This window comes from Symphalangus syndactylus, chromosome 17 (assembly GCF_028878055.3).
Source record: "Symphalangus syndactylus isolate Jambi chromosome 17, NHGRI_mSymSyn1-v2.1_pri, whole genome shotgun sequence".
Taxonomy (NCBI): Eukaryota; Metazoa; Chordata; class Mammalia; order Primates; family Hylobatidae; genus Symphalangus; species Symphalangus syndactylus.
Window position 1 is genome coordinate 29,305,381 of NC_072439.2, and position 72,089 is coordinate 29,377,469.

The following is a 72,089-nucleotide window of genomic DNA, read 5'->3' on the forward strand; positions in this document are numbered from 1 at the left end:
CCACAAGATTAAGGATGCATCTGCCTTCCCCAGCCCACTGAATTCAGTCTCTCTCCCCATGTTGCAATAGTACTGAATAAAATCTTCCTTGCCTGCTGAACTTATCTGGTGCAATTTTTACTTGACAGCACCTCTGTGAATTTGGTGGAGCACCTTGGTACACTACTGGTGCAGCATTGTCCTCATTTGGCTTTTAATTCCACGGGGTGAAAAGGAAGAAGGAAGAGTAACAAAACAAACACAAATCAAAGCAAAACAAAGAAAATTGTTTATAGAATTTTGTGTCTCCCGAATCCCCCAGACTATCTCTCTTCTCCTAATTTTTACCGCTATCTAACCTCAGTTGTAAAATAAGCTGCTACAGAGAAAAGTTAGAGAACGGGACTGAGGCTTTGGAATTCTATTCAAAACAAAGGATACTTTTTCCTCTACCCATTTCTTACATTTTAATGTGCCTCAGGATTCTCTCCTAGCTCTTTTCTCATTCAACAAAATCCTGCTAAATAACCTCATCTCCTGCCATACTTTTAATTGCTATCAATTAGTTATTGAGTGAGAGGGTGATGTATCTTCCACTGGAAAAGAGAAGGCTTAGATCAAATTCATCAAGAGGTATTTCCAAATTATATGTCGCTTCTTCACTACCTTACACAATATTATTTCCTATAGAGGATTCTTGCCTTCAGATTGGGGATCATTCTTACAGTGAATTAATGCCATGGAAAAGTCTGTTTTAGAAAGAATATTGGTAACTGTTGAATGTTGGTGAACCTCAACTTTATTTCAATGGCTAAAACATTTTTCTCATGGTCCAGAAACATATTTTCTATATGTATGGATGTCTGATGGACACTTCAGACCCAATATATTCAAAGTGAAATTACCATTTTCTTTCTCAAATTAATTCTGCATCTTACTTTCCCTAGAGCAATGAATGTCATGGGTCAAATTGATTCTACTTCAAAAAAAATTTTGAATATAATGACTTTTCTTCATAGACACTACTGCTACTCAAGGTCAGGTCACCAGGTTTCTCATCTGGATTTTTATGAGTCTTATTATTGTTGTATCTGTATTTCATATTTCTTTTAAAATATTTATAAATTATGATAAAAAAAATAACAGACTTTACCATCTTAATCACTTTTAAGTGTACATTCAAGTAGTTTTACTATAGTTGCATTTTTTGTGCAACAGATCTGAATAATTTTTCACCTTACAAAATTGAAACTGTGTTAACTGCCCATTTTTCCCTCTCCCAGCCCTTTATAACCATGGCTTTACTTTCCTATGTATTTGACTTGTTTAGATATGTAAGTGGGGTCATACTGTATTTATCATTTTTGTGACATTCTTTTACTTCACTTAGCATAACTTCTTCAAATTTGATCCATGTTATAGCATGTCACAGGATAAGCATCCTTTAAAGGCTGAATAAGAGTCCTTTGTATGCATGCAGCACATTTTGTTTAGCTCTCTCATTTCCAATTCTGAAGTCTGAATAAATTGTATGAAATATAAATGTAATATCACTCACTTGCTTATTTTTATAGACCTTATTCAACTTGATGTCTTCCATTCATTCTGTATCCTTATCCTTTCCAGTCCTGATTCAACTTGATGTTTTGTTTGATTCTATAATGCCACACTATTATTTTTTCATTTAATTCTCTGGATTTGGATCCTCTGCCTCCTTTGCTCATCTCTTGGTTAAAGAAACACTCTGTAGAAAATTTCCACTTGTTGCTGTCCTTCCACCAATTAAAACAGGTACTTTATAACTATCCCACTTCTACTACACCTTTGGTAGCGTCCTTTGACATCTGGATATTGTTAAATATAACTGGCATAGGATTAGTTAGTACTTTGATCTGTTCTTTCTTATACATATAGCTTAATCTCTCACCATTCTCCCTGCCTTGTCTGCCTCGTCACCAACACTTTATTTATGGTAAACTTCCTTTAGTTTCTCAGACTCATTAGAATTGTACTCATTTCTGAGCTTTGGTTTATATTGTCCTCTCTGTCATGAACATTCTACCTATTTTTGTTTAGCAAATTCCTCTCATGTTTTATATAATCACCTAAATGTTACTTTCTTTGGGAACTTTTTTATAACTACTGTGGAATGAGTCATGCACTCCTTTACGTGTTCTTATAGCACCCAGAATGTTCCTGTTAAAGTGATTTTCACACTCTACTATAACATCCTATCTTATTCTTTCTCTCACACTAGGCTGCATATTTGAGGATAGCAATAATGCCTACATTTTTTATTATCTTATTCCCAGAAGCTAACAAAATAATTGCTTATTGAATGATTAATGAATAATTTGAATACTGAATGAATTAAATAATAAATGAGGATTCAGCTTAGCCAGTAATTTTTTAATAAACTATATTTAAAATATAGTGAAATAAATTGCATTTTATTGTACTATTAAGACATAAGATGTTAAGAATAAATTTTTGTGACATAATATAGGACATTGTTCAAAAATGTTTGAGGCAAGTTTTGCAATTAACCAAGAACTCAAATTACCAGAAATTTCCATTCCACAAGAATTGAATTTGATTAAGAATTTATCAGTGATACCAGATTGAAATGATGCATTAAAAAATTATTGATGTCTAGCTCCAATTATCTGGCTCCTTGGGTTTTCAGAACAAATATTTTCTTGGCAGGTGAATACAGTACTGCAAGTCAGAAACAAATACAAGTTCTTGTTTTTCTGGCTCTGGCTTGATGAATTCATTTTATGATTGAGTCCTTGATAGTTTTTACTAAGTCCAAGTATATGTTTTCACACAATTTCGGCTACTTTAGGTTACTTCTAACTTTCAGTAAGCTTTACTGACTTCCTGGGAAATGAAATGTATCCTAAACTCCACTTTCATGGCTCAGATGCATGGTGTTATGCCTGATCTCACTTATACTGAGTGACTGCTGGTGTCCTGGGAGCCTCACATATCCTCTGTAGGTGACAACCCATTACATCAGTATGCCCATACCTGCTTTCCTCAAATATCAGCTGCCACTATATTCACTTGCATCTTTGCTCCACATTCCTGTATACGGAGGTTTATTTATTTATTCAACAAATCTTTCTTGAGTGCTTACCATGAAGAAGGCACAAAGGTAAAACTGCAACTGTGAGAAGTGTCATGAAAGACCATTAGTATGAAGTACAATGAACTTTCTAAATCACAGATTTTACAACTAGGTTGTCTAGGTTTGAATCTCATATCTGTTACTCATGAGTTATTTGCTTTTGGGCAGTTTACTTAAATTGTCTCTTCTGATTCTTTGCTTGATACGCTCAGGCCACAAAGGGGAAAAAATTCTTATGCATGTCTATAAATACCTGAGAGCTAACCAGAATTCTTGCTTTGAAGTTTGTAAACATTTCATCCATGGATCTTGAGAAACAGCAACTATGCCTGAAGATAAATTCACCTATTAGGAAAAAATCATTTTTTTCTTAAGGATACCAGCTGGGAACACAATGGGCATATGTCTTAATGGTACAGAACAAGAAGAGCTCCAGGCCTAAGAAACTTCATGATAAAGGAGATTGGGATACAGTTAGCACCAAAGCCTATCTCTGAGCTGTCTGAGACCACCACTTTTGGTTATGCTAGGGCAACAAGCAAGGGAACCCAACATGCCTCCACATATACTTTGTTCATTGAATGCCCTGTATATTCACCTCAAATATAAGCTATACTGTGATAGCAGTTATACGAACTTCAGGGCTTGCCACAGGGCAATAGCAAGGACTACAGTATCAACTGACACCATAGCAAACTAAAGATTATTTATTTACCAGTCTTCATCCGAACATGGAACCAACAGAGTGGACAGAAATGAATAAATAGACAAGGCCAGAGCATCCCAGGAGGCAGCAGACATAGGTCCTTTACAAAGATACTTCCCCCATTTCTGGTCCTCAGTGGAGTTCTCTGCTCTCTCTTCTATTTAATAGACTTCCAAGGTACTGTCCCTTTGTTCTCAAGTTTCACAATACCAGTCATCTTCAGCTCTCTACCTTTTGCTCTCTGTATGATTGCCTCCATATTGCTATGCCTTGACCATCTTAAACACAATGTCCAAATCTCTCTCATGTAATGAGACCACTACTTTTGTAGTAAGAGAGACTTTGAATTCCTCAAGAAGAAACCACTGCTGCCATGTTTCTTATTTGCAGAACTTAAGCTAGGTATAGATGGGTTTCTAATGAACTATTAAAATATTATAGGTTTCTATTCAGGGGAATGTGACCGGTGCTTATTTTTAAGTGGACGACCTAATGGAGTTCAAGTCATCTTTTAATTATCACCTATGAATTGCGGAAAAAAAAACAAAAAAAACAAAAAAAACAACTAAACTAACCTGAAAAACAAAATAGAAGATTTACACTATTTTCTAGTGGATTAAAATGCCTTGGAAGTTACCAAATTACTAAGAATAGTTTATCCAAAGAAAGCCATATGTTTTACCCTCTTATAAGAAAAGACTAATAACTTTTTTGTGACTTAGGAGTTACAGGTCTCAGGTGTTCATTACAGCCACAGCTGGCATATCTCATGATTGCTTTTCTTTTTGAAGAATGCATGTTTCTAATTTTTGTTATATACACAAAGAGAGAAATTGTGTCTTTTCCATTGAAATCCGCTTCTTGCATAGTACAATGTACCATTTACAAAGGCTTAAAGAGATTTCTTGTAGTAAAGAGAACTTCCCAGCCCTAGTATAATAATGTTTGTGGACTATATATACAATTTTCCTTACAGTGGTTGCCTCCATATTGCCTCCATAAGGTTGGCAGCAAAGCCTATCTCTGAGCTGTCTGAGCTGTATCATCACAAAAAAAGATAGTTTAGCACAGATATTTGCAAATTGTATTTCCTAAACAAACAGTGCAGTCCTCAATGTACTTGTTCCTAAACAGCAGTGGGAATTCATTAAATTAATTTACTGGGATGCATACAATTCAGTTTCAGCACCATAGAGAACAGGGGTAAAAATATATATATATATATATATATATATATATATATATATATATATACAAAACTTGAATTTTTAAAATTCTGATTTGAAATAATAATATTTAAATGAGTGGAAAAACTATTTATTACAAAAAGGACCAAGAAAGAGAGAAAGCTTGTCTTTGATTTAGTACTACATTGTCCACTAAAGCCATATTTCAGTTTCTCAGTAGCTTTATTTCTACCTTTGTTTTTCCTGATCTTTCACATGCCACAAAAGTTAATATATTTATTAATGTCAAGATGAGCTCTTGATAAGACTGAGAATATACCTTCCCCACAAGATAATCTCCATTCCCATTGCTAAGATGTTTCCGTTTGGGGGATTCGTTTGTTTGCTTGTTTTTTTATTGTGGGCAGTAGACAGAATCCAGGGAGAGAACAAACTTTCATAGAAGAGTGCCTTTAGTGACAATCCCTTAGGTGGAATAAACGTGATCATGTGTTCTAGGCCATTTAATATTCTAGAATCAGCAGCCTCAGAGAGGAAAATAAATGATCAAGAGCAAAGAATTTCTGAATAAGGTGAATCTGAATTTTTCTCAGGATTTAAAATTGACTGGGATGTTACCTTCCCTATTCCTCCAAAGAGGGCAGATAAATTCATTTAAAGAAGGACGCTATGATCTGCAGGTGTTGGGATTGAATAGAGACAGAGTTATATATAACTTCCTGAATTTTGAGATTGGAAGCCAGCAGAATATTTGTCCTTTCAGCAAACATCAGGGGGAGGCAATCCCCAAAATCAAAGTTAGTAGTATATGCTTCAGGACTGAATAAGACTCATCTAAGTCTAACCATTTCACAACCTCTCTACTGATATCATAGAATTGTGTAAGATAGGCACTCAGAAATAACCCCAGGGAGAAGGGAAATTGGGCTGGGAGTTTTAAACCTAACACAATTAAAAAACATCTTTGAATTTTATTTAGTTTTTCTAGCAATGACTAAATTAGGTTTTTGGCAGAAGGTTGAAATAGACATGTGAAATAAACATGAAGTTCCAATATAAATGAAAACCGACAGTTCTGATTTTTGCACATATGAATATGTGGCTTATAAAAACCATAATCACTATGCTTTGCATGTCAGTTGGCTAGTATACCACATAAGAATTCCCTTTTGATAGAAAGTTATAATAGAAGTTATTCTATTTAGATAGGCTCAGAGTGCATGTGAAATTTCTGGTTATCTTACTATCTTGGCTTATAATGAGCTTACAGTAAACTGAGCCTTCTAAACATTTTTCAAATGATTTTTAATGAACTTCTACCTAAGCTGTTACTTTAAAAAAAAAATCACATAATTGTATGAGCTTAGATCTATGCCCCTCCTCACCTTAAAATGAAGAAACAAAAAATTCCAACATGAAGCATTGTAGAAAGTATATGAAAATTAGAATTCAACGAACTTGTGTTTGAATCTCAGTTGATCACTTAAATGAGAAAATGTATGTAAATTGTCTAGCACAAAGGATATATAAAATATTTTTCTTCTTTCCATTCTTCATGCTATATTAGATTCATTATTCACAACTATAAGATATTTAAATGTTTTGATTCTATTGATGTTATCAGTCTCTGAAATCTATAAATTTAATGAATGCAGATTTAATACCTATTTTAATAATTTGCTCATTATTCATTCCCTCAGTTTCTCTTGAAGATGGAATGCTAAAATTAATCCAGAACAGGCTTATCTTAATACTCACATTCACAGTCTCTCTTAATGCAGTGAATGGCCATATGCCATGGAGAAAGTCTTATTAATGGAACACTAGTGTGGGTTTTTGATAAAGCTGTTGCCTTTCTGATTAAGGAAGATGTTGTGGCTGGGGTTATTGCTGGCCACCCTTTTACTCACTACTTTCTGTATTGAACATTACATTGTAATTGTTCTTTTAATTATCACCTATGGATTATAACTGCCACTCCAACGGTGTTTGATTACTGAAATTGTGGATGATCTAGACTAATTAATAATATTTCTTCTCTACATTAACCCAAATAACTGAAGTTAATACCATACAGTATATGAATAATAAAGCTCTGTCACTCTTGCAAGGACATTTTTGAGTTTGATATGAATTTATTATTTAATACATCCTATGTACAATTGTTAAGTAATTTATAAATATGTGTAAGCCAAACACAATGGTTAGTATCATATGAAATTTTTATTTTTAAAAAGTACTTTAAAATATTTAAGTAATAAAAGTATATAAAAATTAAATTAGACCAAAGTATTAAAATAAGAAAGTAGTCCCTCACACCCATTAGGATGGCTATAATAAAAAAATTAAAAACAGGTGTTGAAGATATGGAGCAATTGGAACCTGTATGAAGTACTTGGAGTAGTCAAATTCACAGAGACAGAAAGTAAAATGGAACAGTGGTTGCCTAGGAGGGGTGGGAAGAGGAAATGGGAATTCTTGTTCAATGGGTATACAACTGCAAGATAAAAGAGTTCTGGAAAGGTTGTATAACAATGTGAATGTACTTTACTGAGCGTAGACATAAAATGGCTACGATGGTAAATTTTATGTTATGTGTATTTTATCACAATTAGTAGTTCCTAAACCCTGAGTTCCCCTAATATTTCCTATTGATTTTTCCTACAGAAATTCACTGTGTATTTCAAAATACAAATAAACATTTTACTGTTTAATTAATTTCAATATTATGTACACAATTTCTCTCATGAAAAAATGAGGATTTAACATTGGTATAATTACTAACTCAGATACATACTTCTTTTTCCATCTGTCTTAAAATTTTGTGTGTATGTATTTTTGTAGGTATACACATATATAGTTTTAAATTCACTCAATCTTCAATATTTATTCTGCCGATTTATGTGCTGTTTACTGCTGACTCAAGTAGTGAACCACGATCACTTTTCCTATATTCAATAATATTTCTGAACTTCCTGGAGTTAATCGTTAACTTGATTTGTACTCCTTTTGTTTCCTATGTCACTGTCTCTAATTCTTTCTAATGAAATTATAAATCTCTGTTAATAATATTCTCCATATCATGTTACACATCAGGTATTCAGTCTTTACTTTCTCCTCACTCCATCATCATGAAGCCCCATGAAGACCTTCATCTTCCCTCTCCAGTCTGCACTGTTTTCACTCTTGGCTTGATAAGCAGCTTTTTCCCTAAGGCTACCTTACCTCAGTCCTGTGTTGAATAGCTTCTCAGATTCCTTGCTAATTTCTTTCCTGTTCGATTCTACCATTGTAATGCATCACATTCTTCAAAGTTCCTTAAGAAGAGGAATTACCTGTTTTAACAATTTCTCTGTTTATAAATTACTTCTTCTTTTTATATACTCTTCTGTTTTTTGTCAGGGAGGGGAGAAGAACTCAGTATAGATTTTTAGATCACATATTTTGCTCAGAATTTTAAAGAAAATTTGCCCTGCCTTCTGTTATAATATGCTTTGTTGATAATAAGAGATCCTTTCCAATTTGGACTTTTTATCTTTGGTAAGTAACATATTTACCCCCACCCAGGCTTTAACCTTTGCCAGTGTTTTGAAATTTTATAATGGGATATATTGCTGTTGTTTCCTCCCTCCAGTCATCTAATCATTTATAGTCTTGACACTCAATGGGCGTTTTCAAATTACAAATATGCCTTTTCATGCTAAATAAATTTATTTTATTACTTGATATTTGCCCTTCCATATTCTTTTGCCTCTCTGTAATTCTTAGTATTCAGATATGAAACATGTAAAGTAAATCTATGTCTTTTTACTTAACCTGCCTTAATTTCACTTGCTATCACTTCTGTTGAATTGTCTTATTCCTGTAACTATATTTTTAATTCCCAGCAGCTTTAACTTAAAATATTTTTAATAAAATTGAATGATTTTTCATGACTATAGTTCATTCTTTTAGCTCTCTTAGGATATATTATATACTCTTATTCTTATATTTCTTACCTCATGTCTGAGTGTTCTCAAGCTCCTCTCTCTTTCTTTGATTTTTGGTGTTGGTTTCTGTGAACTTTGTCCTAGATGTGTTTCCTAAATGTCTGGAAATCTTTGTTGTCCATTGTATAGTGTTTGAAATCAGTGTGCATGAGGAAAGCAAATCACCTAGTGGGCCTCACTGTAAAATGATTAGTTGAGAACCCACATATCAGAAGCTACAGCTTTTTCATTTTTTGTGTGTCCTTTGAGGCTACTCACTTTCTCTAAAGAAGAATTCTCTCATTTCCTTCTGGAGGATGCACAATTGGGTGGATTTTAGTACTCTTGAAGCCTAGCCATGCAAAAGGGTGAGGGATGAAGACTTTCACTTATTCCTGTTCCTCTATGCCACCTTTCCCTAGCTTTTCACTGTGTCTTCCATCCCTAACACACTAATTTCTTTATTCCAATCTATGTACAGAAAAATATATCAGTCTTTGTTGGAGGAGAGGTTATGCTGCAGATGTATCAGACAAGGGAGGGGACCTGAGGATCTTACCACTACTTATAGAGGAGCTCATCCATTTTCCCTGTTTTTAGACCACTGACTCACCTTGCCTTCATCATTAGCTGCTGGCTTCAAATTCTAAATTTCTCTGGGAATATGTGGTTTGAATTGTTTTTTTTTTTTTTTTTTTTTTGACAGAGTCTTGCTGTGCTGCACAGGCTGGAGTGCAGTGGCATGATCTCAGCTCACTGCAACCTCTGCCTCCTGGGTTCAAGCGATTCTCCTGCCTCAGCCTCCTGAGTAGCTGGGACTACAGGCGTGCACCACCGCGCCTGGCTAATTTTTGTATTTTTTTTAGTAGAGATGGGGTTTCACCATACTGGCCAGGCTGGTCTTGAACTCCTGATCTTGTGTTCCGCCCCCCTCAGCTTCCCAAAGTGCTGGGATTACAGGTGTGAGCCACCGCACCCAGTGAATAGTCATTCTTGTCAATGATCTCCCCCTGTGAAGGCTTTTGGTTTAGAATTTTCATCTATGCTAAATCCTATTATTTATTTCCACTACCTATTGATAATTTTTATTCATCACTGTCTTTTCTATTACTCTCTTTCTTTTTATATGTTTATATATTGTTTTATTTTTGTTGCTGTCACATTAGCAAGATTTTAGTATGGTAGAAGAGATAAACACTTTTGTTTAATGTGCTATGTGCCAAGAATTCCATATCTTTTATACTGGGCTGATTTGGAAGATTTAATGAGAAAAATATAATGAAAACATGTATAAACTCTTAAATATTACAAAATCTAATACTTAAGAATATCATGCTCAGCAGTTAAAAGCTTTAAAGGAATCTATTATTTCCTCCTTTCTTTTTACAAAAATTTAAAACACTTATTGAAACCCTGATACTGCTTCTATTTTTCATTTATTTCTCAAAGCTTATAGTATGATTAAGCTTACTAGATTTGGTTTTCTAGTGTTTAGTTACATGTAGATCTACATATACTACCTTATTTAAACTAGTAAACAGATTTATCTTTCCTTCTTTACCTATCATATACTATTCACTTTTTAAGAACCTATCATGGTGTTTATTCACTCTTAATCACATTAAATTTCATTGTTCCCTTTTATAAGTAATATTCTATATTTTCTATGATACATCATTCTATTTGATAAAAAGACCAGTTTTCCTGAGATGTGTAATGTTTGTTTGAAATAAGTTATTTTCTAGAGAAAATAAGATAAAAATTATTGCCCAAGTAATTTTTGCAATTTTCTTTATGCATACAATATTAAAACTATGATAGAGCAGGACCAATAAAATTTAAAAAGGAAGTCCACAAAATGTAGGTCACCAGAAACACATTCAGTTCAAGTTACAAGATAATTAATTTATTTTACAATAATAATAATGCTTGGTGCTCTAATTGGTTTTATATAATATATAATGACATTCAATATTTTACTTTCCTAAATTCATATGAATTCTTACAAGAAAGGGAATTCTCCTGAAATGGGTGTAGGAATCAGTCATAGTACAAGTCCAAATTTAAAACAAAATAATGAGTCTTTTATGCTAAGCCAATTCAATACTTATATTTGTGCTAATTATTTTTCAGATTTTAACTTTATAAGAAATTGGAACAAAAAGAACAAAATTCTGTTTTTTCATGTCCACATTTTGACTCTTAATATGATAAATAGTGATAAAATAATGTTTGACTATTTAAATTTACTGTTTTCTCTGCAGATATTAGTTGTTTTATATATATCTAGTAAGATTGTTGTCTAGTAAGAGTGTCAAAAATGTTTAATAAAATTATCTGAAAAGCTATTAATATTTATATTTTCACTGTTGTATGCTGAAAATTTCTACAAATGTAAATGTTAGATGCACATTTTGAAAATATTATTATCTTAATTTTACTTTTGCAAGAAGCAAACCTTCACAAGGCCAGAACTTTTGTTCTTAAGAACATCTAAACATTTACGTTTATAAGTCTGTTTGGTTTTAAAAACACACTTATTTGGCATAGCTTTTTAGTAAATATCTGCCACGCCAAGATAGAGATTACATATATAGATTTTTAAAAGGATATTTTTAATGTTTGCTTTAGGGAACACCTTAAATTACATTTCTGCTAAATAAAGACAAGGTTAATCTGGAGGAATTTTTCTATTTGGTCATCCTAAAATATACATGGATATAGACTTAGCTATATCCATGTATACTTTTAATGGCCAAACCGCAATTACTTTTGCACCAACTTAATATTTATATTTTTATTATGAATAAGTGAACAGTATAAATTTTTAAACTTCAGCCAAAAAAAAGTATTAGAATGAGTTCAGGGATCAGTAGCACTAGATCTGGATTTTATTCCTAACTTTGTCATTTCTCTGCATAATTCTAATAAATAAACTTTATCATTTTGTGCTTAATTTGTCAATTTTCATAATAAAGAGATTGGAGTTCATGTATGCTATTTGTTTCAAGTTCAACATTCCATATATCTATCATATTTGGAAAATTTCAGATGATTACAGTGAGTGTGCATGAAGGTAATAACAGTGTGAGATTTATCCGAAGAATCACTCAGATTATTCAATAATGATGCTATTAAATGGTGTATGATGTAATTCAGCCCAGAAATAAATTGAACTTTATGTGTTTCATATTCATGCAAGGATAATACTCATTTCCTCCCAAAGGTCATCTCTCAGGTTTTCTTTATCCCTTGGATTCCTTCTGTGATTTTCCTATGCCTTCTTAAGCCATGATATTCTAATAGATGCTCTTTTGCTTAGGTAAAAACTGGTTCTGCCTGTTAAGATTAGAGTAAGTCTCCTACTTCTGCGCAGGAGCTAATAACTAGAATAGCAAAGAAGGCATTTCCACTGAATATACTCAGGGCAGCACTAAACACCTAGAATCAAAAAAAGTTGAATTCATAGAGTACAGGGTAGAATGGTGGTAACCAGAAGCTGAGAAGTAGGCAGAAGTGGAAGGGAGAAGGGTAGACGTTAGTCAACAGGTATGAAGTTACAGTTAGCTAGGAGGAAAACATTCTGGTGTTCTATGGCAACAGTAAGGTGACCAGATAATAATTAATGTATTGCATATCTAAAAACAGCTAAACGAGAGGATGTTAAATGTTCTTATCATTAAAAAAATAGGTATTTGAGGTGATTAATATGCCAATTACCCTTGAGAGAGATCTTTTATATCCTGTCCCTTCTTAAGTTTAGTGTTTCTGTTTTTGTTTGGTTTTGGTTTTGAGAGAGAAAAAAGAGATTGTTATTAATCATGATGTTTCTCTGGGTCATGGACTATTATTGGACAATTAGTTCTGTGTACCTATCTGAAATAAAATGCTACTGAACACGTTGGAAGAAAAAAAGTAACCTATTGATGAATATGACAATAAATAGTAAAAATTTTCTATCAAGCCAGAGAAAGTTATTTATGAAGATATTTCAATCATTTCAGAAGTGAAGAAGATGTGGATACTGATTGATACCAAATCATGTTTCACACACAGCTCTACAAAGAATGAAGAACTGACTGGAGTTAGAATATCTATCTTTACTTTCCAATATTTTTTCTAAAATTTTTAATGAAAACTATGTAAATAGTTTGTTAAGGGAGAAATTAAATAAAAGGTCTGAATTTTACCAAGGTATAACCAAGACAATACAGGTGAATTGCAATATAATTTCTAATTACAATTAATTCAGCAAAACAGGAGATCAGGCCAGCTGCAATCATGCTAATGTGAATTCCAGGGAACGTGTAACAGTGTTTAAGAGGGCGTAGCTCTTCTGCAGAGATTTAAAAAGATATATTTCAAATATTAAGGGACGAAAAGATCATAGCTGACACCTGGCTTAAAAGTGCATAACTATTATTTGTCCTCCAAGTATTTTCCAAGGTAGTTTAAAGAACTGAGAATTCCCGCATAACCTAAATATTGAAAATTAGTTGAATAGTATTTTTGCTTCCAGGATGACACTGAAATGTATTTTTTGTGTGTAAAATTATTCACCTTAATAATCCAAGATACTTTCATGTGTTCAGAATTAGATATTCTTATAGACACAGTAGGAACAAATTTCTATGAAAATAATTGAGGAGCAGCTATAGCAGAGTAGTAAGACTGAAATTAATATTGGGTATAGAGAATATAAACCCAAATAACTATGTTTGAAAGTAAGGGTCTTGGGCAATACAGTCTTGAAAAATTTGAAAACACTGTTCTAAATATTAAAATATTTGAGGGTCACCATATCTGTTCTTCCTAAAAGGAAAATTCTTACCATATCCTACTGAAATTCACTGGAGAATAGCCCACTGCTCAGGCTTACATAAATGGTGCCAGTGTGTGGACTGTATCTCCTAAATTTGAACTTGTTTTGCATCTAATAATTATGGTCTATGCAACATGAAACATTCACTTAACCATATATTTATATGTTGGTAATTTTATTTACATTGATCCATTGGAGTTTTTACTGTTGTTTTATTTAAATAGAACCAGTTTATAGGTCACTGCATTTATATGCTTGTATCTGCTATCTAAAAAAATTCTCAGATGAGAAAATAACAAACACAGGATTTACATAAGTAAATAATATAAATAGATGTCTAATGGGAATTTAATTTCCTCCCATGAAGAAACATCTCCTCTACCAATGCCAACAGGCTTTTATTTCTTGTGTATTCTTATACTAATACTGTGTGCATAAGCAAACAGAATACAGATATTTATGTATGTACAGATAGATATATGACATAAATAATCACAATTTTAACAACAATGGATGTATATACATTACATGTATCACACCTTGATTTTTTGTTTGGTAGAGCTTAGAGAAATCTTTTTCTCAGGACATGAGCATATACTTTTCAAAAGAAAGCATACATGCAGCAAACAAGCATATGAAAAAAGCTCAACATCACTGATCATTAGAGAAATGCAAATCATAACCACAATGAGATACCATCTTACATCAGTCAGAATGGCTACTATTAAAAACTCAAAAAATAACACATGCTGGTGAGGTTGCAAAGGAAAGGGAACACTGTTGGTGGGAGTGAAAATTATAGATTGGTGGAAAAGTAATTGGGGTCTCAAACTCATTACTGAGTACATATTCCCAAAGGAATATAAATTGTTTTTTCATAAAGACACGTGCACATATATGTTCATTGAAGCACTATTCACAATAGCAAAGACATGGAATCAACCTAAATGCCCATCAATAATAGACTGGATAAAGATAATGTGGTAAATATACATCATGGAATACTGTGCAGCCATAAAAAAGAATGAGATCATGTCCATTGAAGGAACATGGATGAAGCTGGAGGCCATTATTCTCAGCAAACTAACAGAAACAGAAAAACAAATACCGCATGTTCTCACTTATAAGGAGAGCTAACTTATGAGAACACCTAGATACATAGAGGAGAACAACAGACACGGAGGTCTACCAGGGGGTGGAGGGTGAGAGGAGGGAAATGATAAGGAAAAATAACTAATGGATACTAGGCTTAATATCTTGGCAATAATCAGTACAGCAAACTCCTGTGACCTATTAACTCCTGTTTACCGATATAACAAATCTGCACATGTACCCCTGAACTTAAACAAAAGTTACAAAAAAGGTAAGGAAATTGGGAAGTAGTTCAAAGGAGTGGTTTAAGACTTAAGATTTTTAATATTATTTTTAAGGCTGTAAGAGACCAGAGCTTGCAGGTAAAAAAATTTAAAAAGTTAAAGCCAGAGAAATTTGAATATATTAATATAAAAATTAACAAAATCATTTGTATATTTCTATGCATTTAAAATGCTCTGTAATAAAAGTTTTGTTAAAGAAAAGGAAATGTCTTTTTGTCAATGGGTGCATATGTTTAGAATTAAAGTCATTTAGGAATGTGATATAATGTGCTAGCCAGCTCCTATTCAATGATATTTAGATAGTTTGATAGTTTGCAGTTTTTTGTTTGAAGACTAAAATGAGCACATGTGTGCATGTGTATGTATGCACATGTTTGACCACATCTGTAATATACTTAAGAATTTCTGCATCAGTGTTGTATTTATCATTAACATTAATAGACTTTGCCATATTCTTCTTCCAAAGAATAGGCATCATAATATCAAATAACATTAATAATGTATGGGGGTTTCAGTTTCTCCAAAGTTTGTCAAAACTGTGTATTATTAAATTTTTTACCTTTGCATAGCTGATAAGTAAAAATGTATTCATAGTGGATGGCACGTATGATTGACCAAGATCCAATTTACCTGATGTAAATGTTGGCTGATAACTCACAACGACTCCCTCTTCTTCTGACAATTACCTTCAGCCAAAATGGAGCCTCCTTGCCTGGGAGTTTTGCCCTCATGTGCAAAGACATTGCAACATCAATGTAAATGTATATAGCAGAGCTTTCCCCAGGCCTTCCCCAAAGGGACCTAGAGTCATTTACTTGGTTAATCATTTATGAGGGAAAGGGAAATGCCTGGACCCTTCTAGGATTATTGTATATTAAGTCTATCTAAGTAGATATTTAAACCAAGAAAACCCATAGCTGGGGACATCATGGCCCCCCAGTTAGAACAGGTGTAGAAGAGGGCCAAGCAATGAAGTTCCATCTTACATTTGTTTCACACTGTGCCTGTTGGGTTCACAGACCTACTCGATTGCAATTTCTCTAGCTTGCAAGTGTATAATTAGAAAGCATATACTAGTAGTTAGCAGAATGTTCACATAAGTTCCTTGATCTGTAGAGAGTCCTCATCCTGTTACCATGATATAAATATTTTTAATCATAATAATATCAGGTCATAGGCACAGGGAAGAGATTAGTACCACTTTCAGAGTTAAAGAATAGAAGAATGTTGGTTCCATGTTATTCTCATTTTATTCATCAGTCTTCCCTGGACAAATAATGGATAGATTATGACAAACAATGATGGGCTGCTATAAATTTAACCAAATATTAATCCCAGTTGTATTTGCTTTGCTAGATGTATTACCCTAGCAAACAGACTCAGAATGCAGCAAATAATATAGTGGATTTGTTCTTTTCCTTAAACTTCAAGGAGAATCAGAAGCTGTCACACCCACATGGGGTGAACAAGTATATATGTTTCTGGTCTAAGCCCAGGATAAATATGCAGAAAATATAACACGTATGCATCTTGATAGAGACTTCCATAAATCCTAAAATTTGTGCATTTTTAATAGAGGTTCCTATGGCTCATTAGTGTGAAGGCCAACTCAATTATATAAAGATGAACTGTAGTATTACATAACATAGTTCCTTTAATATTTTATAGAGTTAGGAAATTCTGACTGAAGCTTCAAATTTTATGCTAAAATATTTTCTCTAATTATCTGTAGCTAATAGAGCAGAAGCTGCTGAGATTCATAATTTTACAAGTTTAATTCAAATTTTACTGACTCAAAACATGATTTAAAATTAACTCTAGAGTTTCAGCTCTTTTTTTTTTTTGACTGTGTAAAGATACTATAAAAGTAACTGGTCCTTTTTATTTAGTAATCAAAACACTGTGTTACAAACTATCCTTATAAAAATGGATTCTGATTTGAATGTTTTCCGGTCAAGGTCATACTAAAAAAAATACTACCTGTTTATATCAGAATCTCTACAGAAACAATGCAAATTGTTTAACTGCAGGTCGATAAGTTTCCAAACTTCAATAGATAATTATCAAACAGTATTCACTGCATAGGAAGATGCTTCAAACATACCTTTTCCCCCTAAGATATTGCCTATGCCAAGAATTTGAAATTTTACAAATCTAGATATGTACATATATACATATATTTATATATGCCTATGGTATGTCTGTGCATATATACTACATATAGTATATATACACAACATATATTTATATATGCATAATATATATTATAAACAGAACTCACTGACATATCTGCCCAAGTTTGACCACCTAGAGCAATACTCTATGCATTTCAAATCAGAGGAGAGTGAAAATTCTCCCTAAAGGGTCACACAGTAAAAATTTTAAGCTTTGCAGACCGTATGACCTCTGCAGCAACTATTCAACCCTGTCATTTTAGCATGAAAGTAGCCACAGACAATACATAAATGAATGAATGTGGCTGTATTGCAATTTAAAACTTTCTTAATAAAAACTGATGGTGGGCTGGATATGGCCCTAAGGTTAGTTTTCTAGGCCTACCATAATAAATGACCACAAATTTGGTGGCTTGAAATAACAGGATTTTATGCTTTCTCCGTTCTGAAGCCTAGAGGTCTAAAATCAAGATGCCTGCAGGCTTAGTTCCTTCTGGGCTCTCTGGAGGACATTCTTCTCAATGCCTCTCTTTTAGCTTCTGGTGGTTGGCCAGCCATCTTTGACATTGCTTTGCTTGTAGACATTATTGCTCTAATCTCTGCCTTCTTTGTGATACAGTATTCTCCCTGTGTTTGTCTCTTCATCCCTTCTTCTCTTTTTATAAAGACAACCACTGATACCGGATTAGGACCCACCCATATCCAGTATAAACTCATCTTAGCTTTGTACCCTGACACTCTATTTCCAGATAAGGTCAGGGTCACAGGTACTAGGGGTTAGGACTTCAGCGTATTTTTATGAGGGACATAATTTAACTCATAACGATCCCATGACTGTGGTTTCCTGATCCATGGTTTACATAATATAAGATTTTAGAATGGGTAGGAAGAGGTAAAAATAATAGAAAAAGATAAATATATAAAATGCCAAACTCCGGCAGAACCATCACTACAATCAACATTGTGAACATGTAGTTTACCCTGCCAAGTTCCTTCATGCCCCTCTATAATCTCTGCTTTCTTATTTCCCCCCTTCAACTCTTTAAGAAACCACACACTCACTTTCCATCACTATGTATTCTTCTGCATTTAATAGAGCATTATATAAAATTAGACACACAGTATGTACTTTTATATTAAGAGTTTATGCAGTTTAAAATTCACTGAGTCAAAGAGCCTCAAAACTTTGCTATTTTTGTTTTCAGGTTTTTGTTAGGATTCTCGCTTACATTAAAGTATTTTAAATACATAAAAACATTTTTATTTCATAACTTTGAACTTATATAATTAATTTGCCTTAAGTTGTTCCACCAAAAGCTCAAATAACTCTCTTAAATATGGTATATGCAAAATTTATATAAGACATTTCATTTGTACATTATATTCTTAGAAAATATACAGCATAAAGGCCTAAGTGACACAATATGCCACTTATGATTTTGAGAGTTAAAAGAAAAATTAAAAGTGACATATGAGAAGACTATAATCAATTATTTTCCTTTAACACTTTTCCCAAATAATAATTTTTTCTCAATAAGAAAAAAAATTTTGAATTCTTAATTCATTGGAGCAAACTCAATTTGTGAAGAAAAGCAGATTTTTGAAATAATGATGACATCAGTACTGAGAATATAAACCCAGGTGCTTTATTTTCAGTGTGGATTAGATAAAAAATCTACTATTTCAGTGGAGATGATCATACCTTTTACAATTGGAGAAGTGGAGAGCAACTTACTTGTCTTTAATTAGAGGTAGAACAAATAATTTTCTTTCTTTATCCCAGATTTCCTACATGGAGGGTATTTTACAGTTCTTTCTAATGTCCTTTCCATTCTCTGAAATTTTGATATCAAAATTAATTTAAATGCTTTTTACATAATGTTGGTTAAAGTAAAGCTGAATCCACACTACTAAATGGTAAAGTCAAAAGAAATGTCATAATATTAATTGTTCAAGACATGAACACAAGTGAAACTCTTCAACACTAAAGGAAAGAAAACTTTAACATAAAAAAACAAATGGTGTTTCAAAGCAGAATTTAAAGCAAACTAAGGTAATATTTACTCAAATAATGAGTTTTTTAAATGGGTTAACTAAACACTAGTGCAAAACATACAGAAAGTTTCTAAAGTTTCACAGGGAATGTCAGCCTATTGATGATCACTAAATTAATTTGTCTACTTTATGCCTCAACTTGAATTGTTCAATTAAATAATTGAGTGAATGAGCCAGAATCTGGTCAATAATAAGGTATTGAAGGTTAGACGTGATGCCTAGAGGAGTGGCTTTCCCTGACATCATTTCCAATATCCACTGAAAATGTAGCTTTGTTTAAGTACTAGAAGCTGCTCCCTGCAATCAATGAACTAAGTGATGAAACTGTCACAAGTTTTAAAAGATCCATAATCATATCAGAAGCAATTACGCTATCCTAATGACTTGTTCCAACCAATTTCTCCCCCTAGTAAGTGAATTTTAGGACCTTGGAAGAAAAAACAGGTTCACATATGTATATTTTGCCTTGGTTAATTTGTTTTATGCTAGGTGAAGGGAACAGTGAAGAAAATTCATCATTCTCTGGACATATGGGTGATGCATATCAATTAAAACAAAAGTGACATTAGTGCTAAGACCAAACAAACAAACAGAACTGTCTCAATAAATGTGTACTCTTTTAAAATACCATGATTCTGGTTTTTGTATGCCTCCAAAAAAGTTGCTTTGCAAACTGTTGCTCTTTTTGGGTAATTTCACTCTTACCTCTCATCAAAGGATATTTGCATTATAAGTACTGTCTATAATTATATAAGGATGGGTTTGCATCCTGTAATCACTAAGAGAGATATGTTGTTGACTCCCTGAATATAATTATGTAGAAACATAGCTTAAGAATGGGACAAGCTTCTTAACAGAATTGTAAGTAGCACAAAGTATTTGGGATGGGGTTAAATGGGTGAGTCATGGATGGAGCGCTTCCATAACTCACTCATTCTTAGGGGAACTCATGTAGGTTAAGAATGAATAAAATTATGCTTTCAATATCAACTATTTAAACACAAAAATGTTTTTGTTTAATATAAACTATATAACTACATGTTCAACCTTACATGCCATTTTGGAAATTTAACAGAGATTTAGATGTTATTTTTATTTTTAACTTTTTTAGAGACAGGGTCTCACTTTATCAGCCATGCTGGAATGCAGTGCTGCAATCATGGCTCACTTCAGTGTTGACCTCCTGGGCTCAAGTGATCCTCCTGCCTTAGCTTTCCAAGTATCTGGGAATACAGGTGTGTGCCACTATACCTGGTTAATTTTAAAAGGTTTGTAGAGATGAGGTCTCAGTATGTTACCCAGGCCAGTTCAAACTCCTGTACTCAAGTGATTCTCCCACCTTAGCCATCTCAAAGTTTTGGGATTATAGGCATGAGCTACCATGCCTGGCCACATTTAGATATTATTAATCAAATATTTAATTAGAATAAAAAGTCTCAAGACTTAAGGAGAAGTGTCCAAGTTAAAAAAAAAAAAAAAAAAAGACCATCATACTTGATTGTCTAAATCTTTTTTAGGCTCTATTGATTTTCTCCATAATTATTCAGAAATGGATTCATTTCTCCTTGAAAGATTCATTTTTTCTAAAATAATAAGCAGCGGTCAATTACTAGATCCTAAGAAGATAATTTTTTTAAAATGAAACATGCCTAACCTTAGTGAGGTTTCATAAACAAGTAAAATGTTTAGTACTATTTTAAATAGTTTTGAATTCAGTAAGAGTACATATCACAGAGTGAGGGGTACAGAATTTAGATGAGGATGTGTACTGTTTTAGTTATGTTATGGATCAAATATTTGTGTCCCAAAATTTCAAATATTGATACCTCCACTGTTGCTGTATTTGGAGATGGCACCTCTAAGGAAGTAATTACAGTTAAATGACATCATAAGGATGAATCCCTGATCTGAAAAGATTCGTGCTTTTATAGAAGAGACACAAGACAAGTTGTTCTTTCTCTCAGCACACACACACTGGCTACATGAAGACGCACGGAGAAGGCAGCTGTCTAAAAGCCAGAAAGAAAGCTCTCACCACAAACGAAATTTGCCATGATCTTGAACTTTGACTTCCCAGACTCTAAAACTGTGAAAAATTAATTTGTCTCATGTAAGCCACCCAGCTTGTAGTATTCTGTTACAGCATCCTGAGCAGACTAAGACCAGTGATAAAGAAGACTTTTCTCTAAAGTACACACTAGGTATGTTTCTCAAATGAGCTAAGATATAAATAATGTGCAGAAATGAACCGGTTAGGACATGGAGCACTTGGGAAGAATTTCATGGAAAGAAAACAGTAATAGTAAAATTCTAAAGCGTGTATCAGATTAATATAATTGACAAAGATCAAGAAGCCCCATCTAGCTCATCTGCAATATTATAGGCTGAATACACCAGGGTTGAAAATTAGAAAAGTTGGCAGGGATCAGATCGCATAAGGCCTTCTAAAGCAATTACTAGAATTGGGGATTTTAGTTCAAGAATGTTTTGAAGTGTCTACAATATTTTGAGCAAAATAAAGGTGTACTATGATTTCTATTTTTAGAAAGTCACTGTAATAGTCATACGATTAATAGGCATGGGTGGATTCAAAGAGGTTAATACAGGAAATTCTGAAACATTTCACATGCTACCTCAGATAAATACTTCATTTTGCTAAATGGCAAATAAGACAATAAAATCTCACTTAAACAGGATGTTTCGATGTATGGGAGCGATAGCAGTGATGCTCCAAATTAACGAGAAACTCTTCTAGTATCTTTAAAAGAAAAAATTGAAAGCACCAACTTCAATACATAATTTGTGATCAGTTCAGGCCTGTGTCCACTCTTAGGGCAGAAGGTAGAGAAAGAAATGTGAAATATTTATCATATATATCCATATAATCTCTATCTGTCTATACACAAAGTTATATATAAAATATACATGTATTTTTACAATTACAGTAAAAATATGTATGGATATAGACAGAGATGAATAAATTACACAATTATATGTTCAGTATATGAAGATGCCCATAAGAAGAAGTAACATGGTATTATGACTTGGATAATATGACTCTAAAAGATACCTTAGGTTCTTGCAGTATAATTATAAGTTTATGCCTTAGAAATAGTAGAGAGAAAAAAAAGAAAAAAACTAAGTTCTGAACTTTTTAGAAATAGCATCAGGACATGAAAAAGCCAATAGCAGATAGAAAAAGAGAGGATGAAAATTTTGAATAGTGAAAAGTTAAACTGAATTACAGTCTTTAATAAGATGTGATTTCTAAAAGTATCAGTTTATGAATGAAGAAAAAAGAATAACCACCAGCTTTCTGAAATTCATTTGAGGATGATGAGATGGCTATAGACCTATAAGATAAGAAGATCCATATTCATTTTGAAGGCTATTGGTAATGGGAAATAGGTAATGACATGATTAAACAATGAAAAATATCTTGTATAATTGAATATAGATTTAATTTTTCAACGGAAAAGGAAGACAGATGGCATTATTAAAACAGTTTCAAAAATAAGTAGCTTTTCCAAATAAGGATGTATTTTAGACAAAGAAATAAAGAAAGTTCTCTGCAAAAGGAAGCTAGAGAAAGTCGTTCAGACGCTACAAGCAGAAATGCTTGGCAGAAACTCTGTGTACTGTAAAACCTTGATTGTCTTATAGGGAGGATTGCTTGCAACAATAACCTTTCTTTTTGTACCTTTTAAGAGTAGATGACAGACAATTTGTCCTTGAAATGCTCCTATTTTTTTCTAAGGGGCTAAGATATGCTGCAATAACTAACCTGACATCTCAATGGCCTACATAACCAACTATCTCACTTAAAGTATAGACCAGTGCAAGGACCCTACCCTACATAAGCACCTAGGGATCCAGACTTGTGGAGGCTCCACAAATATGTTACTGTACCATCTGAAATGCAAGGTATATTATATTTAAAATTTATTGTAGGGTTAAATATTTTAGGCCCTTATAAATATTTATGGAAATAAGTTGTATGAGAGAACAATATATTGTTCCGATAATTATCTTCTTTGTACACTTTAAGAGAGACCTGGTCATGAATATTTTAGATGTTAGATGGAAAGTGGCAACCTGATGCTGACTATCTTCTTCCTTAAGCTGGTAAGGTTATCAGTTGATAATGTAGTTTTCTATCTTGTAGAAGACATTGTTGGCTGGATGTATTGGCTCATGCCTGCAATCCTAGCACTTTGGCAGGCTGAAGTAGATAGATCCCTGGAGCCTAGGAGTTCAACACCAGCCTAGGCAACACGGGTTGAAACTCCATCTCTACTAAAAATACTCCATCTCAAAAAAAAAAAAAAAAAAAGACATTTTTGGTACTGGGGTCCTCTCATAGAGATGGATGCAGACCTTCAGACCTTTCTGGATTTTGCCACTCACACAGTTGGTATGGAGTAATTAACAATGAACTTGGTACTATAAGAAAAGTAAAATGTATAAGCTAGTCGATATTAATAGCCAATATTAAGTAAAACCTATGTCACCTGCAGCATTGTTCTGAGAAACACACTTTTGCAAAACAGGTCATTGTGATGTTTGCTGACATTGAAGGAGTTTACAAATAGAAACAATATTTCCATAGAATTGACTAAACAATTCTTCATTAGCTCTGTACCATGTCTTCAGGTGACTGTATTCAGGAGATATAAACATTTATTCAAGGAAGTTTAAACCCATTTCTTGAGTTGATGACAGGGAAAGCTAGAATTCAGGGGAAAGAATCTTTCAAGTATGTTTTTACTAATACATTTACATATATTAAACATATTTAAAGAAATGCACACAGGATAAAAATAGTACATGTAGTGATTAACCACTGGATATCCTATGTAAAAAGTTGTTGATACTATCTCTCACATGGTATACAAAATTATTGTATCCTAAAACTGAAAGATTTAAAACTACAATTTGTGGAAGAAAACATAGGCATATTTCTATGCAATAATGGATTACTTTTTCTTTAGGTATGATACCAAAAGTACAAGCTACAAAAATGAACATCTTCAATATTTTTTAAAAATGTATTTCAAAAGATACCATCAAGAAAGTGGATCAGGTGTGGTGGCTCACACCTGTAATTCTAGTACTTTGGGAGGCCAAGGAAGGAGGATTGCATGAGGCCACGAGGTCAGGGCTACAGTGAGCTATAATTGCACCCCAGCACTCCAGCCTGAGAAGCAAAGCAAAACCCTGTTTCAAACAAATAAAAAGTGAAAAATCATATATCTGATAAAGACTTTGTATCTAGACTATGAAGAAATATTACAACTCAATTATATAAAGTAATACAATTAAAAATGAACAAGGAGATGAATTTACGTTTCTCCAAATAAAGATATATAACGTCTTCTAATCATAAAAATTGCTATCTTTAGACATCAGAGAAAAGCAAGTCAAAACCACAATGACATACCACCTTACACTCATTTGGATGACTACAATCAAAAAGGCAGATGTTAACAAGTGTTGGTAAGAATATTTACAACTTGATCCTTTTCATACACTACTGGTGTGAATGTGAAATTGTGCAGCTGTTTTAGCCCTCGAAATGATAAACATATAGTTATTATATGACCCAGCAAGTCAACTCCTATAGATATAATCAAGAAAAATGAAAGCATATGTTCACACAAAAATTTGTATGTAAATATTCGTAGCAGTATATTCATAATGGCCAAAAAGTAGAAACAACCCAAAAGTCCATCAACTGAAAAATAGAAAAATACAATGGGATATACCTATAAAGGAGATATATCCACACAATGGAATATTATGTAGCAAAAGCCAGTTAAGTCCTGATCCAGGCTACTACTTGGATGAACCGGAAAATATTATGTAAAAAGGTCAGTTTCAGGGGATCACATATTATATATATTTATATAAAGTATCTAGAATAAGCTAATACATAGAGACAAAAAGGAGCTTGATGGTAACTTAAAGCTGCAGTTACAGCGATGGGAGAGAAAGAGAAATGACTCTAGGTTTCCTTTTAGAGTTACAAAAATGTTCTGAAATTTATTTTCCGATTGTTATACAACTCTGAATAATCTAATCATTGAATTGTATTCTTTCATGCCATATGATCTATATTTCTAAAGCTGTTATACAAATATATGCGGTAGAGGAAAACATAAACAAAAGAGGTAAGTGAAATTAAATAGGCAGTCATGTGTGCTGGTATAACGTGTGTCTTATCCTTACGCTTGTATATCCTTTTACCTTATTTATATGTTACTATATTTTTTCTTACTAGAAATAGAAAATATTTTCTTATGTATATGAGAGTTATGCCTCTGTGGAATATATCATATATTTACCTCTTAATTTTTCGCTTGAGAGCTTGGGCCCTCAGGGAAACACAGGGCTTGGAGGTCAGAATAGCACACCATCTCTGTTCAGCTGCAGGGATTGGTTACTGAGGCTTATTTGGAAAGAAGCCACTATTAAACTGTTTCATAAAAGTGCCTGAGGGCCAAAGATGAAGACAGTCCTAATTATAAATTTAATTATAATGAAGAAAGTAGGTATTAATACATGGTTTAATAAAGAAACATATATAAAAGTTAGGTAGAGGATGTATTAAAACAAACACAAACAAAATACAGTAGAGATACCTACATTAAAATCTAGGTATAGAAGAACTTATCTCTGAGTAAGTGATGTTTATGCTAAGACCTAAGAAATTATCTAGAATACATTTTGAATTAGTTTTTATATGTAGTATAAGATATTCAGATTATACTGCATGTTTTGAGTATGAATGCCTAATTTTTTAGTCTATTAAATTGACTTTGTGTCTTTATCTAAAATCATTCATCTCTATATGTGTTAGATTATTCCTAACCCTCTATTGTATTTCATTTGGCTATATTTTCATCTTTTCCCCAAATTCACTCTCTTTTGATCACTATTGCTTTACAGTAGGTTTTTATTTCAGATAATGGAGGTTTTCCTTTTTTTTTTCCCATTGTCAACATTCTATCCCTGTTAAAAATTTTTCAGTTTCTATAAAATTTAGAATCAGTTTGTCAATTATACAAAAAAAAAATACCGAGATTTAGATTGGAATTGCATCGAATCAATAGGTCAGATGGGGTGAATTGATAGGTTTTATGTTTAATTTTATTTTTAATTATTGATACATAATAGTTATAATTATGGGTTATATATGATATTTTGATACAAGCATTTAATGTATAATTATCAAATCAGTGATTGGGATATACATTACCTGAAGCATTTATTTCTTTATATTAAGAACATTTCAACTTTACTTTTAGTAATTTTGAAATAAACAGCAAGTTGTTAAATAAGTCACCCTATTGGGCTACTGAACACTAGATTTTACTTTTACTTAACTGAATTTTTGTACCAGAATTAATATTTTAACAATAGAAAAACACAGTGTGACTTTCCATTTAGTTAGATCTTCGTGGATTCCTTTAACCTCTGTTTTGTGTTTTTTAGGGTGTAGAACTTTTATTTTGTTAGATTTAAACATAAATAATTATTGTTTTGGATACTATTGCATACACTATTTTTTATTTCATAATTTTAATTACCAACTGTTCTAATAGAGTTTTGTAATTGGCCTTGCATTTTGTGACTTTATATACTTATCACTTCTAGTACCTTTTAAAAATATTTAAAAATATTATATGTAAAAAGTTTTTTCAATTTTCAATCTTTATGCATTCTATTTTTCTTGTCTTACGGAATTTGCAAGAACCTCAGTAAAATGTTGGATAGACCTAGTAAAATAATAAAATACAGCTTTTTTTCTGATTTTTAGATAAAATTAATAGTTGTTTGAAATAGGTTTTTTTGGTAGATTTTCTCTCAGATTGAAATTTTTAATTTTCTGAAATTATTTACCATAAATAAATGCCTTATTTTACATCTATTAAAATATGGTTTTTGTTTTATATCTGTTAATATGCTGAATTACAATGATGGAGTTTTGAATGTTGATCCAACTTTGAATTTTCTGAAAAAATCCTACTTGGTCATAATGTATATTTTACATATTGAATTTTCTAAAAAAATCCTACTTGGACATGATATATTATTCATTTTGGTCAGTAGTTTCCTTTTTATAATGTCTTTCTTGATTTTAGAATCATGGTAATACTGGCTTTTGAATACAAGTTGAGAAGTATTATTACATCCACTTCTGTATTCTGAAAAAGTTTTGTGAGGAATTGATATTTGTTTCTTAGACCTTTGGTAGAATTTGTTTTGTAATTCCATTTAATCTTGAGTTAAAAAGTCTTATTAATGCATTCAACTCATTTAGTAGCTATGATTTATTAGATATATATACTCATATATATATATATATATATATATATATTTTTTTTTTTTTTTTTTTGAGACGGAGTCTCGCTCTGTTGCCCAGGCTGGAGTACAGTGGCGCGATCTCGGTTCACCGCAAGCTCCGCCTTCGGGGTTCACGCCATTCTCCTGCCTCAGCCTCCTGAGTAGCTGGGACTACAGGCGCCCGCCACCACACCTGGCTAATTTTTTGTATTTTTTAGTAGTGATGGGGTTCACCGTGTTAGCCAGGATGGTCTCAGTCTCCTGACCTCGTGATCCACCCGCCTCAGCCTCCCAAAGTGTTGGGAATACAGGCGTGAGCCACCGCGACCGGCCATATTTTTTTTTCTTAAGTGAGACAAGGCAAGCTGTTCCTTCCATGTGTCTTTTGCATCTCTTCCAAGTTGTAAAATTCACAGGCATAGAGCCAATTTAAGTATTTTAGTATATAGTTCTTTAATAGTAAGTTATTTTAATATTTGTAGGTGATATAGTTTTGCTCTGTGTCTCCACCCAAATCTCATTGCAAATTGAAATCCCCACATGTCAAGAAAGAGACCCAATTGTTGGTGATTGGATCACAGGGGCAGTTTACCCCATGCTGTTCTCGTAATAGTGAGTGAGTTCTCATGAGAGCTGATGGTTTTTAAAAAGTGTGACACTTCCTTGCTCTCTCTCACCTGCCACCCTGTACGACATGCCTTCTTCCCCTTCTGCCACGATTGTAACTTTCCTGAGGCCTTCCCAGCCATGCAGAACGGTGAGTGAAACCTCCTTTCTTTATAAATTACCCAGTCCCAGGTAGTATCCTCATAGCAGTGTGAAAACAGATTAATACAGATAATTGCTACCAGAAGTTCGGCACTGCTATAAAAATAACCTGAAAATGTGAAAGTGACTTTAGAACTGGGTAACAGGCAGAGCTTGGAACAGTTTGGAGGGCTCAGAAGAAGACAGGCAGATGTGCAAATGCTTGGAAACTTCTAGAGACTTATTGAATGGTTTGTACCAAAATGTTGTGTGCCCGAGCCTCAGGACTGAATATTTCTCAGCATTTCTGCTGATAGTTTCTGGGACAGCAACACTCTGCCATTTATTTTGGTGTGTTTATGTGAGATGAAAGTTCTTGTCCCTCTACCAGCAATAGAGACCTCTGATGGTATGAGCATATAATCCTGGCCAAAGACCCTTTTCTATTTCTCCCTAATACATAGTATTATTTTCCTGCTATGCTTCCCTAGTTTTAATGTCTTTACCTGTGGTCCATGAGTGCTCTTTTCTTAGTTAAACTTGACTCTTCCTATGAGAGGGAAGGTCTGAGAAGGTCTGAGCCTTTTCCTACCCCACTGAGGGGTCTTGTCTCCATTTTCTTAACATAGCCAGTCTTTCTCATGAGGCTTTGGTGGAGGTCCAGGGAAATGAGTCTTGAGTGACAGCAACTCCTCCATGTTTGGAAGCCCCAAGGGTTCTTTATTTTAGCCTGCACTCAGTATTTAGCAATTCATGACACTGTTAGCTACTTTGTTCTTAGCTATTTCCAAATTGTCAATACTACTTCATATGCTCTCTTCAGCAACTCTCTCCCTCCTTGGAATTCAGGCTACTTGATTGCCCTCCCACTTCAGCTATCTGAGCTCTGTAATAATTCAGAAGAGTCACCAGTTAGTAGTTAACCCTGGAGTCCTCTGCTTATTGAGGTGGGAGTTGCACTCTGCAGCTTCCTATACCCCAGATACAAACCTCCTTCAATTTTTGAGAGTTGCAGTGTATCTACGTTTTTGAAGCAAATTGTCACTATATACTACACTTTTATTTTGGGATGATACTTTTGTCTTAGTTCTACATATAATATGTAGAAATATACCAGGATTTATACTAATGCTTTTCTACTAATTTTGAATATTTGAAATTTTCTTTCTAGCAGATGCCTCAGGAAAAGCTCATGGAAAAGAATATTTTTATTTTCAAAGTTATTTTGCGATTTAAAAAAACAGTTATATTCTATCTTTATACAGAAAAAGCAGTTTGGTTGGCTATAATGTCTTTGGCTCATACTTTTTATCCTTTATATATCTCTAATAGGACCCTATATTGTCTTTTGATATAAAAATTTCTGTCTAAAATTCATATTTCAATCTTATTTCATTTCTATTGATGTTAATTTTGGTCTTTTTGTCTAGATGATGAAAGGCTTTTTTTCTAACAATTTTATTACTTTCTCTGTTTTGATCAGTCTCACATATTTCTTCATATTCATCTCTCTCATTTGTATTTATACACATATATGTTTATAATGATATTTTTCTTTAAGGTTGATTTTCTACATTGTTGCTTCTGTTTGTTTTACTAGGGATTCCTATTATGCACATGCTATTAATTCTCTTTGCCTTTTGTCCTTTTCTCACAAATTATTTTTTATCACCTGTTCATTTTTTAAATAATTTTATTTTCTCATATTATGTATTGTTCTGTGCATATGTATATCTGTATCTCTTGTGTTTTAGTATGAATGAGAAGTGCTTTTTAAAAATTATTTTATTTTAAAAAATCTGTTTAAATAAATTTGGGATCTTGCTATGTTGCCCAGGCTGGTCTCAAACTCCTGGCCTCAAGCAATTATCCCACCAAGGCCTCCCGAAGTGCTGAGATTGCAGATGTGACTCCCATGCCTGGATTTTTTTTTAGTTTTTGTTTTCTTTAGTAATATAACTCATTTTTTAATATTTTTAGTTTTAATGGATGTTGATCTTTGATATAGTATATGACTTTCTTATTTTTGTGTGTTTAGAATATTAGGTTACAGTTTTATCTATTTTGTGGGCATTTTTAACTATATGCTTATGATTTTGGTAGGACATTATACTAATTTATTTTTTTAATTCAACCATGTGTGTGTCTGTGTGTGCGTGTGTGTATGTTAATTCAACCATGTGTCTATGTGTGTGTGTGTGTATATATGTGTATATATATATGTACAACCATATGTCTATGTGTGTGTGTATATATATGTATATATGTGTATATGTATGTATGTATGTATGCATACATGTATATATGTATATATGTGTATATGTATATATGTATGTATGTGTATATATGTATATGTATATGTATGTATATATGTATATATATTATATATGTGTGTGTGTGTGTGTGTATTTATACACACACACACACACAATTTTCTTTATCCTTCAATCTGTCAATAGACCTTTGTGTTGTTTCCGTATCTTGGCTATTATGAATAATCCTGCAATGAACATGAGAGTACAGATACCTCTTCAAGATCCTAATTTCAATTGTTTTGTATATACACACGTAAGTGGGATTGCAGAATTACGTGGTAGTGGAAAAAGGTTTCCATTTCTCCAGATCTTTTCCAATTCTTTGTCTTTTTTTCTTTTTGATAATAGCTATTCCAACATATGTGAGATAGTCTGTCATTGCGGTTTTGACTTGCATTTCCCTGATAATTAGTGATGTTGAGTAGCCATTTCTCCAAAGAAGAAATACAAATAGCCAACAGGTACACCTGAAGCCACTGCACATACTCATTGCATTTAGAGTCAGGGAGGTTGGTGGTTTACTTTATTTTTTTTTTTTAACAACACACAATAGAGAGAAATTTTCACTATTTTATATAGATGTAAAGAGGTACTGAGATAGCCAGGGCAACAGTTCAAGCTATAATGTTTGAGGGACATTGCTTTAATTTATGACAGTGTTGCTTATTCAAGCCGTGATATCACGAGGCAGCAGAATATACAGATTAAGGAAAAATGCTCAATAGACAGAGTCTTGATTGGAATCCTCAATACTGACATTGGTCTATCACCCACTTTCTCTGTACTGAGAGTTGTTCATGTGTAGATGAGGATAATAATTAAAACCACATGCAGTGATACGAGGAGTAAATGATTAATACATCTATGATGCTTAGGACACTTCTTGGAATTTTGTACACTTTTAATAAATGTAAGGAATAACTATGTAGAGAATAGGACGACAGCAAGATGATCCAGGCAAAAGTGACTATTTGCTGCCAAGCTGATGGTCATATGAGGATCCAGGAAGGTTTATAAAAGGCAAGTCTGTATCAGAAGCAATGACTGAGAGCTAAGTTAAATAGGGAGAAAAATATGAGTCATGGGAGGAGCCAGTTCCCAGTTATTTCTTGCTATGGTTTGAATGTTCCCTCCACAACTCATGTCAAAGTTTAATTGCTATTGTGATGATATTAAGAGATGAGACCTTTAAGAGGTGATTAGAATTTGAGAGTTTTGCCCATGTGAATAGGTGAATGCTGTTATTGTGGGAGTTGGTTAGTTATCATGTGAATGGAACCCTGATAAATGGATGACATTTGGTCTTCATTTTTCCTCTGTCTCAAATGCTTGCTTGCCCTTCCACCATGGGGTGTTACACCATGAAGGCCTCCTACCAGATGCCAGTGCCATACTCTTGAACTTCTCAGCCTGTATAACCATGAGCTAAATAAACTTTTTTCTTTTTTTGTAATAAATTACCCTATCTGAGGTGTTCTATTATAGCAACAGAAAATGAGCTAAGACATTTGTGGTTTTAAAATATTAGAAATATCTCCTTTCGGAAATCCACTGCAAGAAATTTTTTTAAAAAGTACAAGTTAGAAAAAATTATAGACATCTGTAACCTTGAAACAAAATATATGAGATAAAATAAGCTCCAAATGGGGTGATTGAAGTCATCACCTACAGATAAAACTGGTAGTAAAACATAGTTCTTTAAAGGAGATAAATAAAGCAAACAGTCCCTTACCTGGGTCAATTATTGGCACTGTGAAATTTTCTGCACGTGTTTGTCATCACAAATTAATGTGAGAGAAAATTTTTAGCTAAGAATGCCAAAAATTGCCGTATTTATGGAAAAACTTTTGTTTATGAGACAAGCTGAAGAGAGAGAGTCTCAATTTCAAACAGTTCTGAAGGAGTTAATGTATATATACTTGTAGGAATTTTTTTTTAAAAAAGGAAGTAACATTTAGCAGTGGACAGTCCCTACCTTAACCAAATTATTAAACTTAACATCACTATAAATGGATCAAATTGACATTATGTACTTGGCAATATGAAACAATAGAAAGTAAATAATATAATCAATACAGTATTGCTAATAAAAGTTTAAATTTGAACATAATAATGAAAAAAGTTATCAGACAAATTAGAACTCTATAACAATTTGTAAGAAAACTGACATGGAATATTGAGCAATGTCAAGTTAATAAAAGACAAAAGCCCACAGAACTTTTCTGAGTTAAAGGAGATTAAAAGAATGTAACAAAATGCAACTGATGATTAGTCACTGGATCCTGGACAAAAAGATAAAAAAATAAAAGCTGTGCCATTTTGAGAAAAATCGGAGAAATTTGAATATTGAGTAGAGGGTAATAGTGGTATATTAATATGAAATCTCTTAGGTATGATAATGGTATTTCAGTCATATTTTTTAAATCCTGAAATATGTAGTGTGAAATGCGATGATATCTGTGACATTTTTCTGTATTTTGGCAAATATTCTCAACTGTGTGTATGTGTGTGTGTGTGTGTATCTTTGTTTATGCTGCTAAAACAAAATCTAAGACTGAGTAATTTATGAATAACAGGAATTTATTTCTCACAGTTCTGGAGACTGAGAAGTCTAAGATCAAGGGCCCACAAATTTGGCATCTGGTGAGGGCCAAGTCCCTCTGCTTCCAAGATGGCACCTTGTACCATCCTCTGGAGAGAATAAATGCTGTATCCTCAAATAGCAGAAGGAAAAAGGGCATAAAGGGCTGAATACTGTGTGAAACGTCTTTTATAAGGGCCTTCATCCCATTCACAAGGGAGGAGCCATTATGACCTAATCACCTCCTAGAGGCCTCATGCTTGGTTCCGTTGCACTGGAGATAAAGTTTCAACATGAGTGTTGGATGAACACGAATACTGAAACCATAGTGGGGTGTGAGTATGTGTGTGTGTGTGTGTGTGTGTGTGTATCATTCAATTTTGACTATTTTATGTTGATATTCAGCATGGCATTCCATTTCACCTATCCTCACATCAGTATCATGTTAAGATAGCTGATTCATCATTGAATCTCTCCCATCTATGGTGAGAATCCTTGACTTGGTATCAGTTAAACTGAGAAATCTAGATAGATTAATGTGCCATCACAGAATTACCTGACACTTGAACAACTATACCAAACTGAAAGTTGGGAACAAGATATTGTCTTTTGATTAAAATAAATTTGGACAACAGAAACCTCTTGTGGATGGTCATTTGGCCAAGGAGTGGTAAGAAAAATCACCCAAAAAGCTTTATCAACTCAGCTATCAATATTTCTTAGGTAAATATTTCAATGCCTTGTCAGTAAACTGTTCATTTTCCAAAAGCCAATAAAATTTTATTTGCTTTTTTTATGTTTTATTTATCAAATACAATTAGCAGTTACTGTGTTAGAGGCCATATTTTTAAAGATTTATAAATATTATAAATATTAGTTTATCCAACTTTATGATATTATGAAATAGGTACAATTATTATTCCTACTTTACAGAAGAGAAATTTGAGGCAAAGAGAAGTCAGTTGCCTTGCCCAAGATCACACAGGTAGTTCAGTGACAAAACAGGGACTCTACTTGGTAGATTGGCACCAGAGTTCCTATTATGGACAATGTTACCTTCCAATTTCCTAATTCTCTTAAAACATCTAATAGCATCTCACCACTGACCTTAGAACTTCACTTTCCTTAAGTAGGATACTTGAAGTCTTTAATATATATGCTTTACTTACTATTTGTTTCTAATCCTTCTGACATTACTCATCCTTACCCTCTCTCTTTTTTCATTAGCCTGTATTGTCCTCATCATTCTGATTCATAGGCTTGATTTTACCCTGTTGCTATGTGTGTTCAAGTTCAGCTTCTGTTTCCTGAGAACAACCTTTACCTCAAGTCTACTCTTCCCATTAACCACAGAATGACAAAATTACTGTTTTTCATTACAGGGACGAGACATAAAATGACAGTGTATAATAAAATTGCACTGATATTGGACTATACGAATAAAAATAGTGCCACAGAGTAAATATTTATGTATCCAATTGCTAACTACTATCCATAATCACTTGTGGCCATAATGAAATAATTCCAGAAACGCTTCTTATTTTCTACTATAAAGTGTTTTCTCATTATCACTCTTCTATTGTTGGTTTTGAAAGCAATGCACCATTAAAAATTTCAAATTTTGTTAAAGTTTTAGCTATTACTAAAATTGGGGTCAACTCTTAAACTACGTAGTTGAATACATTGAAGACACCTATTTTGTATCACCTATTTATATCATATTATCCATAATATAAATCAACATTACTCAAAATAATTATTAAAACTCTGCGTTTTTTTATTAGAGGAAAAACTGTGTGCATTGTGAGGGTATTTATGTTCAAATGCAAATTAAACATGATCAGCCTAAAAATTGCTTATAAAAAAATATTGATTAAAATATATGCCACAGGGCTGGGTGCAGTGGCTCACGCCTGTAATCCCAGCACTTTCGGAAGCTGAGGCAGGCAGATCACCTGAGGTCAGAAGTTTGTAGGCCAACCTGACCAATGGAGAAACCCCGTCACTACTAAAAATACAAAATTAGCCAGACATGGGGGCTCATGCCTGTAGTCCCAGCTACTTGGGAGGCTGAGGCAGAATTGCTTGAACCTGGGAAGCGGAGGTTGCAGTGAGCCGAGATTGCGTCATTGCACTCCAGCCTGGGCAACAAGAGTGAAACTGTTTCAAAAAAAAAAAAAAAGTATATACATTCATATATATATGAAGTTTTAAGTAAGTGGTGAGATGCTATTAGATGTTTTAAGAGAATTAGGAAATTGGAAGGTAACATTGTCCATAATATGAACTCTGGTGTCAATCTACCAAGTAGAGTCCCTGTTTTATCACGTAAATACCTGTATGATCTTGGGCAAGGCAACTGACTTCTGTATATGCATATATATATATATGCTTTTTAAAAAAGTATATATACACTTTGAAAAAGTGTATATTTCTATGTATATTTTCTATTTTATATATAAAATGCAATGTTTTATAGGTATTTTTATAAAATTTGCATTTCAATTAAATTTTTTTTATGTTGCTACCCTATTTTTTTTTTCAGAAAGCCCTTTGTTTTGTTGTTTCATGTTTTTTATTCTTAAATTGGTCTCAGGGAATCAAACATATTTAAAGTCTATATCTTCCTTATCATGGTAAGATACTCTAGGTTCGGAATTCTTTATTTCATTTTGATGGTCCCGGTAGATAGGGGGCATTTTCTCATGTATATTCTGATCTTGAATTAGTCTATAAACAAGAAACGTTTTTTCAACGGTGTGTTTTGTTACATAATAGAGTCAGTAACAGTGAATGTTGACATCGATAGGTGAAATAACATAGAATATTCAATAATTTCTAGCCAAAATACTCAGCATACTCTCTCTGCTTGTCATCTTTCACACACACACACACACACACACACACACACACAGACAAGCAAATTAAATATATCTACTCAAACACAGATTTTGTCAAATATTTAAATTTAGATTTTTCTTTCTATGAGAAAAGAGAATAAAGTGGAATGATGAAACTATAAAAATAATTTAAGCCTCCTTCAAAATGCATTATAAATTCTAAGTATTTCAATCTATAATTTCTTTAAAAATAACTCAGCTTTTGGGAAAAAATAGGATGGCATAACTTTCTACTGTGAAAATTTTTTTAACTTAATTAGATATAAACATTACTTTTAAGAAGGTATATATAAAAAAGTTATGTGTGTAGATATTTATTATAGCATAATAGTTATAAAATATATCATAAATTCCAGTCAATAAGTCCCAGAAAAATAAGATCCACCTAACAGATTCCATTTGGCTGAGTCTTGAAAGTAGCAATTATATTACCATTTAAAAAATGCATGCTTTATTTTCAGACTTGGAATAATTAACATAAGATATTTTACTCTCTCAAATTTTTAGGACATAATTCTGATTAAGCAAGTGTTCTAATACATTTTGGTTATGTTGAAGAACAAGAAGAAAACAAATGTCCTGATAATAGCTTCTGATCACCTACCTCCAGCCTTCAGAAGAACATAAAAAAAACCTCTAGAATCTCTGATGTATTAGACTAATAGATTATGACTATGCATCTTTTTTTCTCTCTTCAGAAATGTTTTTGTCCTACTTTAAACGAATGTGTTTGGCGGAAGGAGATATCTCTACAAAGAGAAAACTGATATCCTACTTCTTGGCTAAATATTTGCTGAGTGAGCAACAGAAAATTGTATGCCACTCAGTGCACCAGAGCGGGAAGTTGTGAGAGAAGTCTGGAAAGTCAGCATCTGGGCAAGGAAATTGTAAGTCACATATGAACAGAAGAATTAGGAAATGTTGAGGGTAGTGACCCAGTGGAAATTCCTGAAATGGCTGGATGAAGAAAGAAAAACATTAGATTAAATTATAAAACCTATAATTATTGTATCAAGAAAGCATCTATCTCTAGTGGGCTACATGTGCATCCAGAAAAAGAGCTTGGCTTTGGCCACTTTGATTTGAACCTAATTGAGGCAGTTCCTTGGAAGAGAGTAATAGAAACAGGAAGAAGTTGCAGAATATGTTACTTTAGGAACAGTTGTGGGGAGAGCAGACAAGAGCAGAAGAGGTGGTTCAAAGAAGTTAGCAAGGAAGTGTACCACAAATTCAGAAAACTGAGTTTCCTCAATTTATTACCATTAGATCATATCCTTTTTGTCCAATTACATGTCTAGGTCTGTCTATTCTTCATTGTTTATAAGCATAAAAATAGACAGTTTTCCTTGAGTCTTTGGGTCTGTGTTTCTGAAGGCTTCCATGTGACATGAAACCTTGATTAAATTTCTGATATTTTTATCTTGTTAGCCTGTCTTTTGTTATAGTTGTGTTGGCTGTGATCCTTATGCTGGGTAAGGAAAGCTACTGAACCTTACAATTCCCACAGATGCCAAATATATGTGTGTGTGTGTGTGTGTGTGTGTGTGTATATGTATATATATTTCATATATATTTATGTATATCATATATAGTATATATTTATATATAAAAAATATATATATACATGTATGATTGTGTTTGTGCATGAGTACTTGTACCTTTTTCCCAAATAATCTGATTATATTATTACACTCTAGGACATACTGAAATTCCCCCACTTCAAGAATTAGTTTGACTTCACTAATCATACATTTATATTAAGGGCCTCAAATATTCTGATTTAAAATGATAGACTTTTTTATGATTATCAGCAAAATTACATCAATTTAATAGAAAATGAAGAACTAAAACATGGTAGCCAAAATAATCTGAACATTTTATACTTCTAAAATCTAGATGTCAATTACATTAATGCCCACTGCCCACATAGAGCCAATTTATCAGACAGAGGAATTGCAATAGAGAAAGAGTTTAATTCACTGGGAATCAACTGAATGGGATATTGGAGTTATATTATTACTCAAACCAGCCTCCCCCAAAATTTGTAGTCTAGGGTTTTTCAAAGACAGTTTGGCAGGAAAGGGAATGGGTGCTGTTGATGGGTTGGGAACGTAATCACAGAGGTGTGGAAAATGGTCCTTGCACATGCTGAGTCAGCTCCTTGGTGGGGCTACAGGATGGGTTGGGGGTCTGGGTAGAAGCAAGGGGAGTTGAGTGATCAGTCATCCAAAATGCAAAAACCTGAAAGACATCTCACCCAAAAAGCCAGTCTAAGGTTCTACAATAGTGATGTTATCTGCAGGCATAATTAGGGAAGTTGCAAATCTTGTAACCTCTAGAATAATGGCTAGAAATCATTTATGTCTACACATTAGCAGAATTCAGGCTCCTCTCATCCTCCTAATGTGGTGGTCGTTTATTAGTTTTACATAGGTAGTTTAGTTTTGGGGATGGGCTATTATCATTTAAACTATAAGCAACATTTCTTCCAAAGTGAGCTTGGCCCAAGCCCAAGAATACCTAAGGGCAGTTTGGAGGTTAAAGGCAAGGTGGTGTTGGTTTGATCAGATCCCTTTCACTGTCATAATTTTGTAACTGTTAAAATTTTTACAAAAAGTTTTAGTTTGTTTCTGAGGCACTTCCAACATCCTTCAATTCAAAGTACTCAGCGTGCCAAAGCACCATACTTCAAGATACCATTCTCTGAACCCCAACACTCTCATTCATCAAAGACCCACTGAATATTATTCCCTGCTGTATGTATGGTCTATGTGTGTGTGAGTAGATACACACACACACACACACACACACACATAGTTTTATTTACAAACATAATGACGTATATAAGAAGACGCTAATGAACTTCACCAGGACATTAGTTTGCTCTCTGTGAAACTCATTTTTGTTAAAATCACATTATGATTAAATCCATGGATATTTTTTCCCACAAAAGAAAACAGGATAGAAATTGAATTTCTTATGCTGAATCTTGTCATTTTCGAGTACGTTTTCTTACCAGGCTCACATTATCCATCATTCTTCTTTCTTTTAGATAGGGTGAGTACACTACAGTGCCATCCTGCTAAAGTCAGACTCATGATATGCAAATGTGGCTGAAATGCCTATTTAATCCAATGTATTTTAATGCAGTAAATAAATTGTTGTAGTGAGTGAGTAAATTGTTGTAGTGAGAGATCAGTTGGCACAGTAGTCTATATTAAAGGAAACATCACTTAAACTAACTCTTCACCATCTATTGTCTACTCTAATTTAAAAAGACCATAATTTACAATTGCAAAAATAGGTAAGAGACAAATGATTGAAATGCATATTTATGTGTTATCTTCAGCTGTACGTGCATCTGTTCTGTTTATTTCTGGAATACTAGATGTTATTTGGGAGACAATGTTTTTCTTTACATATGAGGATAAATTCAGAGGGACAGAAAATCAGAAATTACTCTTAAAGTAATTGTCTTTCACAAAATTGTGACACTAATCCAACTGGGCCTTAACAACTCATTGGATAGTTATTAATTATAATATCTACTATCACATTTTATAATATACAAAATGCTAAATCATGAAGATGCTGCCAAAATTACTCTTAAAGGAAGACCATTATTTTATTATTTACTTATTTTTTCATAACTTACTGGGGTACAGGTGGTATTTGGTTACATGAGTAAGTTCTGTAGTGGTGATTTGTGAGGTTTTGGTGCACCCATCACCCGGGCAGTTTACACTGCACCATATTTTTAGTTTTCTATCTCTTGCCGTCCTTCTCCTCTTCCACCTAAGTCCCCCAAATCCACTGCATCATTCTATGCATTTACATCCTCATAACTTAGCTCCTACATATCAGTGAGAACATACAATGTTTGATTCTCCATTCCTGAGTTATTTCACTTAGAATAATAGTCTCTAATTTCATACAGGTCACTGTCAATGCTGTTAATTCATTCCTTTTTACAGATGCATAGTATTCCATTATTCATATATATTGTTGATCCAACAATCCCACTACTGGGTATCTACTTGGAGGGAAAGAAGTCATCAGTCAAAAAAGATACTTGCACACGCATGTTTACAGAAGCACAATTCACAATTGCAAACTTGTGGAACCATCCCAAATGCCCATCAATCAGTGAATGAGTAAAAAAACTGGTATATATGTATCTATGCATGTGTGTGTACACATGGTTCTACAAGTTTGCAGTTGTGAATTGTGCTGCTGTAAACACGCGTGTTCAAGTATCTTTTTCAACTGATGACTTCTTTCCCTCTGAGTAGATACCCAGTAGTGGGATTGTTGGATCAAATGGTAGTTCTACTTTTAGTTATTTAAAAAAGCTCCACATTGTTTTCCATAGTGGCTGTACTAGTTTACATTCCCAACAGCAGTGTAGAAGTATTCTCTGTTCACTGCATCCATGCCAGAATCTAGTATTTTTTGATTTTTTGATTATGGCCATTTTTGCAGGAGTCAGATGGTATCACATTGTGATTTTGATTTGCATTTCCCTGATCATTAGTAATATTGAACACTTTTCATATGTTTCTTGGCCATTTGTATATCTTCTTTTAAGAATTATCTATTTATGTCTATTCGTGTCTTTAGCCCACTTTTTGATGGGATTTTTTTTTCTTACTGATTTGTTTGAGTTCATTGTAGAGTCCAGATATTAGTCTTTTGTCAGATGTATGGATTGTGAAGATTTTCTCCCACTCTGTGGGTTGGCTGTTTATTCTGCTGACTGTTTCTTTTACCATGCAAAAGCCCTTCACTTTAATTAGGTCCTAGCTATTTGTCTTTGTTTTTATGGCATTTGCTTTTGGGTTCTTGGTCATGAAATCCTTGCCTAATCCAATGTCTAGAAGGGTTTTTCCAATGTTATCTTCTAGAATTTGTATAGTTTCAGGTCTTAGGTTTAAGTCCTTAATCCAGCTCAAGTCAATTTTTGTATAAGGTGAGAGATGAGGATTGAGTTTCATTTTCCTACAGGTAGCTAGCCAGTTATCGCAGCACCATTTGTTGAAAAGGCTGTCCTTTCACCACTTTACGTTTTTGTTTGCTTTGTTAAAGATGAGCTGGCTCTTAAGTATTTGCACTTATTTCTGCTTTCTCTATTCAGTTCCATTGGCCTATGTGCCTATTTTTATACCAGTACCACGCTGTTTTGGTGACTATGGCCTTATAGTATAGTTTGAAATCAGATAGTGTAATGATTGCAGATATGTTCTTTTTGCTTAGACTTCCTTTGGCTATATGGGCTCTTTTTTTGGTTCCATATGAATTTTAGAATTTTTTTTCTAATTCTGTGAAGACTGATGGTGATAATTTGATGGGGATCACATGAATTTGTAGATTGTTTTTGGCATTATGGCCATTTTCACAATATTGATTCTATCCATCCATGAACATGGGATGTGTTTCAATTTGTTTGTGTCATCTATGATATCTTTTATCAGTGTTTTGTAGTTTACCTTGTAGAGATTTTTTAACTCCTTGGTTAGGTATATGTCTAAGTTTTTTTTTTTTTTTTTTTTTTTTTTTTGCAGCTATTACAAAAGGGATTGAGCTCTTGATTTGATTCTGCCGCTTGGTCGCTGCTGGTGTATAGAAGAGATACTCATTTATGTACATTAATCTTGTATCTGGAAACATTTCTGAATTCTTTTATCAGTTCTAGGAGCTTTCTAGAGGAGTCCTTGGGGTTTTCAAGATAAACAATCATATCATTAGCAAACAGTGGCAGCTTGACTTCCTCTTTACTGATTTGGATGTCCTTTCTTTCTCTTGTCTGATTGCTCTGGCTAGAACATCTAGAACTATGTTGAAGAGGAGTAGTGAGAGTGGGCAACCTTGTCTTGTTCCAGTTCTCAGAGGGGATGCTTTCAACTTTTCCCCATTAGTATTATGTTGGCTATGGGTTTGTCATAGATGGCTTTTATTACATTAACATATGTCCCTAGTATGCTGATTTTGCGAAGAGTTTTAATCATAAAGGGATGCTGGATTTTGTTGAATGCTTTTGCTGCATCTATTGAAGTGATCATGTGATTTTTGTTTTTAATTCTGTTTATATGGTGTTTCACATTTATTAACTTGTGTATGTTAAAACATCCCTGCATCCCTGGTATGAAACTCACCGTATCTTTTAAGTTATGTATCTTTTAAGTAGAGCATTCAGGCATTTACATTCAATGTTAGTATTGAAATGTGAGGTACTGTTGTATTCATTGTGCTCTTTGTTGCCTTTGTTCTTTGTTTTTCTTCTTTCTGTTTTTCCTTTTTAACTTGTAGTTTTGTTGTATACATTTTGTACAATTTATGCTTTAAAGGGTTCTGTTTTGATGTGTTTCCAGGATTTATTTAAAGATTTAGAGCTCCCTTTAGCAGTTCATGTAGTGGTGTCTTGGTAATGGCGAATTCTCTCAGCATTTGTTTGTCTGAAAAAGACTCTATCTTTACTTCGTATATGATGCTTAGCTTCACTGCATACAAAATTCTTGGCAGATAATTGGTTTTGTTTGAGGAGGATGAAGATAGGGCCCCAATTCCTTCCAGCTTGTAAGGTTTCTGGTGAGAAATCTGCCGTTAATCTGACAGCTTTTCCTTTGTAGGTTACCTGGTGCTTCTGTTTCACAGCTCTTAAGATTGTTTCCTTTGTCTTAACTTTGAATAACTAGATGACAATGATGACAATGTGCCTAGGCAAATATCTTTTTGTGATGAATTTCCTGGGTGGAACACCATTATTTTAATTGGAGTGTATTTCAGTTAACTGAAAGTAAATTTCAAATACTTAGCTACTTTTCCCTACATAAAAGGCAATTTCTTATGGCTCAACCTAATAAACATAAGAAAATTGAAGCAGCCTCATATTTGGTAAATGACCAAAGACTTTTACATTATACAATAAAACAAATGATGTATTTGCATAACTTACGTCTAATGGTTTCATATTTATTTATATTTTTACATGTTAGACTGAATCACTCCTTGGAAAACTAAATTCTATAAAACTCTGTAGAGCTCTACTGTGCATTCATATATACTTTATTATCTTCCACTTACAGTTCTAACACTACTATTAAGGAAAAAAGTTACTTATGACACTTGTTAAAGATGATAAGGAAGACTTTAAGTGGTGTCTATTGAGACAGGTATAGAAGCCTCTGCAATGAGGTCTTAAAGGCGGGAAGACAGAGTGAGCTCAACTTTACAACAAAGAAAAATAAAAATTGGTAGCCAAGGAGCAGGGTAGACATCTGTGTATGGACAATTACTGAGAGGAAACATTGAGGATAAAGGGGAATTCTGGCTAAACCAACCTAACAAAACTCTCTCTAAAGACAGGCGAGGGTGATCAGACATCACCTCGGGAATGTTGGAGGATGAGGGGATTAGATATTGAGGGTGATTCGATATTGAGAATGGGGAATTCTGGTTAAACTCACTTAGCAGCATTATTTTATTTTTATTGTGATAAACATACAAAACAAAGATCACCATCTTAAACTATTGTTAAGTGTATATTTCATAAACATTAAGAACATTTACATTTTTGTGCAACCATCCCAACCATCCATTTCTAGAAATTTTTCATCATCCGAAATTGAAAGGCTGTACCCATTAAACAATAATTCCTCACTACTTACTAGGATTCTTGCTAAAATTTGACAATGCAGAGAATGTTTTTCACTGCCCCTCAAAGTTGTACCACTTTATCAAGTTTTATTGCTATTCAGTCATCATCCTCTCCCTTTCCCTCACTTTTCTCCCTTCTCCTGTGTATGAGACATTCCAATGGGGAAAAAGATCAGAACTGAGTCTGAGCTCACTCAACAGAAACAAAGGGTAGGAGGATTTTAAGGCACTGGAGTGAGAGTGAAAACATAGGTTCTCCTTGTTTGCTAATTAGCTTTTCCCAAAGGAAAAGTCAACTTTCTTTTCATGACAGAGGGTAGTTTTATAGACTGGTGCAAAAGTAATGGCAGTTTTTGCCATTACTTTTAACAATTTGGAGCCAGGTATCACTTAAGTAAGGCTTGTATTCTCCCACAGAGACTGGGAAATAGGAGTGCAATTATTCTTTTTTTTTTTTTTTTTGAGACGGAGTCTCGCTCTGTCACCCAGGCTGGAGTGCAGTGGCGCGATCTCGGCTTACTGCAAGCTCCGCCTCCCGGGTTCACGCCATTCTCCTGCCTCAGCCTCTCTGAGTAGCTGGGACTACAGGCGCCCGCCACCACGCCCAGCTAAGTTTTTGTATGTTTAGTAGAGACAGGGTTTCACCGTGGTCTCGATCTCCTGACCTCGTGATCTGCCTACCTCGGCCTCCCGAAGGGCTGGGATTACAAGCGTGAGCCACCGCGCCCCGCAGGAGTGCAATTATTCTTAGGGATTGCATTTCAAAGAGATATTTCCAGTCCTTAAGAAACACAACCCTGGGTTATAAAGCTAGCCAGAGGCTTTAAGAAAGATTTACAACAATAGACAGATCAACAAGACAGAAAGTTAACAAGGATACCTAGGAAATGAACTCAGCTCTGCTACAAGATGACCTAATAGACATCTACAGAACTCTCCACCCCAAATCAACAGAATATACATTTTTTTCAGCACCACACCATACCTATTCCAAAATTGACCACATAGTTGGAAGTAAAGCTCTCCTCAGCAAATGTAAAAGAACAGAAATTATAACAAACTGTCTCTCAGACCACAGTGCAATCACACTAGAACTCAGGATCAAGAAACTCACTCAAAACCGCTCAACTACATGGAAACTGAACAACCTGCTCCTGAATGACTACTGGGTATATAACGAAATAAAGGCAGAAACAAAGATGTTCTATGAAACCAACGAGAACAAAGACACAACATACCAGAATCTCTGGGACACATTCAAAGCAGTGTGTTAAGGGAAATTTATAGCACTAAATGCCCACAAGAGAAAGCAGGAAAGATCCAAAATTGACACCCTAACATCACAATTAAAAGAACTAGAAAAGCAAGAGCAAACACATTCAAAAGCCAGCAGAAGGCAAGAAATAGCTAAAATCAGGGCAGAACTGAAGGAAATAGAGAAACAAAAACCCTTCAAAAAATTAATGAATCCAGGTGCTGGTTTTTTGAAAAGATCAACAAAATTGATAGACCACTAGCAAGACTAATGAAGAAAAGAGAGAAGAATCAAATAGATGCAATAAAAAATGATAAAGGGGATATCACCACCGATCCCACAGAAATACAATCTACCATCAGAGAATACTGCAAACACCTCTACGCAAATAAACTAGAAAATCTAGAAGAAATGGATAAATTCCTCCACAAATACACCCTCCCAAGACTAAACCAGGAAGAAGTTGAATCTCTGAATAGACCAATAACACGCTCTGAAATTGTGGCAATAATCAATAGCTTACCAACCAAAAAGAGTCCAGGACCTGTTGGATTCACAGCTGAATTCTACCAGAGGTACAAGGAGGAACTGGTACCATTCCTTCTGAAACTATTTCAATCGACAGAAAAAGAGGGAATCCTCCCTAACATATTTTATGAGGCCAGCATCATCCTGATACCAAAGCCCGGCAGAGCCACAACCAAAAAAGAGAATTTCAGACCAATATCTTTGATGAGAATTGATGCAAAAATCTTCAATAAAATACTGGCAAACTGAATCCAGCAGCATATCAAAAAGCTTATCCACCATGATCAAGTGGGATTCATCCCTGGGATGCAAGGCTGGTTCAACATATGCAAATCAATAAATGTAATCCAGCATATAAACAGAACCAAAGACAAAAACCATATGATTATCTCAATAGATGCAGAAAAGGCCTTTGACAAAATTCAACAACCCTTCATGCTAAAAACTCTCAATAAATAAGGTATTGATGGGACATATCTCAAAATCATAACAGCTATCTATGACAAACCCACAGCCAATATCATACTGAATGGACAAAAACCGGAAGCATTCCCTTTGAAATCTGGCACAAGACAGGGATGCCCTCTCTCACCACTCCTATTCAACATAGTGCTGGAAGTTCTGGCCAGGGAAATCAGGCAGGAGAAGGAAATAAAGGGTATTCAATTAGGAAAAGAGGAAGTCAAATTGTCCCTGTTTGCAGATGATATGATTGTATATCTAGAAAACCCCATTGTCTCAGCCCAAAATCTCCTTAAGCTGATAAGCAACTTCATCAAAGTCTCAGGATACAAAATCAATGTACAAAAATCACAAGCATTCTTGTACACCAATCACAGACAAACAGAGAGCCAAATCATGAGTGAACTCCCATTCACAATTGCTTCAAAGAGAATAAAATACCTAGGAATCCAACTTACAAGGGATGTGAAGGACTTCTTCAAGGAGAACTACAAACCACTGCTCAATGAAATAAAAGAGGATACAAACAAATGGAAGAACATTCCATGCTCAAGGGTTGGAAGAATCCATATCGTGAAAATGGCCATACTGCCCAAGGTAATTTATAGATTCAATGCCATCCCCATCAAGCTACCAATGACTTTCTTCACAGAATTGGAAAAAACTACTTTAAAGTTCATATGGAACCAAAAAAGAGCCCACATCACCAAGTCAATCCTAAGCCAAAAGAACAAAGCCGGAGGCATCACGCTACCTGACTTCAAACTATACTACAAGCCTACAGTAACCAAAACAGCATGGTACTGGTACCACAACAGAGACATAGATCAATGGATCAGAACAGAGCCCTCAGAAATAATGCCGCATATCTACAACTATCTGATCTTTGACAAACCTGACAAAAACAGCCAATGGGAAAAGGATTCCCTATTTAATAAATGGTGCTGGGAAAACTGGCTAGCCATATGTAGAAAGCTGAAACTGGATCCCTTCCTTACACCTTATACAAAAATTAATTCAAGATGGATTAAAGACTTACATGTTAGACCTAAAACCATAAAAACCCTAGAAGAAAACCTAGGCAATACCATTCAGGACATAGGCGTGGGCAAGGACTTCATGTCTAAAACACCAAAAGCAATGGCAACAAAAGCCAAAATTGACAAATGGGATCTCATTAAACTAAAGAGCTTCTGCACAGCAAAAGAAACTACCATCAGAGTGAACAGGCAACCTACAAAATGGGAGAAAATTTTTGCAAACTACTCATCTGACAAAGGGCTAATATCCAGAATCTACAATGAACTCAAACAAATTAACAAGAAAAAGACAAACAACCCCATCAAAAAGTAGGCAAAGGACATGAACAGACACTTCTCAAAAGAAGACATTTATGCATTTATGCAGCCAAAAAACACATGAAGAAATGCTCCTCATCACTGGCCATCAGAGAAATGCAAATCAAAACCACAATGAGATACCACCTCACACCAGTTAGAATGGCAATCATTAAAAAGTTAGGAAACAACAGGTGCTGGAGAGGATGTGGAGAAATAGGAACACTTTTACACTGTTGGTGGGACTGTAAACTAGTTCAACCATTGTGGAAGTCAGTGTGGCTATTCCTCAAGGATCTACAACTAGAAATACCATTTGACCCAGCCATCCCATTACTGGGTATATACCCAAAGGACTATAAATCATGCTGCTATAAAGACACATGCACACGTATGTTTATTGTGGCACTATTCACAATAGCAAAGACTTGGAACCAACCCAAATGTCCAACAACGATAGTCTGCATTAAGAAAATGTGGCACATATACACCATGGAATACTATGCAGCCATAAAAAATGATGAGTTCATGTCCTTTGTGGGGACATGGATGAAGCTGGAAACCATCATTCTCAGTAAACTATCGTAAGGACAAAAAACCAAACACCTCATGTTCTCACTCATAGGTGGGAATTGAACAATGAGAACACGTGGACACAGGAAGGGGAACATCAGACTCCAGGGACTGTTGTGGGTGGGGGGAGGGGGGAGGGATGGCATTAGGAGATATACCTAATGCTAAATGACGAGTTAATAGGTGCAGCACACCAATATGGCACATGGATACATATGTAACAAACCTGCACACTGTGCACACGTACCCTAAAACTTAAAGTATAATAATAATAATAATAATAAATAAATAAATAAATAAGAAAGATTTACAGGTCAAAGAGACTGGTAAAGAATTTACAACTATCTGTTTTCTATTAATAAAGCAAATGCTCTATATAATGAAAGTAAAGGGCTTGGAATCAGAAAGGAACTTAACTTAAAGATCAGTCAAGCTGAGGAGAATATTAAACCCATTTTGGTCACTGGTTTAAAGAAAAATAGAAACTCACTACCTTGGTGTTGTTCACTGTATGAGCTGCTAGTAGTATATTATACTAGACCTATATTCAATATATGAATTTTACAGGCAATATTGATCTGCCTCTTCTTTTACCACATGCTTCTTCTTCTGAGCAAAGACCAAAAAAACGCTATTAAAATTACATTTAAATGTCAGCACTCTGGGAGCCAGAGATAGGAGGGTCACTTGAGACCAGTACTCTGAGACCAGCATGGGCAACATAGTAAGACCCTGTGTGTTGGTTAATACTGAGTGTCAACTTGGTTGGATTGTAGGATGCAAAGTATTGATGCTGGGTGTGTCTGTGAGGGAGTTGCCAAAGGAAATTCATATTTGAATCAATGATATGGGAAAGGCAGACCCATCTTTAATCTGGGTGGGCACCATCTAATCAGCTTCCAGTGTGGCAAGAATATAAAACAGGCAGAAAAACATGAATAAACTAGACTGGCCTAGCCTCCCAGCCTACGTCTTTCTCTCATGCTGTATCCTTCCTGCCCTTGAACATTAGACTCCAAGTTCTTCAGTTTTGGGTGGACTGGCTTTCCTTGCTCCTCAGCTTGCAGGCAGCATATTGTGGGACTGTTTTGATCATGTGAGTTAATACTTAATAACATCGTATATATATGTGTGTGTGTCTGTGTGTGTGTATATATATATCTCCTACTAGTTTTGTCCCTCTAGAAAACCTTGGCTAATACACCCTGCCTCTGCAAAAAAAATTTAAAAAAAAATTAGCCAAGCATTTTTGTGCATGCCTATAGTCCTAGCTACTTAGAAGGCTGACGTAGGAGAATCCTAGGAGGTCAAGGCTGCAGTGAGCTATGCTTGCACCACTCCATTCCAGCCTGGGTGTGGAAGAGACCCTGTCTCTACAAAAAATAAAAATAAAATAAAATAATACATTTGAAAGACTTCCAATTTCCATTCCAACATGTAAAGATTGTGTAAGTCATCACTTCCAACCTCATGACAGAAAAAAGCTGAAAAAACTGAAAATCAACAACATTAATGAGATCAGTGAGAGAACTGAGGTCACACTATAAGTCACCACCCCAAAATACAGAGAATACAAAGCAGTTCATCTGAAGCAGAAGCTGCTGGACCACGTAGGCAACAATAGAACACTCAAAAGAGTAACTTCAAGAAACAGTTGGAAGTTGAATACTAATTAGCTTGACAGTTAAAAACTCCCAGGTACCCAGTCTAAATCCCTTCCCACATCAGCCCTTTTTGTTGGTTTTCCTTTCACTTGCCCTGATATGTTCTCATGATGAAGATCAGAGTAGAATTTCCTTGCGCTTCACCAGGAGGCAGATACAATAATCATTTTGACATACACCCAGAGAAAAAGTAATCATTTTGAAAAAAGCCCCCAGAGATCTCCACAACAAATACCTACCCAGTGTTGGGGTTCATAATATGATTCCCCAAAGTATGGCACCTTGGCATGCGGAGTATTTTGAACAAGGACACTGGAAGTGCCTTGGAAACAAGCACTCTGACCTTCTCCTGCCCTCCTGTATCCTGCCCCCCTTTCTCCCCTGCATTGAGTCATAGGCATTAGCATTGCTCTTCCTCAAGGTGGGTCATAGAAACAAAAACTCTAGAACTCCTCTTTCCCAAAGCAAACCATTAAACAGGTCACTGTATTAGTCTGTTCTCACACTGTTATAAAAACATACCTGAGAATGGGTAATTTATAAAGGAAAAAGGTTTAATTGATTCACATTTCCACAGGTCTGGGGAGGCCTCAGGAAACTTATAATCATGGTGGAAGGGGAGGCAAACATATCCGTCTTCACATGTTAGCAGGAAGGAGAAGTGCCAAGCAAAGTGGGGAAAAGGCCTTTATGATACTATCAGATCTCATGAGAACTTACTACCATGAGAACAGCATGGGGGGAACCACCTCCCTAATCTAATCACCTCCCACTGATATGGACAGGAGGCAGGAAAAAACTGGGTAGAAGAGAGTGGTCCCCAGCAAGGGCCACACCCATAAGCCTGGACCTACTGCCCAAAGTGAAAACACACGTTCCTGTTTTCCTGCCCAATTGTTGCCTTTTCCAAAACCACCCTGGCTCACTCTGCCCCTGATCCTGTACCATAAAAACCCCAGGCTCCACCAGCAGTGTGGTAGAAGAGAGAAGAGAAGAAACATCTGGGACATCAGAGAGAAGCAGTGTGACTTTAAAGAAAGAGTGTGACTTCAAAAGGGCAAGATCTCAGTGAAGAATTCGGCCAAGGATGAGGCCAAACTCCAGGTAAGACTTTATCCCCTTTCCAGCCTCACATCCCGCTGAGAGCCACTTCCACCACTCAATAAAATCTTCTACATTTACCACCCTTCAATTCGTTCATGTGACCTGATTCTTCCTGGACGCCAAACAAGGACCTGAGTGAAGGTGCAAGAGGCAGTCACACTGACCCTCCACTAAGCTGTTTAACACTTAAGCCATCCACAGATGACAAAGCTAAAGGAACATACTGTCACACATGCCCTCTAGGGCTCTGAGGTCACGGGAAACCCTTAGATGCTGCCGCGGGCCTGCACAGAGTTCTGTTCCTGCTAGTTGCCCAGAAGTGCTCATCCTGTCCTCTGAACTCACTCACCTGTGTGCTCCCCCTCCTGCAAGGGGTTGAGAGCTGTGACCTGAGTAAACGAACCAACCTCTTTGCGAGTCCCATGAAAGGGTCAAGAGAAGTATCCTGTTTCACCACAATGTCCCTTCCCCAATACATGGGGATTAAAATTCTGGTTACAATTCAAGATGAAATTTGGGTAGAGACACAGTGCCAGACTATCAGTCTCTCTCTTCTCCCTTCTGCCTTGAAGATGTTCATTCCAGAAGGGTCTTCCCCCATATGTGGGGAGGAAACAATGATACAAAGAGAAGACAAGGAGGACCTAAACAGAGGCCTTGCTGGATTCTCCCTCAGTTTATTACCATTAGATTATAGTCTGTTGTCCAATCATATTTCTACGCAGCTGACCATTTATTGTGGAACCTAAGAATTTAAATAGGAAGTTTTTCCTAAGTCTTTGAGTCTTCATTTATGAAGTCTCCTATGTCACATAAAACTTTGATTAAATAAAGTTGTTATGCTTTTCTCTTAACCTCTCTTTTGTTATAGGAGTGCTGGCCATGACCCTTATAAATAAGGAAAGGCATCATATTTTCCTTATATGGAAAAGCATCATATCTTCCTTATAAGGAAAGGCATCATGCTCCTACATAAGCTCATGAAAAGATTTCACCAAAGCTTTGTCTCACTTAGAGGAAGGGAAGTTACCCCGTTCCAGCCCCTTTTAGCCTTTCTCTTTCACCTAAGGGGAAAAATGCTGAGAAGCACTCTTAAAGATTACAGCCCAGTCCACAAGAACACTGTAAGACTGAGACTTAAATATAGGAGTATAGAACACTGCCCCGCCCCCAACACAAGGAACTTTCACCATTGCATTAACATAGCTCCTATGGTATTTACTCAATGAAGTAAAAATGATGTCTGTGCAATAACCTGGACATAGGAATGCTTATAGCAGCCTTACACAAAATTACCCCATACTAGTGTATAATAAATATACTACTATATTTATTAACAAAGATGTCTTTTAATTAACAAATGGATATACTCTGGTATATCCACAATGGAATATTATTCAGAATAAAAAGGAATGAGCTGTTAAGCCTTTAAAAGACATGAACGAATGGTAAATACATACTGCTAAGTGAAAGAAACCATACTGAAAAAGCAATATAATGCATAAATCCAACTATATGACATCAAGAAAAAGCTCAAACTATAAAGACTGTAAAAACATTACTGGTTGCCAGGCATTCTCTAGGAGGGAAGAAAGGGATGAACAGGTAGAACACAGGGAATTTTTAGGGTGGGGAAACTATTCTGTATGAAACTGTAATGGTGAATACATGGCAATATACATGTCATAACACAAGGAACTCTAGAACGCAATGAGCCCTAAAGTAAATGATGTACTATAATTAATAATAATTATCCATATCAGCGTGTTAGTTGTAACAAGTATACTACATTAATGCAAAATAAAAATAGAAGAATTTCTGTGGGGATGGGTTGTATATAGAATACCATGTACTATCTGCTCGATTATTATGTAATTCAAGCACTGTACTGAAATATAAAGTCTGTTAATGATAAATCCACACACATTTGAATGTAACCATTTGTCTTAAGAGTGTTATAATTTATCTTGAGTATGCATAACATTGGTTTTGAAAATATCTTGATAATTGGTTTTGACTATAAAATCTAAGGTCTTGTAAGGCTTGGCTTTCAAAGCAGCAGTGAAACAAAGAGGCAGCTAAAATGTTCCATATGTACTGTGAATAGAATATGGAATTTAACAGAAAAAAACATAGGTTGGTTGAGGGATAAAGATAAAAATGTATGTGAATCTGCAAAATGGCCAAAAAGAATGAGGAGGTCCTGTAGAGAAACTGTAGAGTGAGAGATTTGTAAGGGTACTAATTGATGAAAGAATCATAAAAACAGAGATGGTTAAATTATTTGCTATGGTGCTGTAAAAGAACCTCCTTCTATTCTCTCAAATGTTCAGCAAAATCTAAACACAAACATACAGCCAATATCTGAGCTATACTTGGAAGTCATTTATCTATATTAGGCTATAGTTTATCTTATCCTGTTATAACAAATCAATTCCAATCCATTTAATGTACCAGCACTAGATACAAACTATTTTGCTTTATAATGGGTATATGGATATTGAAATATCTAATGTGACAATTACTGTTTGTAGATATTATAAGTTTAACATTTTGTAAGTAATAGCATTTTTTTACATAAGGTGGTTTGCATTTGCAGACACTACAACAACTAACATTTTTTACAATGTGTGTTATTCTATCCAACTTACTAATAATATTTCTTTATTATGGAGGACAGTCTTTCACAAAATGACAAAGGCAAGTATCTTCCAGAATTAATGACATATTATTCCAGAGGTAACTGATTTAGAAATAAACAAAGATAGGTTTTTCATTTTCTATTGAAGTAAACCAGAACATTGTATTTCACTTTCTAGCTTCAAGAGTTGCACATGGTTACATGAAAATAGTGAGTGCCACGTGAGAAAGTGGCATTATGGACATTGTTTATTCACTCAAATTTTCGGAATCATTTTTTTCCCAAAAGGATTTAATTTTGTTTTCTATTCTCATCTGTTGCTTACACCATATTTTTCTTATTTCAGACCCTGCTATATATGAAACCAAGTTAAAAAAAAAAACTACAAGTTTGAAGATTTAAAAAAATAATGGCAATTGCATTTATTATGTGGAGGTTTCAATTCAGAGTAAAACCTTCTAAAATATTTTTAGGTTCTGTAATTAGGTGACAGCTGGCTTGTGAAGTATTCAATGACAATTAGTAGATAAAACTTTCATAAGAGAACAATTGTAACAAATCCTATAGTTTCCAAGAAGATATACTATACTTATTTATAAAAAGTGGAAAACACTGTTCATTTGATTACAAGCTGATATTTTTAGGGTACAGAGAAAACACATGTGTGTATGTGTTATAATCTCCTTTAAATTCATAAATATATACTGTAGGACTAAGTTTTATTAACACAAAACAGTTTTATTAACTATATGGTATTTATCCCATAGATATTAGGGAGGGACTTTATATTTTCCTTCTTAGGTTCCTTGGCTGGGGCCCCTGTAACAAATGACAGATTAACAAGAGAAAACCATACACATATATTTAATGTAAGTTTTCCATGACACTGAGCCTTCATTAGGGAATGAAGACTTGAAGTAACAGTTAAACTGGAATTTTTTTTTTTTTTTTTTTTTTTTTTTTTTTTTTTTTTTTTTGAGACGGAGCCTCGCTCTGTCGCCCAGGCTGGAGTGCAGTGGCGCAATCTCGGCTCACTGCAATCTCCGCCTCCCGGGTTCACGCCATTCTCCTGCCTCAGCCTCTCCGAGTAGCTGGGACTACAGGCGCCCACCACCACGCCCGGCTAATTTTCTGTATTTTTAGTAGAGACGGGGTTTCACCGTGGTCTCGATCTCCTGACCTCGTGATCCGCCCGCCTCGGCCTCCCAAAGTGCTGGGATTACAAGCGTGAGCCACCGCGCCCGGCCTGGAATTTTTTTTTTATACTTTAAGTTCTAGGGTACCTGTGCACAATGTACAGGTTTGTTACATATGCATACATGTGACATGTTGGTGTGCTGCACCCATTAACTCGTCATTTACATTAGACATTTCTCCTAATGCTATCCCTCCCCACTCTCTGCCACCCCACAACAGGCCCAGGTGTGTGATGTTCCCCACCCTGTGTCCAAGTGTTCTCATTGTTCAATTCCCACCCTATGAGTGAGAACATGAGGTGTTTAGTTTTCTGTCTTTGCCATAGTTTGCTCAGAATGATGGTTTCCAGCTTCATCCATGTCCCTACAAAGGACAGGAACTCATCCTTTTTTATGGCTGCATAGTATTCCATGGTGTATATGTGCCACATTTTCTTAATCCAGTCTATCATTGATAGACATTTGGGTTGGTTTCAGGTCTTTGGCATTGTGAATAGTGCCACAATAAACATACGTGTGCATGTGTGCTTATAGTAGCATGATTTATAATCCTTTGGGTATATACCCAGTAGTGGGATTGTTGGGTCAAATGGTATTTCTAGTTCTAGATCCTTGAGGAATAGCCACACTGTCTTCCACAATGGTTGAACTAGTTTACAGTCCCACCAACAGTGTAAAAGTGTTCCTGTTTCTCCACATCCTCTCCAGCACCTGTTGTTTCCTGACTTTTTAATGATAGTCATTCTAATTGGTGTGAGATGGTATCTCATTGTGGTTTTGATTTGCATTTCTCTGATGGCCAGTGATGATGAGCATTTTTTCCATGTGTCTGTTGGCTGCATAAATGTCTTCTTTTGAGAAGTGTCTGTTCATATCCTTTGCCCACTTTTTGATGGGGTTGTTTGATTTTTTTCTTGTAAATTTGTTTGTTTTTAATAGTAGGTTTGATGAAGAATGGAGGGTGGTGGAGAAATGTGGATACAAGAAATATACAAGGATAAAAAGTTTCCTTTATCCTAAGACAAAGGGTGTACGTACTTATACTGCAGAAAACTTGGCATTGCCTGTTTGTACAGACAGCCTCTGTATACTTCTGTCTCAGGAGATTAAGGATACTCCTTTACTCAGGGGATAGTAGGGGCACTTCTCACATGAGGGGCTTATATGACCTGCTTCATGGGAGGATCAGAAAATCTTTCCTAGGATTTTCAATCTGCTTCAGGGGAAGGTCAGAAAGACCTTTCTGCACTTATCATATCTCAAATTCCTTCAGCTTAAAATATCCAATATGCCAAGATGCCATATTTCTGGATAATGTATCCTAAACCCTATAAATATGTAAAGTATAAATTATTTGCTTACTCTTTCTCAAGATACAATGTATTTTTCTATTTCAGACCCTGCCATATAAGAAACCAAGAAATGAAAACTGCAAGCTTTAGGATGTAATAAAATAATGACAATTGTATTTATTTTATGTGGAATTTTCAATTCAGAATAAAACCTTCTAAAAATGTTCAGGTTCTGTAATTTTCTGTGTGAACTTACCTAAGTGACAGTGGAAAACAGAAGTGAAGATCAGTGTGTCTGTACCAAAGAAAGGAATAGAGAGATGGTGTAAAATGTGACTAGAGAGATAGTGAGAATCTTCTAGATTGTGTATGGGCTAGAGGTTTTTACTTTCTAAATATAATTTTAAAACCCACCAGAGGATTCTGCAATGTCTGACATCGAGACTTTGAAGAATTTTCTATGCAATGATAATTGATAGGACAATGAATAAAAAGGCATAGTCCTCATAAGGGATGACTTGGCCAGAGAGTATTATGTACCTGAGGATAATTGATGATGCCAAGAAGTAGTACAAGAAGAAATGGTAAACCTGTCAACCAAATTAGGTTTAGGTTTTAATTTTTAATTCAGTAGTGGAATTGCTATAGATATGTAGGAATCCTTTAATTTTTGAAATAATTACTATGTGGCTTACAGTTCTTGTCGCCACAGAGCAGCCTCTTGCATTATCTCTCCTGGGTCTGCCTACATTTTGTATAATTTTCTCAGCTTTTTCCCAAAATAATTACAATTTACACTGAAGAGCTTTATATTCATGACAGAAAACCAAAGTTTGTAACATGAAAGGAATCCAGACTCAGATGTCACAGAGTTCACAATGAGTTAAACAACTGCTTCAAACTTTGAAAGTTAGATAACTTGATTTAAGAGGAAAAAATAAGCAACTGCAGGCAGATTGACTGGTGTTAGTCTTAAAAATATACCCTCTACTATGCAAATTCTAAGAGATCAGGAATGTTCATGTCATATGCAGCTTGTATTTTTTCATTTTTCTTAAATTTGTTAAGATCAATAAAGTACATTTTTGTTTGTTTTGAATATTGAATTTAATTTTAAAAACAATGGGTTTAAAAATACAGATAGTAAATATGCTTGTATTGGTCTGTTCTCGCATTGCTATAGAGAACCACCTGAAACTAGGTAATTTAAAAGAAAAGAGGTTCATTCACTCACAGTTCTGTAGGTTACACAGGAAGCACGGCTGGGGAGGCCTCAGGAATCTTACAATTACGGCAAAAGCTGAAGAGGAAGGAGACACGTCTTACACGGCTGGAGCAGGAGGAAGAGAGCTAAGGGGGAGGTGCTACACACTTTTAAACACTCAGATCTCCTGAGAACTCACTCATCCTCTCACCCTCAGCAGAACAGCAAGGGGGAAGTCCAACCCCATGATCCAAGCACCTCCCTCCAGGCCCCTCCCCCAACACTGAGGATTACAATTCAACATGAGATTTGGGCGGAGACACAGAGCCAAACTATATCACTGTTTTATGACACTTGCTTGAAAACCAGTTAAGCACCAGTGGGCCAGAGAAATAGATCAGAGAATAGGAATGGATCTAAGCACTGTATAGTAGTAAGCAGCCCTTGAAATAACTCCCAGTATAACTGAGTACCCGATTTTTAAGATTTTTCTTTTTTTACTTCCTTCAGACTTTTGTATTAACATTTCAGTAATGAAATAATAACCTTTAGTCTCTTTCCCACCAGGCACACCCCTGCATTGTTAGCTTCTAATTATGTTTGCTTAGAAGTCCCAGAGACTGAACCTTGAGACAACCCAGGTGCTTATGAAATTCTCCCCCACCAGAAAATTATTCAAAGCTGTGGCTAATTTACAACCCCGTTGAGCCCAATTTATGGCACCATTTTATGTATCAGATGGGGTAATAACTCAAGTCATCAGAACAAGTCACGTAGACCTGCACTGCTGCACCCCTGCTGCATTCCCTCTGTACCAAACCTTCTTAAATCCTAGCATTTTGCCTGAGAATGTTGAAGCCGTTTTATTAAGGAAGTAGTCTGAATCATTTCCCCACTGCCAGCATTGGAAAATAAGGTTGCTTTTCTCCTACCACACCTTGTCCTTGTTACTCAATTTTGCAAGCAGCAATCAGTAGAACCTGAGTTTGGTTACACCAATAATTTTCACCTGTTACTATTTCCCCTTCATGTAATTCCCTCTTCTTGAGTGTAGACTAAACTTAGTGATTCAATTATAACAAATACAACACAGTAAAAGTCATAAGCTGTCACTTCTGAGAGTAGGTTATAAAGTTTGTGACTTTTTTCTTACTGTCTCTCACTGTCTTTTATGGTAGCCCTAAAGAGAAGCCAATTGTCAAGTTTTGAGTTGTCTTGAATAGAGGCAAAGAACAGATGACTCTTTCCAACAGTTAGCAAGGACCTGAGGCCTGCAAACAACCACGTAAGTGATTTCAGGTCTTCCTTCATCAAGTCTTGAGACAACCTCAGCCCTTGATTGCAGCCCAGAGACAGAGGATCCAGCTAAGCCACTCCTAGATTTCTGGCCCACAGACAATGTGAGATAATATATTTCTATTGCTATAAACAGCGAAGGTTTGGAGAATTTGTTATGCAGCAATATATGACAGAAAAAAACACAGTTGATTACAAAAACATATTTTAAATGCTTACGCAAAACTAAGTGTAGTTAAAAATGATTTTACATGCTATATATAATTTAAGTGTAGCTATAACTACGCTGAGAAATATGGCTGTTTTCTTGACTTGTCTTTATATTATTCAGGACAGTTTAGGTACAGAGGTTGAGAAAGAGATAAAGAAATATAGAGACACAGGTATAGATATAGATATTTCCCCTCCATATAATGCTACACACCACTGCAGGCTTATGAGGACTGGAAATTGGGTCTCTATTCATCAAAGGTAGTAAAGAACCAAGTTTATTAATGAAGTAGCTACCACCTCAAATGCTGCTGGTCAATATGCTAGAGAGAAAAAACAGCTCTGGAGGGTTTTACACCAGAAAACAAATATTTTGGCACAGCAGTGGCACATATTTAGAAGTAGCAGTAGTAACTGTACTCAATCAAAAAGCGAACAGAATTTATAACTTACCTTAAACCAGAAATTGATTAGAATTGAAAGTATTTAACAGCAGTGTTATTAGCAACCACACTGCAGAAAGTTGCCTAATACCTTCCCATTGTAAGTTTGATTTATTTTTCTTTTAAAGATATATTAAGAGAAATCTGCCTGGACCATCTTGGAATATTATAAACATTCATTAAAATTAATTGAAAAGCTATGCCACATAGAGTTGAACTATTCTTTATAGAATCTCCAACAGTATGTGATACATACATGTGTGATTAAGGCCTATCATACTTTTCCAGCAACACCAGTTTTGTTTTTTTATGTTTTGTTCTGTTTTAGTTCCCTCCCAAGATAAAAGGGATGGGAATTTATCTGCAAGCTAGTCCATACTTTTTAGTCTGTATTCCACTTTGTGCAGGTCTAGCTGGTACTTATCATTATGCTTTTGTTTTGTTTTGTTTATTGGTTATTCTTTGAACATATATTATTCCATCTGGATACTTAAGACATCTGTGTATTTGTGCTTAATTAATGAATTCAACAAATATGTATTGAGCCTTTCCCTTTTGGCAGCATTTTTCTAAGGACAGAAAATGTAACAATGAAAATCTTTCAATATTTCATGTCCTCACAGCACACATATTTTTTAAGGAGACAGTTAACGAATAGAAAAGTAAAACATACATTATGTTAAATAGTGATGGATCTTGTAAAGAAAAATAAGAAAGAGAATAGGTTTTGCTAAAGTTATTATTTTAAATATGTGTTCAGGAAGGCTTCTCTAACATGCTGTCATTTAAGCAGAAGCCTGAAAAACATGAGGCAATAGGACATGGGTATAAGAAGAAAGAACATTTAAGGCTGAGGGAACAGAAAGCACAAAGACTCTGCAACAGGAACATCCTCACTGTATTATCAGTATTGTAAGGAAGTTTGGTTACAAAAGAGTGAGCCAGGGAGAGAATCGTCATAGTTAATGTCCATCGGATAGCCAGTTTCTTATTTATATAGGACATTGTATCTAATTGAATTTACCTTTACATTGCCATTATGTAAAAACTCTTTGGAGAATATTAAACGGTTTTATGATTGCGCTTGCATTTCAAGAATACCAATGTGATTGTAGAATTTAGAAGTTAGTAGGGAGGTGATGGTAGCTTAAAACACACAAGTGGAAGCGATGGAGGTAATGTGAAGTTGTTATAAAACAGACTTACTTCAAAAGCAGACTTATTTTTAAAGATTAGTTGCAGAGTGTGAGAGGTAGGAAGAGATAAGAGAGACTTGAATATTTTTTTGCTTAACTCAGTGCAAAAACGAAAATTCACTGAAAAGGAGACTAGAAGAGTAGGTCTGGATATAAAGAGAAGGAGAGTGGGATATAAAGAGAAGGAGAGTGGGATATAAAGAGTATAAAGGAGTATTTGGTCCAAATAAAATAATTGAAGTGGGAAAAATTACCCATATGTATTGTAGATTCACTAGACAGTTTCTTCAGTAAGTTAAAAAGGATGGTCTGTGTTGCAAATGTGAAAAAACTTTATGGAGAAATAACAGGACAGAAGGAGGAAAATATCTGCATAGATGCAATGGGATAGCATAGCATGCCAAGGTCAACAGCTGAAAGTCAAGAGATATTTGAATATACATGAAAAGGTATAAAACATTCGTGTGAATTAGTTGACTGGGAGAATACAGAATTGTTGCTTAAAAATTCTCAATAGGCTTCACCTCATTGTGGAAAAATCTTTTCTTTCAGAATGTCTCCTATATGAACTGAACTCATTCAGAGAAATCATAATGATATTAAAATAATAACTATTTGTTGAGAGCTTCAAAATTGCTAAATTTTAAATATCATTGCTAAACAATGATATTACCATTTTCACTTCTCAGCTTCACCATCTTAGTTAAGTATTATTTTTACCCAATGTCTTTTTTTTTTTTTAATTTGTTTTTTAGAGACAAGGTCTCACTACGTGAGGGAGGGATCCTCCCACCTAAGCCTCCCAAATAGGGAGCACTTAAGAAAGATTAGTTAAAGATATAATCTTCAACTTTTTTTGCCACTGTTAACTTTCATCACATCTTCCCTGCAGAAGCTCAAACCTGCTTCATTCCCACCCTCATTTTGCCATGAAGATTAAAGTTGAAGATTATATTGAAGGAAGTGAGGAAGTGATTTAACAATAAATTGTGGGATTTCAACTTGGAAGGGAAGTGGTGATATAAACTGCATACTGAAAAGCAATGATGAAAATTTGGTATGTATATTTTTAGTACCAGGAAGCCAAATAACTTTTGGAGACAGGATAACAATAGGAGTGAGCTGTAGAGATAGAAATTGCCAGTTGGAGAATGGAGTACTTGCAATGAAGATAGTGGAGTTGCACTTTGGGAGGCCGAGGTGGGCGGATCATGAGATTAGGAGATCGAGACCATCCTGGCTAACACGGTGAAACCCTATCTCTACTAAAATACAAAAAATTAGCCTGGCATGGTGGTGGGCTCCTGTAGTCCCAGCTACTTGGAAGGCTGAGGCAGGAGAGTGGCGTAAACCCGGGATGCGGAGCTTGCAGTGAGCTGAGATCGCACCACTGCACTCCAGCCTGGGCAACAGAGTGAGACTCCGTCTCAAAAAAAAAAAAAAAAAAAGACACATTGAGTGTGTCTAGTAGGTGGTTGAGGCAGAGTAGAGATAAGAGTCATGGAGCAGGAGAAGTCAAGGGTACTGAGATGACACTTCTAAATGTGATAATCAAGATAATGAGGACAGCCTGACATATAATTTCTGTCTTTAATTGTAAGGTTTTTTTTTTTAAGGTATCATAATGGCATTATGGCCATTTTGACAGACTCCAAAATCTGTGGTATGGGCCTGAGTGACATTGTATGTCTGCTTAATCTTTCTTTAACTAACTTTTCCATCTTTAAAGTTGGATTACAAGCCAGGCATGGTGGTATGTATGTGTAGTCCCACCTACTTGGGAGGCCTAGATGGGAGGATCCCTTGAGCTCAGGAGTTTAAGACCAGCCTGGGCAACATAGTGAAACCTTGTCTCTAAAAAACAAATTTAAAAAACTTGTGTTAAAATAATACTTAACTGAGATAGTGAGGGTGAGAAGTGAAAAAGGTAATATCATTGTTTAGCAATTTTGAAGCTCTCAATAAATAGTTATTTTAATATCATTATGATTTCTCTGAAAGAGTTCAGTTCACACAGGAGACATACTGAAAGAAAAGATTTTTCCACAATGAGATGAAGCCTATTGATAATGCTTAAGTTTGCAAATTCAAAATTATTCTAATGAACTTCAGTTTAAACAAGTAGAGATATCTTAACTTTAGAAACATTTCAATATCCTTTTCACTTAAGAACGTTGAACAAATTAATACTCTAGGTTTATAACTTTCTTGCATATTCTATAGGCAATTCTGGAGAAAATAGCAAAAATGGGAAAAGTTGGGTTTAAGAGTAAAAAATGTTTGTAGCTTGGGCAACATAAGGACACCCCATCTCTACGAAAAAAATTTTTTTTTAAAAATTAGCTGAATGTGACTGCACACAGGCTTGTGGTCCCAGTTACTCAGGAGGCATAAGGTGGGAGAAGCTCTTGAGCCCAGGAGGTTGAGGTTGCAGTGAGCCATGGTCATGCCACTGTAGTCTCACCTGGGTAATAGGGTGAGACCCTGTCTTAAAAAAAGAGGAAAAAAAATGTTTGCTATAAGAGAAAGAAAAAAAAAAACAAGAACAAAAAAGTGTTTTCAATGGGAAGGGCTAGAAGGGAAACTCAGGCAGCCAATTTATAAGGGCTTCTGTGATATTTTGACGATAAGGAATGACTAACTGGAGTCACACAAAGTGCATTGCTGCGTGGTTTTCTATATTATCTTTTATAATCATATATACAAATCCCATGGTTAGTAAATATATTATGTATTCCCTAGCATAGGCTTAAGTTTTCAAAAATAAATATTCTGTTGTCTTCATAGAGATCAAAGCTTCTTCAGTTACACTAAAGGATTAGCACTAGACTTAAGATGTTTTAGTATCCTAAATCTCATATTATCAAATGAGGGCTTTTAGCTCCAAAAATCTCTTGGAGCAGTCACATTTGGCTAAACAAGGATTTACATTTTTATACGTTCAATACATATTACTTGGATAGATAAATTTTCAGCATGCAAGAAATTTTCTTCCAGGATATTTGCCTAGGGGGTCCCAGAATTTAAGGCCATGATTGACATCAAAACCATCAAGAGTTTACTGTTGCCCTTTCTGTTAATTGAAAATGTTGAGTTGTCCCTAAAACTATATTTTATGTTCCCAAAGGGAAAGAATTGCAATAATGAGTTTCCCTCGTAGAGAATCCCAAGCCTCCAGCATATTTTATATGAAATCTCAAGACCATAGAAAGTGAGGACACAATTTATTTTAATTAATGTGAGCAGAAAAATGATGCAGGTGATTCCTAAGGCAAATGGTGTTCTAATCAAACTAGAATCATCATATTAAATCTAATACCTAGGAAACTGGAGATCATTCAACACTGTATGAAGAGCACTAACATAACTTTTGACAGTGTTTCCAGGTATCATTGAATAAAAGAGACAAATCAAGTTCTAGAATCCTTTGATTGAAAAAACACAACCTGAGCTAAGATATTCAAGATATTTAAGCTTATTGACAAAGGTAAATATCACAAAATTGGATTTATTTAAACCCTTAAGGAAAGGAAAAAATATTGCACTTATTATCCAAGGTAGTTGCTGTGTTTAATATATAAATATATATACCTCAATATATGGATTGGTAATTGAAAAACTTTTCATTCCTATTAACAAATAGATCAGGTGACACTATTGTTCTCATTCCTTAAAGACTAAAACATATCTCTTTGCCTATGTAGTATTTTTGTTATGAAGATAAAATTCAAAGTTTAACTCAATACAGCCTTGGCTTCAATGAAGAGATAAATGTAATTTTCATAATAATAATGTTATTTATATCATTACCATTATTAATAAGTAATCAGATAATCAAGCCTCCTCTTTATCTCATATGATAATCATTATGTTTCACTGAGACCAATTTATAACTATTTCATAGTTTTAAATTTTTTTTATATTACTTTGTTTTATTTTTAATTATTTTAATCAAGGTAATTATTACATATATTTAAAAGTTAAACATAGTACTAAAAGGCATACAATATAAAGGAAAGATTCTTTGAAACTCCCAGCCTCACCAATAATTCTGTTCTCAGAAACAACAGCTGTCAACTACTCTATATTTTTCTTCCAGTATTCAGCATGTATTTCTAAACAATTTACTTATACATCTAACCCATCATCACCATTTGGGATCATATACTGGATCCTATTAATATTATGATGGATCATGTGTTATCTCAACCACATTTCTAGTATCATTTATCCTCCCTCATCCATTAGTAGATTTATATCATAATATTTGGATAAGTCAGTGGTGTCTACATTTTATAATTAAAACATAGTTTTTCATTTCTGAACCAATTGTTGTACTATGAGTTAACAGTTCCCTCTTTTCTATGTACTTAAAATTATTAGTACCTATTTCCATAAACTCCAAATCAATTTTCTCTGAGAATAATTGCCTTCTGTTCTTTTCCATTTTATATTCCAAATTGAAATAATTTATCATGAAGCTTGTTGCATAGGTTTTGTCCAATAACTTTCTGAGTTAGATTTGTGAAAATAGATGAAAAAGAAAAACTAAACCTATTCTAAATTTCTGTTTTGGTCCAGGAATGTGTGTATGTGCAAAGGCCACTGTGGTAGCAAGGAATAAGTGTTGTGACCTCCCATAAATAGACATATTTTAGCTGTAATCCTAGGGTCTTTAAAACTGACTCTTGCCTATGTAACTGGAGTCTGACAGGTACAGGTTGTAACTTGTTTATCAGATATAGAACAAAACAGGGTAAAATCAATTATTCTTCCATCAGATCCTAAGATACCTTACAGAATTATTAACTTTTTTCTCCTCCCCACTCAACCACATATTTGTTTTACCTTCTTGTATAACATTACTAAACACCAATCAAAATCACAGGAATGTGGCTGTTGCTTTACTGCCTCTCTTCTGTGCTGCACATAACCCTCTGTTTGGAAAAAAAAAAGCACAAAAACTGTGCTTCATGTACTTGACTTTGGACATCAAGTTACAGGCTAATGTAATTCTTGCTTTTTAGGTGCATATCCTCAAACTCCAATTTAATAAGCCTCAATGGATTAAGATTCCTGTCTCAGTATTTCATTTGAGTTGACAGATTAACTTTGTAAAATCATGAGCTTTGGCTCTCATTTTGCTGAAGCTTATTTCTCAACTGTTTTCTTAAAAGGATTTTTGAAGTAGATATATTTTGAGACTTTGCATTCTTAAGATAAATTTATTTTACTCTCATCCTCAATTGACAATTTGTCTGAGTATTGTATACTTGTTCTTAGCACACAAATTAATGGAGATAAATCTGACACCAAAAGGAACTCTGAACTTTTGGAAGATTTCTTCTTCAAAATTTTAGACTTCTTTAAAATTATGTTTTGTAATTTAGAATTTCATGCTGATGTGCTCCAGTATGTTTTTATTTACTGTGCAGAACTATTTTTAGAATTTTTTAGTCATTTAGGTTTCCTGTTTTTAGAAGTTATTTGTTGGATGTTGGACCTTCTGAATGGATCCACTCTATTATGCAACTATACCTTTTTCTTCTTTTTTATTGTAAATCATTAATTTGTTTTTCAGTAGCAAAACTAAATGCACAGATATCTGCAAAAAAAACTAAGTGACAAAAGTAGAACATGGAACTGAGAAACAGGGCATCTTGTATACCCGAGAATAGGAGATTCCTAAATATCCAGTAGGACTTCATCAGGAAATACAATGGGCCAATTTGAAAACTGCAGTGGAAACTAGGATATGTTTTTGCAGAACATAATGCACTCATGAGTGCAACAGATCTGCCATAATGTCTCAGGGAGCTGAATCTGATCATGCCCTGTGAACTGTCAAAGCTAACAAATCAAAATATCTCTCTGATACAAGACATTCTAAATATCTAGAAGCCCACACTGAGTGGGACGAGGGCAATAGGAGCAAAGGAAAAGAAAGATCTAGATAGAAGTGGAGGAAGGGCAGGAGGAAATGCTACTTCAGAAAGTATAATTTTAGATTATTTTTGCCGCTTTGCCAGGATACTAGAAAAAAGTACCTTTAGACTAAGAAGCTTGAAAAAAAATCAATATTTTTACCCTTACCATTAAAGCTTTAAATTCATGGAAAATCTTAAAAGTTATATATATACATTTCAACTATATATATACTTAATATACAATCATACGTATACTGCAACCATGTGTGTGTATATATATATATATACACACCACATGTATATACAAACACGTTTATATATTATATATCATATTTTTTGTGTATATTTAATAATATATAATATTATATATATGAATATATAAGGTCCCTGAGATCTTATGGCAGACCTGATGTATTCATTATCTATATATAATATTTTATTATATATTTTACTACATATATAATGAAATATTATTTTAATTTTACAAAGAAGGAAAGGTGGACATGGTACCTGTAATCCCAGCACTTTGGGAAGCTGAGGTAGGAGGATTTCTTGGAGCTGTGAGTTCATGCCCAGCCTGGGAAACATAGGAAGACACTGCAGTCTCAAAAAAAAAACCCACAAAAAAAAAAAGGAAGAAGAAGGGAAATGATGAGAAGGAAGGAGGAAAGGGGAGGAAGGAAGGAGAGGAAGGAAGGAAAAAACGAAAGCAAAGGAAAGGAAAGGAAAGGAGAGGAAGACAATCTTGTAATATATGACAACATGGATGAATCTTGATGACATTATGCTAAGTAAAATAAGCCAGTCTCAAACTCATAGAAGTGGAATGCAAAGCTGCAGTGGGAGGAGGCAGGGCGATGGAAAAATAAGTTACTAATGAACAAGTATGACGTTTCAGTAATGCAACCTGAGTAAATTCTAGAAATCTGCTGTACAACATTGTGCCTATAGTTAGCAGTATTGTATTAGGTACTTGAACATTTTTTTTTTTTTTTTTTTTTGAGATGGAGTCTCGCTCTGTTGCCCAGGCTGGAGTGCAGTGGCGCAATCTCGGCTCACTGCAAGCTCCGCCTCCCGGGTTCACGCCATTCTCCTGCCTCAGCCTCCCGAGTAGCTGGGACTACAGGCGCCCGCCACCACGCCCAGCTAATTTTTTGTATTTTTAGTAGAGATGGAGTTTTACCGTGGTCTCCATCTCCTGACGTCGTGATCCGCCCGCCTTGGCCTCCCAAAGTGCTGGGATTACAAGCATGAGCCACCGCGCCCGGCCGAACATTTTTAAAAACGGTGGATCTCATGTTGAGTTCATACCAAAATACAAAAAAGTAAAGTTAAAATGTAAAAAGTTTGATGATATTTACTACTTAAATATTTTAAATAATTTATGATATATTTTTATGATAAAGTTTTTATTTACATCTGATTTTTTAAATAAGTATAAGATGACTCAGTTTTTATTCCTTTATTGCATTTGTCAGTTATATTTTTTCGAGAAGTTTGTCCATTCATACAAATTTTTGAATTTATTTTTTAGGGTTGAACATAATATTTTTGTTACTGTAAATATTCCTAGGCTCTGTAGGGATAATCTCCTTTTTCATTCCAGTATTGGCAATATGTATTTTCCCTTTTATTCTTGATAAGACTTCCTAGAGGTCTAATAATTTTACTCAAATTTTGAAAGAACTTAAATTTTCATTTGCTAATCTTCAGACACTTCTTATTGATTACTTGTTTTCTCTTAATTAGTTCTTTTCTTCTTGCATTTGTGCTTAATTTATGACTTTTTGTAGAGTATTAAAAAGAACACTTTAATTAATTTTTGATTTTGCCTTTCTTCTTTTCTATAGTTTTCTGTAAATTGTCCTCTATGCATGCTTCTAGCTCCTTCACAATTCTTATTTGTCATATTTTTATTTTTTAATTAGAAACACTTTCAAATATCCAGCGTTATTTCTTCTTCAACCCATGGGTTATTCAGAAGTTGCTTGCTTGCTTTTTAATGGATTTTTTGTTTAACTATTATTTAATTCTAGCTTAATTCTATCTTTAAAGAACATATTTCTATAGTTTTAGTCTATCTTTTCGTATTTGTTGAAAATGTGCCTATGTAAAATATTCTTTGTACAGTCTCTACTTAGGAAGTGTAGAGTTTCTTGATCTGTGACTTGATGTCATTGTTTTAAAAAATTTTCCAGCAGTACTTTTTCAAAATTTGCTTTCCTGCCGTTTTTTGTCTTCTTTATTTTGAGACTCCAATTTCATGTATGTTTGAACACTTGAGAGTATTGCACGTCTGTTGATGTTCTATTCTTGCTTCATTTTATCAGTCATTTGAGTTTTTTATATTGTCTTCAAATACATTAGTTAGATCTTTGTCTTATCTTTAAGGTATCAATTGAAATCTTAACTTGGGTTATTGTATTATCTATTTAGAGCTGTTCTCTTTGACTCTTAAAAATAGATTCCAGTTGTATAGTGATTTTTTCTCTATTTTCTGGAATATATTAATCACAGTATGGTTAATATCTTTCTTACAATTTTAATATCTGAATTATTATTCTGTTCTCCGTTTTTCCTATTCTTTTTCAGTCATTTGCTATTTTTTCTTCAAATGACATTATTTTTAACTGAATGTAAGATATTGTATATGTCAATTTGGGAAGACTGAATGATGTTATCTTCCCCTGAAGATGTTTAAGTTTTGGTATTGTTGGTGTTTGTGTATTTCGTTTCTCTGGCCAACTGATACAGTACTGGCAGATAAGGCCAATTAATAGTGGAAGATGGCTTTTAGGTTTGGGAGTCCTTTTCTCTATCTGATGGTCCATATTCCCAGTGTATAGTTTTCCTCCTAGTGTATACGTATTTTGGGGTCTTATCTGAACATTGTGGGTATTTGTCATCACCCTCTTAACCCTCTTAACTTGCTAGTCCCTGAAATGAAAAGTCTTTCCTTCTTTGCATTGAAAAACTGCTGAAATCTTAACTTTTTAGTATCTGTTATCGACTGAATTTGGTTCCCCCAAAATCATATGTTGAATCCCTAGCCCTTAATACTTTAGAATGTGAATAAGGAGATGGGGTTTTTAAAGAAGTAATTAAGGTTTGATGAGCGCATAAGTCTGGGACCACAATTTACTATGACTGGTGTCCTTACAAGTAGAAGAGGCACCAAGAGGAAAGGTCCGTAAGGACGCAGTGAGAAAGCAGCCCTCTGCAACCCAAGGAAGGAGGCCTCAGTAGAAACCAAGCTTGAGGACACCTTAATCTTGGACTTCAAACCTCCAAAATGGTGAGAAAATAAATTTCTGTTGTTTAAGCCATCTAATCTGTGGTATTTTCTTATGGAAGCTTTAGAAAATGAATATAGCCTCTAATTTCCTTGTATTTCATTAATTTTTAGAAGTTTCACTTTTCTCATGCTCAGCTTTCAATTAGTAAATTGCTCATGGTGGGGGTAGGGGGAAATTATATGCAAAATTTTGATGTAATTGGCTTTGTATCTTGGTCCAATATTTGGCAAATTATTGGTCAGATATTGGCAAATTATCTGAGAAAAAAAAGATGTGTGTGAGTGTAGTGCTCACCCACCGTCATCTTTTTTATCTTCAGAGATTTTTCTCCTCAAATTATATTGTGAGTTTGCAGCTCTGCTATGTCTGCAAGCAGTTGTCTTATATATATATATATGAAAACCATAAAATTTTATGGAGATTATTTTAAGTCAAATATACAAATGTAAGAACAGCTAGCATTTTTTTCCACTTTGTCTTCACTTAAACCTGTGATTGCCCTTCGCCTGCTATTGGCACTTAAGCAAGGCTCTAGATTTGATAGATCTCCCCTTTGACATAAGGATCATCTCCTCATTTACCTCCAGTTTTTGCCTGAGACACTTCCTGAATATCAGCTTCCAGCCAGGACCTTGACTCTTGGGTGCCCCCTCATCTCTCTCCTGACCAGGCACTTTCAGTCAGTGGCTCCTCCTTTTGAGGCTGTTCATCAGTGGGCTGCTGGACAACCACAGGCCCAACTGGCTCAGGAGTTTCTTGTACATTTTGTCTTCCTCTAGCCTAAATGTTAATCTTCTTCCCCCACTCATATTTCACAGAGCTGTTTCAGCGATAAAGAATGAAGATGGAAGGGACACAGGAGCCTGTAGCACTTGCTTTATATTTTTTATGACTTTTGCTTTTCTTGGGAAGGCTTCTGTGATACCAATTTTTGACCAGAAATGGAAATCTTTAGCTATTCTTGTAAAAGTATTGATTATTGAAATGTCAATAACTTTTACTTCCCTTTCAAAATTTATCTCACAGAGATCAGTGCTAGTGATATTGATTCCTTTCTGCATTGCACAGCTTCTTTACTCACCTGCCCCCTTCAATCCACTGTTTTTAGATCCATGTAAATAGCATCTCAAAAAATCCAATCCGATAGTTAAAAAATATTATTTAATTTCTCAAATTAATAACAGCTCATACATCAATTAATAATAACAGCTCACATGTCCTCCATGTTTCCACATTTTTGTTGTACTTTATTATTATCATTATTGAGACAGAGTCTCGCTCTGTCACCCAGGCTGAAGTGTGCAGTGGTGTGATCTCAGCTCACGCCACCTCTGCCTCCCAGGTTCAAGCAATTCTCCTGCTTTAGCCTCCAGAGTAGCTGGGATTACAGGCACACACCACCACGCATGCCTGATTTTTGTATTTTTAGTAGAGACTGGGTTTCACCATCTTGGGCAGGCTGGTGTTGCACTTTAAACAATTCTGGAGGTTGTGTTCTTCGGTTTCAGTGACTTGAGCTCTCTCCAGGATGACTGACGTTGTCTTGCTGTGACAACTTTCAAAGCAGGTCTGTAGAAAATCACTAATGACACTATCAGCAACCTTAAGCAGCTGACAGTAGCCCAAACTGGGACACATTAACAAGATTGTTCTGAAGTAATGGTACCTGATTTTTATGGATGATGTGTCTCTCAGGATGACTACTAAATCCACGATGGGATGAACCTGGACCTTTATTATTAATTAAACAGAATTCCTTCCTCATGTCTTTTCCTCCCATCCTCTCTTCACCTTCCCATACTGGTATCAATGCTTGTCTTTTAAAACTTTAAATTTTAGTTTTAAAACATTATTTTAAAAGTAATACAAACTTCAGTGCTGAAAAATATTATTATTTTTTTCAAATGAAACTTGTTTACTCAACATACTGTTGAAAAGTATATTAAATTAAAAATGGGCAACATGATTGTTCCTTTGAAGAGTAGATCAAAGGATTTATTAGGAAACATCAAAAGAAGATTATTTAGTAATATTGGATTTCAGTTTTTAGTGCTATCTCTGATCTTCACTAGTTTGTTTATAATTGACTACAAACTTGAAAAAATGAGGTGTTTATTGTTCCTATGTACAACTTGTAATATAAATTCATGAATTAGTTTCTAAAAGCAGAGGTAGACTTTAAGTAGAGAACATATAGTTAATAATCTTTCACTGTATTGTTACGTGGATTAATTAAATATCAGCCACAAATGTAGGCCAGTGAAAAATTAAGCTCTCATATATATAGTGTAGAATAAAAATCTAAGTTGATTTTAGTGGAATTAATTTATGTGAATTCAAGATAATATTTAATATTTAATTTTAGTAAATTAAACAGAATATAATAAAGATAAAATTCTATAATAACATTTGATAAATAGGCAAAAACCATTTATCATGACCCAATTCTTACTTTTAAATCTGATAATTTTCTTAATAAGTTCAACTGAAGATCTAGCATAAAAAAAATCTGTAAGAGTTCTC

At 34.6% G+C, this 72,089-nt stretch overlaps 1 long non-coding RNA gene across 1 annotated transcript; it reads left to right on the forward strand.

The window, feature by feature from the left end:
* Positions 1–33,707: 33,707 nt before the first annotated feature.
* On the forward strand, positions 33,708–56,220 carry LOC129466002 (uncharacterized). Its single transcript, XR_008652059.2, has 3 exons — positions 33,708–33,724; positions 36,988–37,176; positions 56,100–56,220. It is a non-coding gene; the product is annotated as an uncharacterized lncRNA (long non-coding RNA).
* The last annotated feature ends 15,869 nt before the right edge of the window (positions 56,221–72,089 follow it).